This window comes from Neoarius graeffei, chromosome 6, assembly GCF_027579695.1.
Source record: "Neoarius graeffei isolate fNeoGra1 chromosome 6, fNeoGra1.pri, whole genome shotgun sequence".
Taxonomy (NCBI): Eukaryota; Metazoa; Chordata; class Actinopteri; order Siluriformes; family Ariidae; genus Neoarius; species Neoarius graeffei.
Window position 1 is genome coordinate 7,590,608 of NC_083574.1, and position 72,089 is coordinate 7,662,696.

The 72,089-nt window shown below is 41.4% G+C and overlaps 2 protein-coding genes across 3 annotated transcripts in view; one reads left to right on the top strand and one right to left on the bottom strand.

Moving 5' to 3' along the window:
• Positions 1 to 12,824, top strand: part of LOC132887362 (fibulin-7) — a 28,844-nt gene extending 16,020 nt beyond the window's left edge. For both annotated transcript variants that reach the window (XM_060922831.1, XM_060922832.1), the window contains 4 exons: positions 3,394 to 3,576; positions 9,816 to 9,953; positions 10,069 to 10,204; positions 12,112 to 12,824. In XM_060922831.1, the coding sequence (XP_060778814.1) occupies positions 3,394 to 3,576; positions 9,816 to 9,953; positions 10,069 to 10,204; positions 12,112 to 12,472 (818 nt within the window). In that variant the 3' untranslated portion in view covers positions 12,473 to 12,824. The remainder of the gene's footprint in view (positions 1 to 3,393; positions 3,577 to 9,815; positions 9,954 to 10,068; positions 10,205 to 12,111) is intronic.
• Positions 12,825 to 28,163: 15,339 nt separating this feature from the next.
• On the bottom strand, positions 28,164 to 60,361 carry pdpr (pyruvate dehydrogenase phosphatase regulatory subunit). The gene is made up of 18 exons (XM_060923248.1): positions 60,082 to 60,361; positions 55,398 to 55,677; positions 53,962 to 54,095; positions 53,732 to 53,813; positions 52,172 to 52,335; positions 51,959 to 52,080; positions 50,933 to 51,050; positions 50,613 to 50,762; positions 45,911 to 46,103; positions 45,708 to 45,832; positions 44,902 to 45,057; positions 41,405 to 41,538; positions 39,217 to 39,365; positions 35,768 to 35,880; positions 35,577 to 35,671; positions 35,386 to 35,475; positions 35,123 to 35,305; positions 28,164 to 30,910 (listed from the first exon to the last, which is right to left on the bottom strand). The coding sequence occupies exons 2-18, from the start codon at positions 55,664 to 55,666 to the stop codon at positions 30,506 to 30,508; spliced, it is 2,682 nt and encodes an 893-aa protein (XP_060779231.1). The 5' UTR covers positions 55,667 to 55,677; positions 60,082 to 60,361; the 3' UTR covers positions 28,164 to 30,505.
• Positions 60,362 to 72,089: the final 11,728 nt, after the last annotated feature.

The following is a 72,089-nucleotide window of genomic DNA, read 5'->3' on the forward strand; positions in this document are numbered from 1 at the left end:
CTGTCCTTTTTTCAGTAGCTTTGTATAAACAATAACCGCTAAATGTAATGCAATGTTATGTAAGGTGATCGCCTAGGCATTCTCATTGCGAAAAGTAAGTCACATGTACATGGACTGGCATTTAATGTTGTATTTGTTCCTTTCTATTTGTTTTTTGTCTGTTCATATTCTTTTTGGGGGAGTAAAGTCAGTTTAAAAATGCCGTTAAATGCATAGGCCTATAGGCCAAGTTTAATGACCTTGAGGTTATCAGAGGTCATATGTCGTTTTACAAATGAAAAATGAATTCAGCACCCAAACATTTAACAAACGAGGCCATTTGCTAACTTCATTAATCATTTTAGTACATTTCATTCCTTAGAAAGCTGAGAAACTGGGTTCAGCTGAGACGTTTACAAGCCCAAAGTTCAATGACCTCTAGAGGTCAACAGAGGTCAGATAGAGCTCGGCATATTGCAGATTTGAATTCGGCACACCCAAATTGACAAAATAAGACTGTTTGCCGACTTTGTCTCAAAAATGCCTTTGGGTGTCACAATTCTGGATTTTGGTACCAGTCTATATGAAGAAAATCAGTGTTACGAAAACATTTGCTTGACTGAAATGTTTTGTTTGGTTTTGTCGTACAAAATTATTCACATAGACTTCACATGGATCATAGTGCAGTGCACACAAGAATTTGGTTTTTAATAGATCTTAATACTCATCAGAGCTCCTGGTGAGTTTATGAGCAAAATATTTACAAGGACACAAAATCAATAATCATATTATAGCACCATGAATGGAATGAACCATCAAATTTTGTCGTGTCATGTATTTCACTTCAATAAATCGCTGCATTGTCTTGTGACAGTGAGACCAATAATGAGATACGTATCGCAGTTACGAATACATATTTATTCCTTTCTTTGACGCCGCATACCATGCGCCAGAAACAACACCACTACATTTATTATGGTGCAACTCTGCTGGGTTCCTGGTGAACAGCAGTGAACCAGCGCTTTCACTTTACAGCATTACTGTAGAGTTACTATCCAATATCAAACACGATATGTCAAACAGTTGTCTGGTTACATCGCTCACATCCACACACAGCACCATGAGGACTAATCACCATGCACCTGTTCCTGATTAGAGCTCAATCACAGCGCATACATATAAGGACTCTCAGGAACACACAGACTTTGTGAAGTATACACTCTGTACCCTGCGTCTAACATTACCAAGCCTTGTATCCTGTATTGCATTTCTGGTTTTGACCCTATTTGTGTTTTTGGACTGTGAGTATTGTATTCCCTCTTATATCCTGTCTGTGCCTCACTCCATCACTGCCTGTTTTTTGACTCCGCCTTTGTCTCCGTTTTGGATCTGTTTGCAAGCATGTTTTCAATAAAACTCTTCCTGCGATTACATCCATCTAGAGCCCTTACATGACACAAACTATCCAACAAGCTAGTGGACTAAAAAAACTGTTTTAACTCGTTTTATACGAAACTGTTGTGAGTATTTTCTGTAAAACATATAAGTGCCATATTCTCTTAAGTGTGGTGCTTCACTCCGTGTTCTTTGTCCCCTTGGAGCGCCGCTATGATCGAGGTATATGTGTTAAATTTTACAAAAATGACCAGGTAGCACCAACAACAACAGGACCCGATCACAGGACAACAGCTGTCTATATTTTCAAATATATCTGCTTACAATACAATACGAATGCATCTTCTTGTGAAGAGCATTTGGGGAGAATAAGGGAGAAGACTTGAGGTTAGAGAAGCAGTTTTGTGACCAAAAGGTCACCAGTTTGTTTCCCTGGCCCAGCAAGAATGGCTAAAGTGCTTTTGAGTAAGGCACCTAACCCCCGACTGCTCCCCAGGCTGCCCACTGCTGTGGGTATGTCAGAGTCCTGTTGTATGTCGCTCTGGATAAGAGCATCTGCTAAATGCCTGTAATGTAATAGGGTTTTCTGTGGATAGGTTTCAGTGTGAACAGATGGTCAAAATAGAAAAAAACAAAGTCCAGAGCCACTAGTTTTTCCATGCATCCATTATCCATAGCCAGTTATCCTGTACAGGGTCGCAGGAAAGCTGGAGCCTATCCCAGCTGACTATTGGCGAGAGGCGGGGTACACCCTGGACAAGTCGCCAGATCATCGCAGGGCTAACACATAGAGGCAAACAACCATTCACACTCTCATTCACACCTATGGTCAATTTAGAGCCACCAATTAGCCTAACCTGCATGTCTTTGGACTGTGGGGGAAACCGGAGCGCCCGGAGGAAACCCACGCAGACACGGGGAGAACATGCAAACTCCGCACAGAAAGGCCCTCGCCGGCCACGGGGCTCGAACCCGGACCTTCTTGCTGTGAGGTGACAGTGCTAACCACTACATCACCGTGCTGTCCACTAGTTTTTGAAAATAGTTAAATCTACACTGTAAGCCTTGACCTAACAACCTTCAAGACACAGGAAATACATGCATCAAAATGTCTATGTCCAGGCACCCAGGTGGGAGAATGATCTTTACCTGGCTGTCCAAACTGCTAAGTCTTTCACTATTCTCAAACATGAACTGAAAAAAATCGTGCACTTAATTTAAAAAAAAAACTTGTCCATTACTTATTGGTTTCTGTATTTACTCCTATAAAAGCACTGATGCCCATTTCTGGCAGCGTCTTTAACTGTTGGCATCTTTAGACTCGGTGTGATCTGCTCAAGCATAAAAACATGTTTGTTTTCCAAGCAGACAACCAGGCACTTCTATAAGTCTCTGTGGATAAAAGCGTCTGCCAAATACTGTAAATGTAAATAAAGCAAATAAAATTATGCATTACACAAGTGGAAAGCACACATTTAGAGTTATGATGTTTTAAATGCATCTTGAGAAGCACACACGACCGAGGCTGTTTTTAGGTCTCATAATCTTATATCCTCCTGCAAGTCAAAGTGAATGAAAAAGCAATAACACTATAAATATAAATATATATTTTTAAAAAATGATGAACAGTCTAGTTTATCTGTTTTGACTAAGACATAATGCAATATACGGTATATACAATGACACAGAGGCATATCACATGAAAAGCTTTCATGAATGTCATTTTATTGCTAAGACGTTTTGCTTATGGTAGTCAACAAAATTAAAGGTGCGGTCTGTAATTTTGGAAAGTGTTTCTAGACCCAGACTAATTATAGAATTTCAAAGATAGTTTATAAAAACTATGATTTGCAATATAGCCATGTAACAAATCTGGCTAGCGTCTTCGTTTTAGGCTTCAGTTTGACATTTTTGCGGGTCAGAAACGAGCGTTACTGTTCAACTATTGCAAGTCTCATTAAAATGTATACTGTACGCAGCTGATAAATGTTTTTCCAACATATCATTCTCTTCCTCCAGTTTTTGTCACCACAACCAACATCTCTGCTGCCACCTCTGGAGCTGCAGCTGCCACCTCGTTTCCTTTAACAACTCTGCTTCCGTTTGTGCAGCCGTCCAAGTGTAGCCAGGTCCAGGGCACCACACACTGCACCTGTGAGGTAGGATATACCATTTCAGGCCGGGACACCAGTATCTGCACAGGTGAGCACTGGTCACACCAGATAAAAATCACAATATGAGTGAGATATGTACAGTATTTTACCAAACTACACACAAATTTTATAAATACTGTATTCCTGAACAAGGCTTTTGACTTGATCATATACCCATTTTCGTGGGGTAAAAAAATCTCATCATATGGGGAAATAACACCTGTATGTACCTGCATCTCAGGGGGGTAAATACAAAATACAATTTACTGTATATTGTATCTTTAACCAATCTACTTAGCTCAAAGTCTACACCAAGAAACTAGATAGCTAATGCTAGATAGCTAAGACATGCTCCTACGGACGAGTTGTCGATAATGGACACATTTATCTAGCTAGCTTTGTTCAGCTAACAAATGTGTTTATGGCATCTTTATGATGTATTCGATGTTGCAATCATAAAGCATTACATCTTGATCATCCCCACAAACAAGGCAACAAGAGGCTCATAGTCCTATTTCTCTCGAGAATAAATACTCACAGTTTCCATGATATAAACAGTACTTTGTAAAAGTCTTAGGCAGCTGCAAAGAAATGCTGTAGACAAAACATGCCTTCAAAAATAATTAAATTAAATGTTTCTGCATAAAATAAATACGATACGATAATGACCTAATACAGCCATTACAGGCTAAACCATCACTTCGCCACTGACTGGGCCCCAAGCTATAAGAATCTTCTAGACTTACCCCATTTGACAGAGTTATTTTAGCCAAATAACACTCCCTGTTTGTTATTGCTAATAATCGGATAACATTTTAGCTCATTTTAATCTGATTCCGAAAAAAAAATCTTGACAAATTCTTTAGTCAGATTATAACCTTCAGGGTGCTGGGATACAAGGGTCTTATTGCAACCAGGTTGCATGTGCATCTCTTTTTGTTGGGTTACTATGTATCATGGACCCACCCATCCTTCTTCTTCTTCTTCTTCTTCTTCTTCTTTCAGCTGCTCATGTTATGGGTTGCCACAGCAGATCTGTTCTACATATTTGATTTGGCATAGGTTTTACACCGGATGCCCTTCCTGACGCAACACTTTCCGATTTATCCGGGCTTGGGACCGGCACTAAGTATGCACTGGCTTGTGAAACCCCAGTGGCTGGGTATTTTACCTAATCTGCATGTCTTTTACCCCTTTTCCACCAAATCAGTTCCAGGGCTGGTTCGGGGCCGGTGCTGGTTCACAACTCGTTCAACTTGCGAGCCAGCTGAGAACCAGTTTGCTTTTCCATAGCTCACGGTGCTAAGGGAAGCCACGTCATTACGTCGCTGAATACGTCAGTTACGTCGCTGTATACGTCAGTTACGTCGCTACGTTTGCATAAACCTTGGCGCGAATATTGAAGCAAAAACAACACGGAAGAAGCAGCAGCAGCAACAACAACAACAATAATAATGGATGACTTCGCGTTTGTACAGCTGCTGCTTCTCGTCGCTTAAAAATGGCGATCTTTCGCGGTCTTGTTATTGTTGTTGGTCTTAACAACTCCGCCCCCCCACTGACGTAAGTGGTTCTTTCCTCTGGCCCAGCAGAGAGTTGGTGCTAGCCTGGAACCGGGTTTTCTGGCCCCAGAGCCAGTTCTTTGTCAGTGGAAACAGAAAACCCAGTTCCAAACTAAGCACTGGCCCCGAACCAGCCCTGGAACTGCTTTGGTGGAAAAGGGGCATTTGAGACCGCGAGTTGCCCTAGTGGTTAGCGTGTCTGCCTCTTGACTGAGAGACTGCGAGTTCTGCTCGTGGTTGGGTCATACCAAAGACCATCATAAAAATGGTACCTACTGCCATCTGGCAAGGCATGCTGCAATACAGATGCGAGTAGGAAGTCGAACTCTCGCGGGTACCTGAGGACCAGCCCCCTACTGTAACCTCTATATAATAGGCGAGAGGCCGAGGGCTGCGAAATGGAGATCAGCCAGCGCTGCACCCATGCACCTCAAGAGCTGGTTAGTACTGGGACAGGAGACTGCCTGGGAAGACCAGATCTTGGTGTGGGAGGGATTTTGACTTGATTTGCATGTCTTTGAACTGTGAGAGGAAACCAGAGCACCCAGAGAAAACCCATACAGACACAGGGAGAACATGCAAACTCCACACAGAAAGGCCCTGACCCCGGAACCTTCTTACTGTGATGCTACAGGGCTTAAATTAGAAGGTTTGAACCTGGAACCTTCTTGCTGTGAGGCTATAGGGCTTAAATTAGAAAGGGAACAATGTCTATCTTATGGAATTGAAGGACGTGCTTCTTTCTTTCCTCAATAAAATTAGATAAAGCAGTTTATAACCACAACCTTTTTGCCTACAACATGATCAGGATTTGAAGGCAAATCAAGGCCCAGCTCAAACTCAAGCCCATGTTATTCCATGTCCTTTCCATCTCCAGAAACACTTCTTTCATACCTACCAGGTTAGACAGCAAATCTGAGATTATCTGTGGAGACATGTTCCCAATTTTGAGAATGCCAGCCCTCCTAAACTGGATGATTATCTTCTTTCAGACACCATCACGGGATACACAATATCTTCTGTTTATAGTTCATTACAAGCCACATACACTACATGCCATCAACAGATGTTATTACAGCATTGTGGGAAGAGGATTTACGCAAAGAGATTCCCAAAACGATGTGGGAAACTTGCTTGAAGAACATCAATACTTGTTCAACTGATGCTTGGTGTTGTCTTATTCAGGTTACACTACTCAAAGACAAGACAATATACTTTTCAAACATTCCTCCAATATGTGATAAATATAAAATAACACTCATAATCTCTCACACATACTGTAGCTTTGCTCTCTGCCATAAGCTGAAGGATTTCTTGTTGGATATCTTTGAAGTGCTCTCAAATGTAAGCTTAACACCAGAACCTCTCCTAATATTAGAGAAGTTTCCGAGAGATTCTTACATTTAAAACCCACTCAAGAGTAACTGCTGTCCTACATACTCCTCATGGCAAAATGCTACTTTTTCTAGAAGAAGAAAGAAATTCCTTCTAGAAGAAGATCTGACAGATCTGTCATGTGATGATCAGATTTATTTTGCAAAATAAGGTTAGACAGGTTAACGAAATTTTGCAGCCTTTACTTGTTGACCTTGGTGTATTGGAGGGGGAAATATATCATGCAGGCACTCTAAGGTTTCCCCAAATGGGTCATGCGGTAACAGGGTAGGGTGGGGAGAGCGGTTGGGAGATGTTTGTTTTCTGCTTGTAAAGTACACAGGATGGTTTGATATTTCTGCAGAACTTTATTCTGTAGATATTGGCTCCTTAATAAACTATATTTTTAAAAACAACTACGTACTGTTTCCATGAGACTGTTACAGCTGTCCTCAAGACTCATATTGGTTCTTTGATGCAATCATAGAGCAGCAAAAACAACTAGCTTTCTTCTCAAACCAGCTCAAAAATACAGATAGAAATACAGGTCAGATATTCTATTCTAAATAAATGCCAACCTTCTCTATTTATTCTCATTCATCATGAGATCAGACTACCACACAGTCAGTCATTGAGAACTCAGTAATGAATTGGGAGTTAAACCTGGACTTTGGTTCTCTAAAGCTATGGACTCGATTCGGGCTTTAAAGCCAAGGATTCAGGACTCAAATTGGACTCAAAAGCTGGGAACTCTACTCAGTTCCTCTATTCCTCAGAGTCTACAGCTAGAATACTGTACACTCAAAATGGATTCTATGGTTAGGAAGTCAGAAATTGATCTGAAAAGTATAGTTTGGGACTCTGGAGCTGATTCAGACTCTAAAGTGAGGGACTATAGGGGACATTCCACCGAATGGGTGCCATTTGCTTGTTGTACCACTCCCAAATTAAACTTAATTTGTTATATCTTTTCAACACTGATTATAATAACACACATATTTAACTACTCAAAATGTGTATTGGTCAACCTCAGGCTACGTTACAAGGTTTGGAAGTCAAAGATGGCTGCATTTTTTTCAGTCCTGTTACCAAAACTCTGAAAGTAACAGGACAGAGTTTTTAGCCTAGGATTAGCTAATACATGGAATTAAGCCACATGGCGTCATTGCTAATAGCATGACCTGACTTAGCACATTCTAGTGATTTACCAAAAATCTGTATTTTTAAAATAAACAAATATCATCTAAGAAATAATTTAAGTAACAGGACAGTATGTTGACATTGACCTTATCAGTCAAAGTTAAAAAATCATCAAATATACAGAAAAGTAAATGAGAGAACTAACTTTTGGTCTTCCCATGGCCTTCAGAAGACACAACTGATGTAACTTCCTGTTGAGCATGTGATTTATGGAATGTTCCAAATTTGTCAGATGGGGTAATATGTTTGGGTAACAGGATTGAGTGAAAACCCAGGGACACGACTAAAATGTGTATTTTAACTAAGATATTGTGGATTTCTTATGAAAAAATATATTTAAACCATGGTAGGATATGGAGTCACACAACAGTGCAAAAGAAATACTGTTTCTGAAGGATTTTAATCATAATATTTCATAGTTAAGTATAAAGTTAGAGTGCAGGGACAGGTAACACATTATTTTTCAGTGTTTTAGGTAGTTTTTATTAATCCTTACAATTATATATCTTAAATTTGAAATCAGATCAATGTGCAGGACATTCTGCGTAATAAGGAAATTTATTTTAAAGTACATTTTTATGTGCATTTATACATATAATTTTCTAGGGACGGAAATGGCACCAATTCGGTGGAATGGCTCATAGACTCAATTCAGATCCTATGGCTCAGATCTCAACTTGGAATGAACAGTTTGGGATTATGGACTCTTCAGACACTAGAACTCTGGACCCAATTCAGACTTGATTCAGACCCCAAAGCTACGGGCTCTGCACATGACTGAGAATCTATGGCTAGGGGATCTGAAATCAACTCAGATTCTGCTGCTTGAGACTCTGGACTTGCTTCAGACTTTACTTTAGAAGTGATTCCAACTCTAAACCTAAGGACTAATAACTCAACATGGAGTCTATGGTTTGTGAGTCAACTTGATTCTGACTCTGGAACTAGGGACTTGACTTGACTTGAACTGTGCTGCTCTAGACATAGGGACTCGACTCTTTAGATTCTGCTACTTGGGACTCTGGTCTTGATTCGGTGCTCACCTCAGAGTCTACACTTGATTCTGACTCTCAAGCTAGGAACCCTGGACTCAAGTCATTATATGACTAGGGTATCTGGACATGACAGAATCTATGCCTTGGGACTTGAAATCTAAAACTAGGGGTTCTGCATTCAACACAAACTCTGTTGCTTAAGGCTAATTTGGCCTAATGGTTAAAGAAGCAGCTTTGGGGCCAAAAGGGTGCCGGTTTGATACCCTGGACCAGTAGGACTGGCTGAAGTGCCCTTGAGCAAGGTACCTAACCTCCCAAATGCTCCATAAGCTGCTCTGGATATATTGTATGTCGCTCTGGATAAGGGTGTCTGCTAAATGGCAGTAATTAATTGAATCTGACTCTAAAGCTAGAAACTGTAGCCTCAGTTTGAATTCCAAACCTAGAAAGTTGATTTGGAGTGTACAGCTTTGAATTCTAGACATTACATTTACATTACATTACAGGCATTTAGCAGATGCTCTTATCCAGAGCAGTATACAATGTACCCAGAGCAGCAGTTAGGGGTTAAGTGCCATGCTCAAGGGCACTTCAGACATTCCTGCTGGTCCAGAGAATCGAAGCGGTGACTTTTTGGTCCCAAAGCTGCATCGCTAACCATTAGGCCATTGTTTCCCCAACATAGGGAATCTATGGTTTGTGGCTCAACTTGATTCAGACTGTAAAGCCAGGGACTTGACTTGGACTCTGCTCTTCTAGACTTAGGGACTCTTCTCAGATTCTGCTGCTTGGGACTCGGGACTAAATTCTACATTCAATATGGACTCTTGACTCAATTCAGACTCTACAGCTAGCGACTATGGACTCAACTTGACTATAGACAATAAACCAACCTATGGTTTGTGACTCAACTGAATTCAGACTCTAGTTCTAGAAATTGTGGACTCAACTCATATTAATAATATACAACTTTTGATTTGACAAATCTCCTTGAGTTCTGCTTTCTGTAAATATGAAATGCTCTTATTCAGAATAATAAAAGTAAAGGACTCAAAGTGTAATTTGGAGAAACAGTCCTTTTAGCTCAGCAACAGTAGCGATAAAAAGATACGTCAGAATATTGTGATCCTGTGTGCCTCTTTCTGGTATTTTCTCAGACATTGATGAGTGTGAAGTGTTCCATAATGGGCTGGGAGGTCGTTTGTGTGTGCATGCTTGTATTAACACTCCGGGTGGCTATCGCTGTTCATGCCCAGCTGGCTATGAAGTGAGCCGTGACGGCCGAGGCTGCAGAGGCGAGTCACCCCAAGCATGCCACCATTTGAATTCTTTATATTACACAGAATGCACTGAGGCTCAATCTAGATGTTTCTTATGTATGCACACACTTTTTCCTGATCATTCATACAGATATCGATGAGTGTGACACAAGGCAGAACAACTGCACCCGTGATCGGCTGTGTGTTAACACATATGGAGGTTTTCAATGCGTAAAGGTCGAGTGTCCACGCATCCGAAATGTGACCTACGTCAAAACCTCACCCACGTAAGTATATCTAGAGCGTATGACAATCTGTGTCATTTTTTTTACTCTCAAACATTTACTCTTAAACATTTTGCAGACAGATTCATCTGGAGTCGAATCCAACCTTTCAAATATTAGAAGATTAATGCGTATCATCAGATGTACAGTATTTATACCACATCGTAAATAATTCTCAATTCTGATTGGTCAGAAGATGTTGGCTGTAATTCAAATCCCCGATTTATGCTAATGCACATGTTCTTGTACAGTATATTATCATTTCTATGGTCAAAGGTAATTCACAGCTATTCACAGGGACATGCTGGGTGACAAACACTGGGGTAAAAACGTTCCTTGAACTTTTCCGCCACAGGAAAGTCTTCAGGACGGAGGAGTTCATGCGTTATGGTTTCTCAGTAACATGACAAACTGTGCTTTGTGTCTTATTAACTTCAAGATAGAAAACAAAAGAGAGGTGTTGATGATGAATAAGTGATAAAAAATGAATTAACTTGTTTCATGGACGTTCCACAACATGAAATGTAACTATAAATGGATAAAAAAAAGCATGATGTATCATTGTTTGTTTAATAAATAGAAAAAATTAATGCATTGTCCAATTGCTGTGGTATAAGATGAATAAAACACTTCGGGGTGTACTGTTCGAGGAAAATAATTGGTGTGGTAATGCTAACTCCACTTCATCAGGCCAACATTGATTATTGTCCTAAGGCAGCATATTCAGGATTGTTTTATTCTTTACATATTGGAAACATTTTCACCCAAATTACCCAGAGCAGTTCCATCGTTCTTCCTAGATTTTTCTAGCTTTATTGAAAGTGCAGTGTGAGATTATTTACCCCTGTTTTACATTTAAAGGTTATGACTGCAAAGTTGAATTCTGGGCAAAAATGTTCTGGTTCTATTGCTGTTGGAGTTTCGAGACGTTTCGCTGCTGCGCACACACACCGTGTATCCTACGGGTTACTGTTTTGCCGAGATTAAAAGCGTCCAGCATTTTACAATCCTGGAGATCGCCGAAGCAAGTGAGTAACAATATCACGTTACCACCACGGGGCATGTAGTGTTTGACCTACTTTTAACCAAAACAAGTCGGCGTAGGCAAACATGGCGGACTCGGCTCTCCCACCAGCGGAAAAGAAAAGGAAAGCCTGCCTAGTGAGTGCAACTGCAAGATAGAGCAACGTTAGAGAGATGACGTGTCATTTTTCTGGACAGATAACTAAATCATTCTAGCTAGCTCTTAGCTATCTTAGCCTTCGAATGCATGGGCTCGACTCCATAGTAGCGACTATGGAGTTATACACCTAATGTTTTGATCTTACAGAGAAAGAAACGATTACACAAAAGCAGTAACAGAGAAAATATATATTTGTCTTTTTGTTTCACGGATCTATTCGTGAATGTCAACGACAAATTACATCCCTGCGACTAAAAATTCTCCAAGATCGATGCAGAGTCACAATGTTTTCCACACATCGCCATTTTGGTGTGACGCAGTTCCGTAGTTATGCTAATTAGTTAAAGTTCCATACGTTCGACTGTTTCTGTTGTTTCCGTAGAGCTGTACTGTTTACCTCAAGAGGGAGGAAAATGGTCCCAAAACAGAGAAAATTGACCCTCGGGACATCAAAATTATTGCATCTCGTCCGCATGATATTGTTCTTGCGAGACATAGGAAAATGCCACACATGATAAAAAAAAAATTTTAATTTCAGATGACTTTGCAGTCAGCGCCTTTAAGATTTAGATTAGCAAAGAACAACTTTCTGTAAACAATGCATTATTGTAACTAGTATCGTTCAAATAATTCAATTCAATGACCAGTCGATTAAGTTTGCGTCTTAATATACGTAGACGCGACAGAGCAGCTAATTTTCCTATTCTGCTTGTTTTCACTGAACCAGGCGCTGTGAAAGGAATCCCTGTCCTGTAGACAATAAAGCATGTTTGCAGGCTCCCAACTCCGTCTCCTACCACCACATGTCAGTGGTGTCAAATCTCTCAGCTCCGCGGGTCATATTCCGGGTTTCGGCGGTGCGGATGATTGGAGATACTCTGCGTTTCGCTGTGCTAGGGAGCCGTGGGAGACGCCATTTCAGCATCCAGCGTTCAGACCGGCAGACCGGCGAGCTTCTGCTGCTCAGCCCCATGCAGGGCCCTGACACGCTCGAGGTGGAGGTGGAGATGAGCGAGCTGGAGAAGAGGGCACTGATCGGGCGCTACATCACCAAGATCACCATCTTCATCTCACAATATGAGTTCTAGATCCAGAGTTCAAGAAAAACACTTAATACTGTTGTCTATAATAATAAGAAAAAGAAGAGGAAGAAGAATATCAGATTTGACACTTCAAATGGAGAAAAAATCTCCTGTATGACAAATCCAGCTTAGAGTGAAGTCCAAAAGTCTGAGGGCAATTTTAATTTAGTCCATTATTCCATGTAAAACACATTTTTAATGGTGTATATATCAAACTCTATGTTGTATTTAATTTCCCAGACAATATTACATCGTTTTACTCATTTAAAGGAGCACTTTGTGAATTCTAGCGCCTTCTGCTGCTTGGGAGGGGAATTGCATATGTAATAAAAAATAACTGACCAGGCCTTGACCTTCACCCCAACTGACTTCACCCCCTCAGTTGCCTTTTTCTTTTTTTTTTTAATGCAAAAAATGGGCAGGGCTGAATACGGTAGCTCTCAGAGGCGGTGCCAATTTACAGGCCAGAAAAATGTAAAACCAAAGCATGAACTGAATAAACCAGTCAGAATCAATGTTTGTCGAAATATCACAAATCTTTTTTTTTCCCTAAATGTATTTTTGAAGTTGATTATTCATGATATCTTTGATTATCACAGACCTAGAAACACTTTTAGAAATTACACATTGCACCTTTAAGTCCAAAATATTTCCTACAAGTTTAGTCATTATCAGGTGTTAATGATAATATACACTCACTGGCCACTTTAATAGGAACTTCTTGTTGATTCTAAGAATCCAGTTCTTCACAGGAGTGGAACTCAGTGTGTTCTTCTGCTGTTGCTGAGATGATGAGATGCTTTTCTGCTCACCACCGTTGTAAAGAGTGATTATACGAGTTATTATATCCTTCCTGGCAAAAAAAAAAGCTCAAACCAATCTGGCCATTTTCCTCTGACGTCTCTTAACAAGGCGTTTGTTTCCACCCACAGAACTGTCACTCACTCACTCGATGTGTGTTTTTTGTTTTTCGCACCATGCTGTGTAAACTCTAGAGACTGTTGTTTGTGTGTGAAAACCCCAGGAGGAGATCAGCAGTTTCTGACATACTCAAACCAAAAATACTCATCTGGCTCAAACCAACACTCATGCCGCAGTGAAAGAAAGTCACACTTTGAGATCACTATTTTTCCCCAGGCGGCACGGTGGTGTAGTGGTTAGCACTGTCGCCTCACAGCAAGAAGGTCCGGGTTCGAGCCCCGTGGCCAGCGAGGGCCTTTCTGTGCGGAGTTTGCATGTTCTCCCCGTGTCCGCGTGGGTTTCCTCCGGGTGCTCCGGTTTCCCCCACAGTCCAAAGACATGCAGGTTAGGTTAACTGGTGACTCTAAATTGACCGTAGGTGTGAATGTGAGTGTGAATGGTTGTCTGTGTCTATGTGTCAGCCCTGTGATGACCTGGCGACTTGTCCAGGGTGTACCCCGCCTTTCACCCGTAGTCAGCTGGGATAGGCTCCAGCTTGCCTGCGACCCTGTAGAACAGGATAAAGCGGCTAGAGATAATGAGATGAAATGAGAATTTTTCCCCATTCTGAGGTGTGAACATTAACTGAAGCTCATGATTTGTATCTGCATGATTTGATGCATCGTGCTGCTGTCAATCAAGGGATCGGCTGATTAGAGAACTGCATCAAAAAGCAGGTGGATGGATGGGTGTTCCTAATAAAGTGGCCGGTGAGTGTATGTATACATTTATCCACCATGATATTGTGCGTAAGAGTTCCTGATGTGATTGAACTGAACTTTTTACAAGGATTGTGATAGTTAATGCTTGAATGAGTGTTGTGATCTCCTGGACATGTGATTGTTTATCTCTCAGTAGTGGGAGTCAGTTTATAGCTTTTCATGGTTGAGATATAGAACATGAAAAAGATGCCTTTGGGAAATTTAGGTTTTAATGGAAAGACTGCAAAGATGACTATTATGCTCATGTATAAGAAACATAAGATAAGAAAACATCATAAAAATGTATATTGAGAAACCAGACATCCATCAAAGAGACAAGAGAGTTTGCATCAAAACTTTATACAAAATGTCCGACAAAATCATTTGCACTTAGAATGTAAACAAACCGGTGAAATGACAGTAACAATTTGTGAAAAATGCGATAATAATAATTATTGAAAAATAAAAAAGATACATTCTTGTCATCAAATACTTTAATTTCATATTTTGTTGCTTTTTGTATATTTTAGGGTTTTCTTTTTCTCTTCTTTAGGGTTTTTTTTGGTGGTTCACAAACCAACTTAAAGGTGCATTACTGCCACCAACTGGGCTGGAGTATGGAACAGGTGCTATTGTGGTGGCTACAATTATCGACACCTTGACGATATTTTGGTCGTTGCAAAAGTAGAAAAGACTTTCAATACATAAGTTGTGCATGAATAATTACTCAAACTTCCACTGGAAAAAAATGAGTTGATTCCTGATTACTTAGCGTATCAGATCACGTGACACCGTTCCACAGTTATCGACACCCAGATGATTATTTATAAATAAATAAAAAAAATCGGTATGTGGTATTAAGTTAACAAAACATAGTTTTTATTTAAAATGTGTTTGACATAGACTTATATTTCGTACAAAATATGTTTTATATAAATATATCAATGTTGGTGTTTACGTAAATGAGGAAGTAATTGTAATGTTTGTAAACAAACGAACTGATAATGTCGAACCTGCGTCAGAAAATCTTTTTGTTCCACTTTCTACCCACTTTCTAAGTATTTTCGTAGATCACATTTTCTTAATTATTCATTTTTTTGTATTAATTTCTAGTTTTGTCGTTTACCAATAAACGTCAACAGATTGTAACCACATGGAAATCCAGGTCAAAGGTCACGTTATTCCTCGAACCAAAATATAAAATGTCTACTGATATTGTAATATGTGGTAGATATTTACAACAAACTGCAAAAAAAAAAAAAATCTTAATGGAATAGAAAAATTTGAACATTTCAAGCATGTAATTTTTATATGCTAGGAATTTAATTCTGATCTAATTCTATTTATTGCAATCGGATTCTAAATACTCTATAAACATTCCATTCTGTTATGAATCAGAAAAAAAATTTATTATAAATCATAGCTCTTTCATTTTTTTACAGTACTTCATCGACTTCAACAATGTTACACAAAGATCGATCCATAACAGCTGTAAATGTCCCTTAATTCCACAGGGTGTCGATAATGGTGGACACCGGTGAAAGTGATCACTATTATCGACACCTCACGTGACTTCTCAAACGCGCGTTTAGATACAAAATGGTGACTGATAAATGAAAGAGTAAGAAACAAAGTAAGTTTCGATGAGGAGATCATGAAATATCGGTGAATTTGATGAGTAAAAACATGTCCATGATCTTTCCACCATGCTTACCTGCGATGATAACGTCTGGGTTTTCCTCAACTTGCTGATCGTGCTAAAAAAATTCCATCTCGGGTAACGAGCTGTGTCATCAGACGACAAGCTCAAAGGGCGAGGCAGGTCTTCCGGTTGATTAATTAACCAATAATAACTGTTATAACTGAAACTCAGCTTTGTAAAATTATTTTTTATTGGTAAATCTGAAAAGGTGTCGATAATTATGGACTGTCGATAACTGTAGTCGCCACTCTATATTCTTTTAGCTATTTCTGTTTCTTTTAAAAACTTGATGACAATTTTTTGGGGGTTTTGTTTTCAAGTAGTTTTTATTTCGTCCTCAGTTGATTCAGCAACACACGCCGCCATTTTGTTTTTCTCTACTCGTGGTATATGAGCTGATAGCCTAGTAGTAGAGTAGCCAATCAGAGTGCACGATTGTTCATATCCAATGAATGTGGATCGAATAAAAACCTTTATAAAGGCTTTGTAAATAAATGTTCGCCCATCATCTTTATGGAGCTCTTAATTATGAAATATGTGTGTAGTGTCAGTTGTAATGATGTTCTAATGTACAGTAAATCAGCTCAGTAAGCATCATAACCACCTTATGTCAACTCTATGAGCTATGTTTCCTGATTCAGATATGGATGGGGTTTTTCTGTTTGTTTTGGTTTGGTTTTTCAAACGCCGCCATTTTGTTTTTCTCTACTCGTGGTACTGTATATGAGCTGATATCCTAGTAGTAGAGTAGCCAATCAGAGCACACGATTGCTCATATCCAGTGAACGTGGATAGAATAGCGCAAGTTATTTCAGTTAGAGTATCTAGATGTCACGTACCCTGATGAACGCTGGCTTGAGGTAAAGTGTTACGAAAAATTTAGATACTTAGACCATTCTTCATATTATATTAATTATGAACGGACTAAAATTGCATCCTGCCTTCATTTAAGCAAAAAAAAAAAAAAGTATGATTGTATTAGAACCAGGGGGAGAACCAGGGTAAGATATTAGACCTGGCACACAAGGCTGCACTTTACTCCAGTCAAAGAGGTGCTGTGTTCTTGCCCTTTTCAGTTTTTTAGATGTGTTTATGCAGCATCGCTAGTAAAAACAGCATAGCACTGAGGAATATTTTCTGGAGATGCATAACGAGATGTGATAAATTTGAGCCATGTGGGTTGTCCGTGTGTGTCGCTGTAAATACTAATGTGTGTGTGTGTGTGTGTGTGTGTGTGTGTGTGTGTGTGTGTGTGTGTGTGTGTGTGTGTGTGTGTGTTTATATAATGAAGAGGCTTTAGTTTTGGCACAAACTGTGTGTGAAGGTAAAAATATTTCACTGCCGTGTCACAGAACACATTATGAACCCAAAGTGTTCACCTTCTGACACGCACCAGCCAAGCTGTAATTGTGCAAATAAGTGAATCAGGATGGATACGTTCACCCACCTGGCAAATAAAACCGACAGTGTGCTGCCTGGTCTCATGGTTTGGTCTAGAAGCACAAAACTTAAAAAGTGGTAGCTACACTGACAGACATAACATAATGGAATAAAGTGTATTAAGAGAGACTAATAGAAATGAATGTGTTGTATGATTATTCTCTTTTTTCTAATAAACTTTGTGATGAAGCACATTATGTCTGCATCATCATCTTTGGCATCTTTGGCCAAAGTTTCAGCTATGAGGTGTGGTGTTCTGTCTTCGCATCGCACAAAATTACATGGGCGTGTGTGTTTGTCTGCGTGTGTGTGTTTTGCACACCAGTGGATCACTACAGATCAGTGAAAAAGACAGCACATAGAAGGATGGAGTGTATGAACGTCTGAAAGCATCTCGCTGACATTGAAAAGGCTGAATAGAGAGAGGGATACACACCATCCCTCTCTCATCATTGTTGTGTTTCTGCACAGGGCCTCCTATTTTTCAGCTGTCAGAGACGTCACTCCGGGCTCAAAGCCTCTTTCCCCCGTCATTCATTCCAAATGTCTTACTGTCTGAGTGCATCTCTGAATGCACCTGAATGCACACTGTCTGAGATAGATAGATAGATAGATAGATAGATAGATAGATAGATAGATAGATAGATAGATAGATAGATAGATAGATAGATAGATAGAACACTTTAACAAATAGTTGTAAATGATGCTGATGATACGGTGAAAAAAATACAACATACTATAATAAGGTGAAAAAGGGAAACAGACAAAGAGAGACCAAGAGAGATTGAAGAGGAAGAGTATAGACAGACAGACAGAGGGTGTGAGAGAGAGAGAAAGAAATGAGAGCCACAAAGGGAAGGGGGTGGAGATAAATAGAGACAAAAGAAATAGAGACCAAGAGAAAGTAATAGACAGAGGGAGTAAGATAAATATCGAGAGAGCAGACAGAGAGAGAAGGGAGACACAGAGAAAGGCAGAGGGTCTGAGAGAGAGGGGGGGGACAGGGACGCAGGGGAAGAAAGATAAATATAGAGAGAGGAGACAGACAGAGAGAGAAGGGAGAGACAGAGAAAGACAGAGGGTCTGAGAGAGAGACAGGGACACATATGGAGTAAGATAAATACAGAGAGAGAGAGAAGGGAGAGACAGAAAAAGACAGAGGGTCTGAGAGAGAGAGAGACAAGGACGCAGGGAGAGGAAGATAAATATAGAGAGAGGAGACAGAGACATAGAGAGAGAAGGGAGAGACTGAGAAAGACAGAGGGTCTGAGAGAGAGACAGGGACACAGATGAAGTAAGATAAATATAGAGAGAGGAAACAGAGAGAGAGAAAGGAGAGACTGAGAAAGACAGAGGGTCTGAAAGAGAGACAGGGACATAGATGAAGTAAGATAAATATAGAGAGAGGAAACAGAGAGAGAGAAGGGAGAGACTGAGAAAGACAGGGTCTGAGAGAGACAGAGAGAGAGAGAAAGGGGGAGCAAGATAAATATAGAGAGAGGAGACAGAGACATAGAGAGAGAAAGGAGAGACTGAGAAAGACAGAGGGTCTGAGAGAGAGACAGGGACACAGATGAAGTAAGATAAATATAGAGAGAGGAAACAGAGAGAGAGAAGGGAGAGACTGAGAAAGACAGGGTCTGAGAGAGAGACAGGGACACAGATGAAGTAAGATAAATATAGAGAGAGGAAACAGAGAGAGAGAGAAGGGAGAGACTGAGAAAGACAGGGACTGAGAGAGAGAGAAAGGGGGGAGCAAGAGAGAGAGGAGACAGAGACATAGAGAGAGAAAGGAGAGACTGAGAAAGACAGAGGGTCTGAGAGAGAGAGAGACAGGGGGAGCAAGATAAATCTAGAGAGAGGAGACAGAGACACATAGAGAGAGAAAGGAGAGGCCGAGAAAGACAGAGGGACAGAGAGAGAGAAAGGAGAAAGACAGGGACGCAGATAGAGGAAAAGAGACAGAGAGAAAACACTGGGTGAGATATATTCGCTATGTTTTTGTGAAATCTATCCTCGACCTTCGCTTTAACCTCCTGGCAGCTGCAACCTGCTTCTCCTGATGCTCTCAGTTTTCCCGAGAGCTCCTGGCAAATTTATTTCAAATCGTCACCTGTTCCAGACTCAACTGTACTTCATGGTACTTTAAAATGTCTAATTTGTGTGGTTTTGGTATTTTTCCCTTTGTGGTGATGTCTACCAAAATGTTTTCACGCGTTTTACTTGGATATTTTCTGAAGACTTGTTTTATTTTCTGTCTCGTGTTTCCAATGATGACGAAAACCAGCCATCAAAAATTCAGTGCAGAAACGAAGAACCAAAGTTTGGTGAATAAATACTGATAACATGTACGTACACTTACACTTAAACACCAGCTGGTGTAAATGTGATCTCCCCCCCCCCCATCCCCTGCTTTCTTATAACCTGACTGACCCTCTCTAAACCTGTCTATGTGCTCTGATGAGAGAGAGAAACAGACAGACAGACAGACAGACAGACAGACAGACAGTGAAGAAAGAGTGTCTGCGGAGCGCCTGCCCCATCCCACTAACCTGTTCCTGATAGTAATCCAACACCTCCATTCCCACAGCATGATGGGAAACCTGGCACAGAGCAGCTTCCTCCCTCTGCACGCCTCTGACCTCCGAAGCCACCCGCGACGTGATCCAATCAGAGCCGGATCAGATTTAAGGGGAGACTCACCACGCTGCCACTCTGCTGGAAACCTACACCATGACAGGAGAAGAAAAAAAACATACAGCAGCACAATGTGAAGATGTGAAGACGTTAAAACATCTACAGAAGCGCTGAGGAAACATGAACACTGCAGAGGAGTTAAAGGAGAAGTACAATTATTCAAATTTGGACTTTGCTTTCAACCCTGTTACAGTATTAACTACACTGCAAAAGTTTGTGCACCTTTGGACAAGCTGAGCAACATAAGAATGGAATAAAACACTTATCGGTGTGCTGTTATTGGAAAATAATCAACGAAAGAGTCTAGTGACTGGGACTGGCAGCCTGACTGTTCCCACACCAAATATTTTCCTATAACAGCACATCCTGAGGTGTTTTATTCCTTCTAAATCATAGCAGTTTCCTAATAATTGCAATTTTATGCAGTCCTTTTGACCAATTTACTGTTAGTCATAGAACATCCACAAAACAAGACTCTTTTTTTTCTTGAAGTTCTTCTTATCTTCTTAGTCCTCTTCGCTCTGGCTGAAGCATAAGATGCCGGCAAATTTCCTCCAGCCATCTCGATTCTGGGCCAGGCAGCTGATTTCTTTCCATGACTTACTGTACCTGCTGCCTTCATTTCCTCCTCGATAGTCCTTCTCCAAGTCCCCAGTGGGTTGCCTCGTTCACGTTCCATGATGCCACTCTAATAAGTTGTTTGGGCATTGCCAAGGACCCCTTCAGAGTAGAAACTTCCTCTCGGCTTTCATTCCCACTCTTCATGTTGGGCATTGTTGCCCCTGTCCTCTGCTCCTCTCCCAGGGTTTGATGGCTTTCCAGATCTGTCAGCGTTTCTGTAGCAAGTACTGTTTTACGTGGTGGGCTGCTAACCCAACGCACAACCCTATGGTGAAGTATTAGAGGTATTTTTAGGGGAACTGCTAATTAGTACCCCCCTGGTGTCATAAGCCCCCCGAAGGTTACAGGTCTCACATGCACCAGACCCAGGCAGACGCCAGGTGGGAACAAGCTGCTACACCTCAACAAGGTTACACAGTTCCTTGTCCTGGTGGGATGCAAGCCCCCAGGACCATAGCACTTCTCGAAGTTGGTAAGACAAAAACAACAGTTTGACCACATTGACTTTGGTGTCTTGAAGACTTTCCTGTGGCAGAAGAATGTCTGTGAACGAGCTGTTACTATAGAAACCACATATTAAAACAGCCCTTTGATTTGAACCGTACTTGGATAAGTTTGGAATAAAACACCTGATGGAGTGATATTAAAGGAAAACGAGACCATCAGTGACGGCATAGCTCACTCTGGCTCACTCTGTCTAGTCCAGAAGGAATTATCTAAAGTGAGCCACCTTGCACAATAAATGTTGCAAGCTATATACACTATATACAAGCTATGTATAGAAGCTATATACACCCTAGGAATACCTACCAGGCAGCAAGGTGGTGTAGTGGTTAGCACTGTCTCCTCACGGCAAGAAGGTTCTGGGTTCAAGCCCAGTGACGAGGCCTTTCTATGTAGAGTTTGCATGTTGTCCGCGTGGGTTTCCTCCGGGTGCTCCAGTTTCCCCCACAGTCCAAAGACATGCAGGTTAGGCTAATTGGTGACTCTAAATTGACCATGAGTGTGAATGGTTTGTTTGACTCTATGTGTCAGCCCTGCGATGATCTGGTGACTTGTACAGGGTGTACTCCACCTCTTGCCCATAGTCAGCTGGGATAGGCTCCAGCTTGCCCATGACCCTGTACAGGATAAGCGGTTATGGATAATGGATGGATGGGAATACCAACCTATTTGCCAGAAAGAATCCAAAACAGGAATTGACCGAGAAGAAGTGATTTTTGTTGAACTGCTCATTAAGGCTTAATTAGTCCACTATTAACTTCATTAATAATAGTAATTAAGCAAATCTGGGTAGAAGTTATATGCACCCTAGGTCCCCCTACCTTCATGCCAGAAAGAATCAAAATCGGTGAAGAACTGAGGGAGAAGAAGCGATTTGTGCTGAAACTGCTTGTTAGGGCTTAATTACTCCATATCTTCATTATTAATTGCAATTATGCAAATTTGAGTAGAAGCTATATGCACCCCAGACAGACCTACCTTCCTGCCAAAAAGAATAAAAATCGGTGAAGAATTGAGAGAGAAGAAGCGATTTTCATGAAATGTGGATGGCATAAACTCGTCACCTGTCGGCCGGATGAGCTAATAATCAATAACTGGCTGAAGTGATGAAGCAAAGAAGGGTGATGCCAATGTTTTATGCCATTTTATCTATTAAAGAACAAAACATTATAGATTTTTGTCTGTTTTTAGGGCTTAATTTTTGGATCATCCACAAAATGCAGAGAACCTGAAGTCCTGCAGAGCTTTGAGGAGAAATTAAAGGTACACCAGTGTATTTACTCATCTTAGAATGAGACATTCTTGCTGTTAAAAAGCAATGAAAGCATGGTAATAGTATTTCATATTTTCCAAATGGGTTGATAACCACAATATCAAGGGTCCCATTATGGTAAAAAGCTGTGGTTTGATGTGGTTTGATGTGATTCAATGGATCCAGTCCTAATGGACTTGTGATAAGAAAGACCTGATAGAAAGGATTCATGGTTCAGACGGAGCTGGAAAGGTAGTCTAATTAAGACACAATACAATTTATTCAGAAACTTGTGAATCTTAAATTAAGAATAAATGTCCTCTTGGAAACGATTACAAACATTAGATGCTAATGGGGAAAATGTTTAATAGAAACCATTACGCCAAAGGCCCATCAGGAAGCAAAATGATATTTTAATTTTGATCTTTTTCTTTTTCAGCAGGGACATTAATCCTACGGTTTGCATTAATAAAACTCATCTCTGAATCTATTAACACCAATCAGGAGTGAAATGATTCACTGAATCAATTAAAATCTTGTCACTGAAGAATAATTTAAAGGTAAACCTGCAGTGTCCTGCAGCAAAATGAAGATTATTCCACTGAAATCCTGCTCTGGTATTATTACACTACTCAGTCAACGTCACGTCAACATTTTCATCGTTACATTACTGCTATTTAGCAGACACTCTTATCCAGAGCGACGTACCGTATAACATACCCAGAACAGCCTGTGGTTAGGTGCCTTGTTCAAGCTATTCCTGCTGGTTCAGGGAATCAAACCAGCAACCTTTAGGTCCTAAAGCTGCTTCTCTAACCATTAGGCCATGGCTTGTCCAAGAAGCCAACAGGAATTCAACATGTCTGCACAGGTTTCCTCCAGGTTCTTCAGTCATTCCTGCTGGTCCAGGGAATCAAACCAGTGACCTTTTGATCCCCAAGCTGCTTCACTAACCATTGGGCCATGGCTTCCCTTCATCTGCTCTCCAAGAGCTAATAACAGAATTTCTCCTTAATACATAGCACCACGGGGCGGCACGGTGGTGTAGTGGTTAGCACTGTCGCCTCACAGCAAGAAGGTCCTGGGTTCGAGTCCCGGGGCCGGCGAGGGCCTTTCTGTGTGGAGTTTGCATGTTCTCCCCGTGTCCGCGTGGGTTTCCTCCGGGTGCTCCGGTTTCCCCCACAGTACAAAGACATGCAGGTTAGGTTAACTGGTGACTCTAAATTGACCGTGAGTGTGAATGGTTGTCTGTGTCTATGTGTCAGCCCTGTGATGACCTGGCGACTTGTCCAGGGTGTACCCCGCCTTTCGCCCGTAGTCAGCTGGGATAGGCTCCAGCTTGCCTGCGACCCTGTAGAAGGATAAAGCGGCTAGAGATAATGAGATGAGATGAGACATAGCACCACGTGGCATGTAACACGTCAACACACGTATGATGAGAGCTTTTAGGAGTATGGATGATGTTCCAAGGAGTAACACTGCCCCCTAGAGGAAAACCCAAAACACCACACTTAAAATATAATACAAACAGTAATAATCACTGACAAAAAGACTGGAGGTAGCAGAGTTGAAGATGTTGAGGTTCTCATTGGGAGTGACAAAGTTGGACAGGATGAGAAATGAGTAGGTATATTAGAAGGACAGGACATCTTGGAGACAAAGTAAGAGAGGTGAGATTGAGATGGTTTGGACACGTACAGAGGAGAGATCCAGGGTATATTGGGAAAAGAACGCTAGAGATGGAGTTTCCAGGTAGAAGGAAAAGAGGAAGACCAAAGACAAGATTTATGGATGTGGTGAAGGAGGACATGAGGACGGTTGGTATGACAGAAGAACATACGAAGGACAGGAGGAGATGGAGGGACATTATCTGCTGTGGAGACCCCTAACGGGAACAGCTGAAAGAAGACGACGACAAATGTGGCAATGATAAGCCACAATACAGTATTTAGCCTGAATTATAGAGACATTCAGAGTGTTTCATTTTTAGTCTTTAACCAAACCTTGAAATTGGACCCACACTGATCTCTAAATAATTACATTTAAAAGTTCATGGTATTTTTATTATTTGTTCAATTTTGAAGACATTAAGTAACCTACTAATCCCATTTCCAGAAAAGTTGGGATGTTTTCCAAAATGCAATAAAAACAAAAATCTGTGATTTGTTAATTCACGTGAAACTTTATGTGCCAAAATACAAAGAAAATTTTCAATAGTTTTACTGACCAACTTAGTTGTATTTTGTAAATATAAACGAAGTTAGAATTTGATGCCTGCAACACACTCAAAAAACAATTACGACAGAGCCATTATTACTATTTTGTTACATCACCTTTCCTTTGAATAATACGTTTTAATCGTATGAGATCTGAAAATACTAATTGTTGCAGTTTTGCAACTGGAATTTTTGTCCTTTCTTGCTTAAGACAAGACTCCAGCTGCTCAACAATCCGTAGTCACCGTTGTCGGATTCTCCTCTTCATGATGCTCCTCCATATTTTCTCAATCGGAGACAGATCTGGACTGACAGCAGGCCAGTCAAACGCACGCACTCTGTGTCTACTAAGCCACTTGTTGTAGCTCATGCAGAAAGAGGCCTGGCATTGTTCTGCTCAAATAAGTATGGACTTCCTGGGAAGAAACCCTGCCTTGAAGAATATGTAAGAAATAAGCCATGACACAAAACAGAGTGATTGTTAACAACCTTGAAGTTTATTATTTTCCTACAGCAGCATGTCCTGAAGAGTTCTATCCCCCTTATACCACAAAATTCACAGAACAATGATTTGTTAATAATTACTGTATGTTCAAGGTTGTAGAACTGCTGCAAAACAAGTTAATTCCTGTTACCACTTATGTTATAGAAGATATAAACAGTCAGTCCTTCGCATTTTCTTTTAATTTTCCTAAATAAGATAGAAACTTGTTTCTGAGAAACTACAAAGTGCAATATCCTCAGTCCTGAAGACTTTCCAGTGAAGGAAAATGAAAAACAAAAAGTTATAGCTTTAGCTCTGAGTGTTCTAATTCTGATACTGGAGACTCCTTACAAAAATGTTTTTACGGAAATGGAAATCTTTACAGAACTTACAGAAAGATGTTTAGATTGTGCAACGCATCAGCAATACCATACATATTAAGTGAGCTGTTACTATAGAAACGGTAATATATTAGAAGGAGCACATTAACAGAAAGCTGTGATTCGCTGGGACAGAAAATGAAGTAACACATTCTGACCAATCAGATTTGAAAGTTCAGAGGCGCTGTAGTACGAATATAAGTTGATGTAAGAGTTTGCCAGACTGTTTCTATATTTCAAAAATGTCTGGAACTCTTTTATGCCTAGCGTCCATAGTTACGGAGTCAATTTAGGCTGTTTTTAGAAAAGTATAAACTGTAAATCAGCTCCAAATTTTTTTGCAGCATGTCAACATGATATGTCATTGCAGATTCTGAAACTCGGCGCAGAATCTCTGGTAGATCTTTACAAAATTTCAACATAAAATACAAAATAAAGTGTGGGGGGAGTGTCAAATATTACATGAGCCAATTAACATTTAACAATTTTATTTTCCTTCAGAAATCAGCTTCATGCTGCACTTTTAAACTGTAAATTTTGCACATCAAGAATATTGTTAAAAAAAATTTAGAAATTTTTCTAAAATTTCTTTTTTCTGGCGTTTCTTATACCTTATTTTACATGGACACACCTACAGCACTAACGTCTCTTATAAGTTCTTGTAAATATGTTTATAAGAGTCAAATACAGGGCAGCACGGTGGTATAGTGGTTAGCACTGTCGCCTCACAGAAAGAAGGTCCTAGGTTCGAGCCCAGCGGCTGGCGAGGGCCTTTCTGTGTGGAGTTTGAATGTTCTCCCCATGGGTTTCCTCCAGGTGCTCTGGTTTCCCCCAAAGACATGCAGGTTAGGTTAATTGGTGACTCTAGAGTGAGTGTGAATGGTTGTGTGTGTCTATGTGTCAGCCCTGTGATGACCTGACGACTTGTCCAGGGTGTACCCCGCCTTTCGCCCGTAGTCAGCTGGGATAGGCTCCAGGTTGCCTGTGACCCTGTAGAACAGGATAAAGCGGCTACAGATAATGGATGGATGGAGTCAAATACAGTCGAGGCTCAGTTTTGACCTTGTAGTCTCATCTCATTATCTGTAGCCGCTTTATCCTGTTCTACAGGGTCGCAGGCAAGCTGGAGCCTATCCCAGCTGACTACGGGCGAAAGGCGGGGTACACCCTGGACAAGTCACCAGGTCATCACAGGGCTGACACATAGACACAGACAACCATTCACACTCACATTCACACCTACGGTCAATTTAGAGTCACCAGTTAACCTAACCTGCATGTCTTTGGACTGTGGGGGAAACCGGAGCACCCGGAGGAAACCCACGGGGACACGGGGAGAACATGCAAACTCCGCACAGAAAGGCCCTCGCTGGCCACGGGGCTCGAACCCGGACCTTCTTGCTGTGAGGCGACAGCGCTAACCACTACACCACCGTGCCGCCCGACCTTGTAGTCATTTCATTTAATTCTACTTTAGACACTTACTGGTTAAATTTAGAATTGCATTTTTTTTTAGCACTAACTAGGTTTTACTTTGGGATGTATGCAGTACTTTCATCCACAATAGAAAGATATTTAAGTGGAAGTTACATTTTTTTTTTGTAAACTGTCTCTGACAGGATCCTTTGTCCGTCAAAAATGTCCAATAATTTTTTTTAAACTGTCACCATTTTTACACTGAAAAAAATTAAACATTGGCTCAAATTAAAAAAATTGAGGTAATCGATCACACCTAATAGTGTTATACAATATAAATAATTCATTTGATTTGACCTGAAATATTTAACTTCATGTAAACCAATTTCTGATGGTTGAACCAAAGCAATTATTTCAGATTTTCCTAAATTAAAATAAATACATTGGGGTTTTTTTTCACCTTTATTTGATAGGACAGTGTAGAGACAGGAAATGAGCTGGAGAGAGACAGGGAGGGATCTGGAAATGACCTCGGGTCGGAATCGAACCCGGGTCCCCGGATTTATGGCATGGCACCTTAATCGACTGAGCCACAGCGTTGTGTGTTGATCACAGCCAAACCATACATTGGTTTTATTACGTAATGTACACTGAAAAAAGTGAAACACAGCTGTTGTTCATTTAATGCATTTGTTTTCATTCCAGTGAATTAAAAAATATATATATAGTTTGCTCCAATATTCAAAAGTTGTTTAAATGAATTTAAAATATTCAGGTTTAACAAAGATTATCTTTGTTAAACCTGAATATTTTAAATTCATTTAAACAACTTTTGAATATGGGAGCAAACTATTTTTTTTTTTTATTCACTGGAATGAAAACAAATACATTAAATGAACAACAGCTTTGTTTCACTTTTTTCAGTGTAGACTTTAGATAATACAAGCAATTTTTATTTATAAATGTAAGATTTATTTTTTTTTATTTCAGGTATAAATGTTTTATCCTTTTTTTGTCATGGTGCTGTATTTCACAGACATGAACAAGCCATTTACTGTTTAATACAAGTAATGCATATAAAAAGCATGTAACATAAAGGTGAATTTTAAGTGATTAAAAACATTTAGATACGTTTCTCTAAATATTCAATCAAAAAAATATTGTAGTGATAATATACCTCACAAAAAAAAAAAAAAAGAAAAAGAAACCTGCCTGGAAATCACCTCATACTCATGTGACTGATTTATTTGTTTAACCAAATAGAACTTTTGTATAAACTCAGATGTGTGTAGTAAAGTAGCTACAGACTTTCAAGACGAAGACATTTTCAGTTAGACAGCATTCTATTTATTTATTATACAGATACAACGCACCTGTACAACCGAGTATAAATACATGAAATATGCTGGACAGCCTTAACAAGTCTCTCTCAATTTAGAAAGATGAAAGGAACAGGAGTGTAATACGGTACATACATTACAGCAGCACAAAAGAAAAAGAAAAAAAAAAGTTCGTCTGCATACAATAATGCATCGCTAATCCTCTCTCAATCACACACGTACTGTACTGTACACCAACACTCACTCAAACACCAGGTGTTTATTTACAGTAGAAAGCAAAAGTTTGCACCCCGATCCCCCTATGAAGTCGGGGGGGACAACTTCATATTTTCAATTTACCTCCAAAAAGAAAAAAAAAAAATTCCAAAATGTGAATAAAAGTGATATCAAGACTATAATATAACCATGAGGCAAATCAACAGGGGAAAAGAGTTGGAGGAGATTCTAAAGGCCTGCAAGTTATTAGAGAATATTCATAATGGACTCAAAAACTGAGATTGATTGTCTGTCCGTCTGAAAACATCCTGTTGGATGATATTTGTTCCTTGTTGAACCTAAGAAACAGCAAAGGAACCAAACACCTATAATATACATTCTTTATGATGACTGAAGGGGATACAAACTTTTACACTCAACGATGTCACAAAAGTCACCCAACTTGAAAGGTTCATTTTCACATACAAAAATCACCCGTGTCTGTTTAACTGGGAAACAAATACACAATGAGAGAAGGAACTTATAGCAATGTGAAAAAATAAGTACACCCCATGGAAATTGTAGACTTTTCTACATTTTCATAATTTAAGATCGATAGATAAACAGACAGACAGACATGTTTTTTTTTTCTTGAATAAATAATCAAAAGAACCAAGTTTCCTTCTTGTCCTGTTCATCACCTTTATCTGTTGGCGCTGTATCAAAAGGGTGAAATGCTTGCTTTGCTTGTTTGAGAGAAGTCTACAATTTCCATGGGGTGTACTTATTTTTTTTCACAAGACTACGAAATGTGACCAAAAAAAAAAAAAAGCATCAGCATTTGAATTTTTAATCTCTTAAATGGAATATTGAAAAACGATGCAAGGGAGAAAAAAGTTGGAAAATATTAATATAAATTCCTGACAGTGCAGTGTTACTGTTTTATAATTCATATACAAACTTATCGCTTGTGTAGAAACATCTCACACACACGAGACAGAGAGAAAAAACAGACATTGATGAAATGACTTCATTCATGATAAAGAAATGATTGTATCTGGACGTGTATATAATAAAGATCCTCGACCAAAAAAAAAAAAAAAAGTGCGATAAAAACCAGACTTCGATGCACTATGGTATGACATGGCCAACTGAGATGTTCCTCAGTTCTTCACTTCAGCATAACGACCTTCAAGGTGCTGTGCAACAATACTAAATCCATCCAATATTCAGTATTAAAAACACTTCAGGACAGTGCTTCAGTCCCAATAAAGAGCACGTCCATGCATTATAACGTACTGTACATTATACAGAAGTGCATCAAACAGGCATTAGGGTTGGATATGTTTAGATATGTACATCCATTCTGCATAAATGCACATTTTATACACTACTCTTCATTCCAGAAGGGTATTTTATACACTATATACACACACACACACACACACACACTTCTTTAGAAAACAGGCTTTCAAAATGGCTGGAACTTGAAGAATGCAAAACTCCCATTTAAATGGCACCCTCTCTCTCTCTCGCTCATTAAGCGCAAGATCACAAACGCAAGCCGCCTTAATGATTCGAATTTGCTTCTCAGAGGGCATCAGGGTTAAAAAGGCAGGGGGGGAAAAAAATAACAGTTTAACCATAAACTGCTGTATCAGAGCAGAGCATTTCAGTCTGACAGAAAGTAAAGACCTGATCGGCTCACAGGACGGATTATTTAAAGGAGTATTCCGACATTTTTCATTCTAATCTCCATCTAATGCATCTGTAGCTCCCGTCCATCATTCGCACCCACTATTCTGTCCCCACGTGTATTCCTTTTAAAGGAAAGCAGACTCACAAAGACAACGGGGGGGAAAAAAAAAAAGACGCAATCCAGTCCTCAGACCGTCAGCTGGCTCACCTCGAAACACACCTGAGCAGGTAGTGAAGATTGTGCAACGTGAACTGATATGCTTTGGAGATAGAAAGCTGGCGTTCCAGATGACATGACAGGACTGAAACTCAGACATGCATTAATTCCACAGCACACATGATGTATATTGCACTTTAGGAAGCAAACTATGGATCATATACAGGAAAAAAAAAAAAAGAGGTGTGCTTATTCCAAGCTGTTGACTTTAATCCTTTACTTGCCCTGAAAGTTGCTAAGCTCGACGTCCTCTTTGCGCCGTCTGTGCTGGGTGAAGAGCGAACTGAACGGGTAAAGCTTGGCCTTGGCTGGGTACCTGTATCCGGCGATGTCCACTTCATAATCGCCGCGGTTGATGAAGTCAGGTGTGATGATGTTGGCGCTGCCGTGCGCACCGGGTGAGCTGACGAAACCCAGACACACGTGGCGCTCCAGAGTGTAGCTGTAGGCACTGCTGGTAGTCACACCCACCAACTCTCCGTTACGGTAAATAGCTTCTCCCCACCACGGCCACAGGTCCAGCTCGGCGTCGTGATCCTCCAGGACCAGCATGATGAAGCGGCGCGTCACGCCTTCCTGACGCTGCTGCAACAGAGCCTCCCTGCCCAGGAAATCCGTATCCTGGAGTGGAGTTAAAGTAAAGTAGTGATTAGTGTAATACCCGTCATGGCTTTAAGATTTTGAGTTTGAAAATAACTTCATTAATAAATACATTCATTCTTTCTTGTGTGGAGCTGTTCAAGGACCTGTTTTATTATTTCTCATTTTCCTAACTAGCCCCTATATGGGTTGTTGTACAGAAGTGGTGCAAAGCACTACTGCCTCAAAGATTTTTTTAAAATAAATTTTAAAATACAGCTAGATTTAATATGTTTAATCAGTCCTGGTGCTTGGTAATATGATGACGTAATATCCATCATGATAATTTCTCTCAGAGTACATTTTTGTGGCTACTGCCTCATAGAGGCGGAGCCATGATGTCATCGTATCGCAAGAGTGAGTGTAACAATAGCGGAACTTCGTAACCAATCAGCACTTATCCTGATCAAAATCAATCAATTACCCATTCTACTTCTTGAGAAACTTCGGAACCAGTCAGAACCAGAAACGAAATAAGAGAAACCTCATTATAACGTCGTAGTATCAGAAGATAATCGGCAGATAAAAAGATAAACGAAATTCACCTCGTGGTTCGCTAAGGCTACTGATTCGATATCAAGTAAGTGGTGTTTATTTTAAGAAAATTTACCTTTTGATTATCACAGCTTTTGTTTGGTCCTTCTGAAAAGTCAAATGAAAGGTTTTTTGAGCCTTTTGGCAGATATTTACGCCAAAAATTCCAGCCATTCAACAAAAACAACATTGAAATCTTTTGAGCGAGCCGCTCGGTTTGCGATTACAAGAGTCCTATGTGGGAATAAATCAGCTCCTTCAGGGGATAATGGAGCTCTTTCGAGGGATTATTTATTTTAGAGTCTTTACACTACACTTGTGGAACAAAATGTGCTCATTAGCCCTAAATAATGCTTCTAAGACAATTTTATTTATAAGCAGTAGCCACATGTACAAATAGGGTACCTATTTTTATATCACAATTGTGATAAATATTGTGATCTTTGTCAATTGTTTTTTTTTTTTTAAGTAATTTACTGGAGATGATCTGAAATTAGGGCGGCATGGTGGTGTAGTGGTTAGCACTGTTGCCTCACAGTAAGAAGGTCTGGGTTCGAGCCCCGTGGCCGGCGAGGGCCTTTCTGTGCGGAGTTTGCATGTTCTCCCCGTGTCCACGTGGGTTTCCTCCGGGTGCTCCGGTTTCCCCCACAGTCCAAAGACATGCAGGTTAGGTTAACTGGTGACTCTAAATCACTGGTGCCATGGTGGCGGCCCGCGGGCCGGATCCGGCCCAAATGAACATCTAATCCGGCCCCCTTGCTGATGGCCCTCTAATCGTTCGGCCGGCAGAGAGCCATCAATGTCTGCCGCACCCCATCGAACAATTATTACAGAACAATTACCTGTCTTTCACTGCCGATCGTATTGACGTCAGAGGCGGAGATTTGCCTGAATGGCCCTGCCATTTGCATCGGTCCAATTCGTGCCACAGACTGTTTAAATTTTAAATTATATTGCCACTGTCAATTTTATCAGAGCGAGAGGGCTCAACCACTGGCAATTCGATGCATTTTTATCTGAAAATGACATCCACCAGGGCCTTCCCTATCACACCGAAGTGCGTTGGTTGAGCCGAGGCGCAGTGCTCAAACGGTTCTACAAATTGCGCAAAGAGATCGCTGAGTTCATGCAGGCTAAAGGGAAGCCTGTGGAGGAATTGGACGACACCGAATGGACCAGGGACCTTGCCTTTTTAGTGGACATTACCGAACACCTGAACTTATTGAATGTTAATATGCAAGGTCGCAACAAACTCGTTACCGAGTATTACGACGGTGTCCGTGCGTTTCAAGGTAAACTTGCGTTATGGAAGGCACAGCTCTGTCAGCGCAATGCAGCCCACTTCCCCTGTTTGAAATCTCTGTCTGTCAGTCATCAGAGCATGGACAAGTATGCAAACTTGCTTTCCGGTCTCATGCATGAGTTTTCCAATCGATTCACGGTTTTCACTGAACTGGAAAAGGACTTTGCGTTTTTTGGCTCTCCATTCACCACGGATGCTTCCGAGGTCCCCGAGGCGATGCAAATGGAACTGATAGACTTGCAATGCTGCACGCGGTTGAAGGACATGTACAAATCTGTTGGTATTGAATCATTCTACCAATCGTTGCCACCTGAGTACCCGACTATCACTGCATTTGCAGGTAAAATACTCTGTCTGTTTGGGACAACATATTTATGTGAGCAGGCATTTTCAGTTATGAATATTAATAAATCGAAAATGCGCAATCGTATGACACATGGACATCTCAATGATGTCATGAAAATAGCCACGGCCCAGAGCCTGTCCCCCAATGTGGACAAGCTGGTGAAAAATAAAAGGCTTCTGGCTTCGACATGTAAAATGTAGCTGGCTTGTCTGCCCATGTAAGATAGTGCTGTGAAGTAATGACTGGGAGGGTATGTTTGTGGGAGTGGGAGTTTGTGGGAGTTGTTTAAGTTAATGTACCATCTGTTATTTATGTCTTTTTATTATTAAGTTCTAGTGAATATTTAGTCACTTGGCCTGTTGGTGGAGTACTTAACCTTGGCACATCTTTTGACTTCTTTAGGGCTACTTAGGGCCATCTTTTTTAATTGGCCTAATTAGGCCTGTGTATTGACATGGTTTTATGTGCAAGTTGTCAATAAATCTGATCAAAGTAATTTACAGTTTAGTTGTGTTTTTATGTGTCCTTGTCCATTTTGTTGTTTTTTTATTATTTAAAAAAACAAACATTTATAAATAATATTTATATTCATAAATGATATCAAATAGTATGTCTATTTGTTTAGTGTTTGGTCTTGTCACGCCGGTAATGCGGCCCCCTGAGGTCCCACTTGAAAACAATCTGGCCCCCTGACCAATTTCACCCTGGCACCCCTGCTCTAAATTGAGCGTAGGTGTGAATGTGAGTGTGAATGGTTGTCTGTGTCTATGTGTCAGCCCTGTGATGACCTGGCGACTTGTCCAGGGTGTACCCCGCCTTTCGCCCGTAGTCAGCTGGGATAGGCTCCAGCTTGCCTGCGACCCTGTAGAACAGGATAAAGCGGCTAGAGATAATGAGACGAGATGATCTGAAATTAAAATTATGCACTGAACCTTTAAAATTGCAAATTGTCCTTATTACTACAATTTATTTGAATTCACTTTTAGCTTCAAGTCATTTCTCATAAATCCATTTTTTTTTTTTAATGCAACATGACTTTCATTGGCAGTTTGTTCGTAAAATATATTATATATATATATTATTTACCAGCTGGGAGGTCCGTATCGTGAAATACCGTGACCGAGGTCTTGAAAGTACTGAGTGAGGCCCTCTGGGCCGAGGTCAGTATTCAAGGCTGAGGTCACGGTATTTCACCATACGGACCGACCTTAAGCTGGTAAATAATATATTTATTTTTTTCTTTACCAAATTCTAATAGAAAACGAGAGCGCCCGAAAGGGAAAACCGAGCCGAGCCGCCATTTTGAATCCTCATTCACAGCTGTAATGCAAATGGCTTCCTCCTCGGTATACAAGTGCACTTCCATGGCAGGAAAAAAAAAACTACATTTTGCCGCCTATGTAGTCCCCTATTTATACAAAATTGAGTCATTCAGGATTCAGCCATGTTTTTGCTCAGTGTTAGCAAATTACAGGTTTTTAGCTTTCTCCTGAAATGTTTTCTTTTATTTCTTCTACCTCAGGGTAGTAAAACTCGCTTTCGCTGTGAACGCTGTCGTTATCGCCATCCATGCTGTAAAATTCATGCTAATTTTCTGAGAAATGCTGGCAAAAATTAAGATTTTTGATAATCTTATTAAAAAAAAAAAAAAAGATAAATGTTGACAAAAAATTGCTACGTTTGCTGTTGTTGTGAACGAGCGAGTCGCCAGAGGTCTGTAACCGGGGTCCGTTTCGTAGGATACAGACCCGCTCGCCAGCCAATCAGAGCGCAGGATTTGGACCGCGAAAAAAATTGAGATATCACCTGTCCCTTAAGCTCACATTTATTTTAAAAATTCTGTAACATATACGTATGAGCACCACATTTAATACTTCGAACACAACTGAAATATTTCACCTTTAAAAATCAATAAAATCAACACCTGTTAGCTTCCTACGACGTACACGTCTTGAAAACAGTCATAACACAAAATGCAAAAAAATATATATATTTATATACTTTTCCAAACCTTGTCGAATTTAACACGAAACTCGTGACCACATTCGAGGGGCGTCGTGAAAGAGTCCAGATCCTGTCCCCAGAAGGCGAAGAACTTCTCGATGCGCAGGCTGCGCAGGGCGTAATATCCCGAGTTACGGATACCGTACTTCTGTCCCACTGACATGACCTCGTTATAGACGTGCAACGCGTACTGCGAAAACAAATCACGTTAAAAACACTGATCCAAGGCCAGGGGTTAGTGGTGGTGCAGGACATTTAGGAGTACCTCACCTCTATCGGGATGTACAGCATGAAGCCTGGCTCTCCTGTATGAGTCATACTCATCACTCTGATTCCATTAGCATAGCCCACGCTCATTTCCTGAAATGACCGCAGTGACAGATTTAGACATATATTAACAACTTCAACGTCTAATCTTTCGAAGGACGAAACCTGAGCGAGAGACAACATCCACGACTTGCCTTACAAAACAGAGAGGGAAAATGCTCCGGAGTCATCGAGACATAGGACAGCTCAGACAACACGTCCATCGCCCGAGGACCAATCAGATTAAGAGCTGCGAGACGCAAGAGATGAGAGGTCAACTCATACCATCGTTAAGTAAATGATTAAATCGTTATTAAGCTTCGTAAATTCTTTAGCAATGACGTACCGGTGTATTTCCAGCTGACGTCCTCTAGGTGGAGCTGTGGATCACTGGGCATGTGCTTCTTTATCCAAGACCAACAATGCACTTGCTGATCCGTGGGCGAGATGATGAAGAAACTAGCGGGGGGGGTATAAAAATTTAAAAACTCTATAGATACCACAAGACAAAATTTCCACACAACACCACTCATGTAAACCGCTTCTGACTGCAGTGTGTTTTTAATTTAAATGTGCAATAAATAATCAATATCGAGTGTAACCTTAAAAGTACACTATATAGCCAAAAGTATTTGAACACCCGACTATCACTGGCCACTTGTTCTTGATTCCTAGATTCCTGTTCTTGGCTGCACGACTGGAACCCAGTGTGTTGTTCTTTCTGCTGTTGCATGCGGAGATGCTTTTCTGCTCACCACGGTCAGGCCCGCCGACAGGGGGGGACAAACGGGTATGTTGTCCCGGGCCCAGGAATGGGGAGGGCCCAGAACTGGGCTCTCATGAAGTTGCGATTATTTTATTTCATTTCAAAATAGGGCTGCACAATTAATCGAAAATCACAATTTTGGCTGCCACGATTAAATTAAATGAAAATCGTGATTTATTTCCATTTAAAATGCGAGCTCTGCTGCATATCTGATCAAGCACTTTTTGACCAGTACTCTGGTGGAGAAGTCCTGCCTCAAGTGGAGGAGTTTAAGTATCTCGGGATCTTGTTCAGGAGTGAGGGAAGGATGGAGCGTGAGATCGACAGGCGGATCGGTGCAGCCTCCGCAGTGATGCGGTCGCTTTACCGGTCCGTCGTGGTGAAGAAGGAGCTGAGCCAAAAGGTGAAGCTCTCAATTTACCGGTCGATCTACGTTCCGACTCTCACCTATGGTCATGAGCTTTGGGTAATGACAGAAAGAACAAGATCGCGGATACAAGCGGCTGAAATGAGTTTCCTTCGCAGGGTGGCTGGGCGCTCCCTTAGAGATAGGGTGAGAAGCACAGTCACTCGGGAGGAGCTCGGAGTAGAGCCGCTGCTCCTCCACATCGAGAGGAACCAGCTGAGGTGGCTCGGGCATCTTTTTCGGATGCCTCCTGGACGCCTCCCTGGGGAGGTGTTCCAGGCATGTCCCCCCGGGAGGAGGCCCCGGGGAAGACCCAGGACACGCTGGAGGGACTATGTCTCTCGGCTGGCCTGGGAACGCCTCGGTGTTCTTCCCGAGGAGCTGGCCGAGGTGTCTGGGGAAAGGGAAGTTTGGGCTTCCATGCTTAGACTGCTGCCTCCGCGACCCGGTCCTGGATAAGCGGAAGAAGACGAGACGAGACGAGACTCCGCCAAACCATTAGGGGGCGAACCGATGCATGTAAGGTTTCATTACTCCGCCTAAATAAGCGAGCAAGCCAAGTGCGCAGAGCTTCAGTGCAGCGGTATCCAGTGTTGCCAGATTGGGCGGTTTTAAGTGCATTTTGGCGGATTTGAACATATTTTGGGCCGGAAAAACGTCAGCAGTGTCTGGCAACACTGGCGGTATCTTCTTCAAGGGGTGATAGCGTGAGAGTCGGTAACAGATTGAGCGTATTTAGCACTGGAGGCAATGCTGTGACCTGCCTTCGCTCATGTTTAAAGCCAGAGCATGTTGATAGGCTGGTCTTTCTCGCTAAAAACTTGTAGGCCTCAGTATAATGCTATGTAATTGTTGCAATTGAGTTTTCAGTTCCTTCATCCTTTGGTAATTTCTTGGATAAATTTCATTTATTTGTCATTTGGAAATCAGAATTTCTCTTTTAAATTTCATTCTGCACTGAAAGCTGTTCATATTGTTTGTTTGAATATAATGAAATAAGATTTAAGTGATTTCCCTAACATCAAGAATAATCGTGATTTGATAATTGTGATTACAATTTTGATCAAGATAATTGTGATTATCATTTTTTCCATAATCGTGCAGCCCGATTTCAAAATGTGTTGATTTGGGGGAGAAATGTGCTATATTTGCATTCAATAAATGATTTCTAGATCTTTTGCCTTTATTGTCTTTGAAAAAGGCGTCAAGAACCCCCTACCACCCCTAATGCAAAAATGGTTTGGTCTGACTCTTTGATTAAGGGGAAAAAAACGACATCGTTCGATCATAGCGCTTCGACAATCAGCGTGCGTGCCATTTGCCAACATGCACAAGTCAGGAGCACAGAAAAGAAAAGAGAAAAAGAGAGGAAGAAACCAAGAGACTCAGGGGCTCACTGCATAAATATTTTAAAAAAGATTCGGATGATGCAGCAGGTACTAGCAAAGGCAGTGGGGCAGCTGAGCCAGGTAAGACAGCCGACTTTTTCCAGCCCCGTAAAGTAACCCCAACCAAGGCACGTGCGGCACGCAATTCATGTTACAAACGAGGGGAGAGCAAGTCACACTGAACACCATATCAAACGCACAGGGCATTGAATCATTTCATAACCACAACGGTTTAATAACACTGTGTTTCATATATCTGATTGAAGCTAAGAATATTCACATTAGCCCACAATCATATCCCGCCGTTTCTCGAGCGGTGTGTTCTTCTCTGCTTTTCACACTGGACAGTACGCACACACAGTATACTACGTTCGCCCCCAGCCCTGCCCGAAATCCCTGTCCATTGCTGCTCCTTTAAGAGCACCCCAATCGCGTGATTATAGTAGACTATCCACGAGTTTAGGAAGGCATTGCGGGGGCTGTCGCATGCAGGCTTGGGGCGTAACGGAATACATTTAATGGCGTTCGGTGGGGGGCCCATTCAGAGCATTTTGTCCCGGGCCCAGCCAAAGCTGTCAGCGGCCCTGACCACGGTTATAAAAAAAAAAAAAAAAAAGGGGTGATTATAAGAGTTACTATATCCTTCCTGGCACAAAAGCTCAACCCATAAGCTCTGTCCATTTTCCTCAGACCTGCCTCATCAACGAGGCATTTGTTTCCACCCGCAGAACTCTCGCTCACTCGACTCAATGTTTTTTGTTTTCCGCACCATTCTGTGTAAACTCTCGAGACTGTTGTGTGCGAAAACCTCAGGAGGAGGAGATCAGCAGTTTCTGAAATACTCGAACCAAAAAAACACTCATCTGGCTCAAACCAACCAACACCCATGCCACAGTGAAAGAAAGTCACGCTTTGAGGTCACTATTTTCCAATTCTGATGTGTGAACATTAACCGAAGCTCTTGATTTGTATCTGCATGATTTGATGCATCGTGCTGCTGTCGAGCGATCGGCTGATTAGAGAACGGCGTCAAACAGCAGGTGGATGTATAAATGTTCCTAATAAAGTGAGTATCTTACCCAAACTGTTAGAAGTGTGCAATTCACGTTTTTATAACTCAAAAAACAACTAGGATTAATCTTTCTCACTCTTGCGCATCATCTTTATCTCCACTTCCAGAAGAAAACCAACAAACCATGCAGAAGGTGATTATTTGAACCTTCCTCCTGACGAACCTGTTCTTGCTCAGGCGTACCACGCTGCAGTCGTTCTCGTAGCCCCCTCTCTCGTTGAGCATGCCTGTGTGGACGATGTGTCCTACGGGAACGTCCAGGTCATTAGAACACAGACGCTGGAGCAGCTCCAAGGCCTGGTCCCCGGACGACTGGTAGGTCAGAGAACGCAAAAAAAAAAAAAATTATATACGACAGTGAGTTAATGACACAGTCATGCAGGAATAAAACTATTTACAAACTCAACCTCAACATCGAGATTAAACCTTACTAAACATGCTGTATTCTACACACCAACATGACTATACAGAGTTAACAAGAGAAATAAATAAATAAATAAATAAATAAACGTTCCGGCATCCAAGCAAGAAAAAGGATTGCAAAAGCCACCCTGTTGAAATTTACACAACTGCAGAATCTGGGTTTTGTTTTTTTTGCTCCTGCAAGTATTTTTTCCTTCAATCACTTCATTTAAAAAGGAATTTGCTGTGTAATGTTTATTTATTCAAAAAGAAATTCACATATTGCAATTTGTGTTCGGTTTATAGTTGTTTTTTTTTTTGTTTGTTGGTTTTGGGGGCGGATCGATTCACATTGTCTAGTTAATCTCTCGGTTAATTTCCACACTTAGTCATTTTAAAACATGGGAAAAAAATATATTACGCAACGGATCACATGAAACTACAAGTCACGCTTCCTTCCCACATTCTGTATTTTCATTTTATTTAGCCTTCAATTAACTACTTATTAAAATCACGTGCGTTTAATGTTCTGTTTCATGGATTTTTTTTTTAATTGAACGCTGCCATTTATTCTTTTACTGACGTCTACTGTTTCACAGATTTATACAAGTGGCATTTTGTAAAGCACTCTGAACTGCTTTTTGTATGAAAGCTGCTATAAAGATTTTTATGATTATTACTGAAGAAATACCTTTTTAATAGGGTTTAATTTCCATACTGCTCAGTCTTCGTCCTGCTTTTTTGGCCGCTTTGTTAAAATCCAATTACGTAACACAAAATTTATTCAAACAAACTATTCAGATTGGATCAGTTCATCAAGAGGACATCTGTAATTTTTTTTTTTTTTTAAAAACACGTCTCTTCGGTCATAAAACTCTCGCATCTAGACAGTAATTAAAGGAGTACGCCACCCCCAAGTGAAATTGAGTCAGTCCCTAGAGTTGGATGAGTGAGCCAAAGCGTTTTGTAGCCGACCCAGCCATTGTCCTGATCTGGAAACGTCCCGGTTAGCTTTAGCTTAGTCGCTGTAATCCAGCGTTTCCAGCTAGCATTGTCGTTGCAAAAGTGAATCAAATAACTCAAGATTTTTTATAATTACTTCTCATGACCTATACATTCACATCGAGTACACATATCAATGCAAATTAACACGAAGGGATTTACTAGACCAATTTATATATGGAACTATTTTCGGCCACAGCACAGGCAAAGCACCGCTGCAGGCGCAAAGACACCACGCAGCACCTGAAAACCCTGGTTTCCCTGGTAACACTGGTGTATTGACGGAAGTTGTGGTGCTGCGTGGTGTCTTTGCGCCTGCAGCGGTACTTTGCCTGTGCTGTGGCCGAAAATAGTTCCAGATATAAATTGGTCTAGTAAATCCCTTCGTGTTAATTTGCATTGATATGTGTACTCGATGTGAATGTACAGGTCATGAGAAATAATTATAAAAAATCTTGAGTTATTTGATTCACTTTTGCAACGACAATGCTAGCTGGACACGCCGGATTATAGCGACTACGCTAAGCTAAAGCTAACCGGGACGTTTCCAGATCGGAACAATGGCTGGGTCGGCTACAAAACGCTTTGGCTCACTCATCCAACTCTAGGGACTGCAGGGACTGACTCAATTTCACTTGGGGGTGGCGTACTCCTTTAAATGACCACAGGAGGACAGAGTTTCTAGCAGATTGTATTTTCCACGAATCTGAAGGTTTGTGTCATGTGGTCATATGATCACGCTCCATTCACAACACGGCGTCCAAGTGACCATTTTATTTTCTCTCTCTCCTCTCCTTTTCCGATCTCCAATCAGGACGGAAATAAAATCGCAGAGGAGCACCTGTAATATCGGAACTTACCCCAGGTAAATTTAATCCTGTCTGAATAGGACTAAAAATAAAAATAATTTAAAAAATAAATGAGTGTACACTCCTGCAGTCACTCACTGTGAGCTCAAACTTGGTGAAGGAGGACATGTCAATGACACACACCGCCTCCTTACAGCACTTCACCTCGGCACCAACGATGTCAAACCAGTCCGGCTTGTAGAAGGTTTTACTCTGGTCCAGGGCCAGCAGATCTGTATTCAAGAAAAAAAAAAAAAGTCACACGCTAAGAAATACCGTAAAGCAAAGATTCCTTCAAAAAGGATGAAAAAAAAAAAAAAAAAAACACACACACACACACCAGTAGTCTCAGGTACAATTTGTATAGTTTAACAAGGAAATTGCCTGAGAAGTTTCACCGAATAAACAATTAAAAATAAAAATTACGTTTCATATATTGTCATAATGTTCCAACTTTAAAATACTATAAAACAGTAGTGAGCCATAATAAGTGAACCAAAGTCAATATTTGGTGCAAGATGACCCTTTGCTTTCATTAAAAAAAAAAAACTATACAAGTCTCAAGTACGACAAGATGAACTGTGAGATCCTGCTCACTTACGTGTACGTCTCCCACCCGCGCTTATATCAGAACGCAAGCAATCGAAGGAATAGGACACTTATTATTATATGAATGTTGACTTCGACAAATAATGAACCCTGAAACGAGTAAGTAAAGAGCGGTGTCTTTCCCCAGGGATTTCAAACAGCATCCTGGTAAACTGTCATTTTGAAATTGCTTCTTGAAATAGCGTCAAAATCCACGCTATAGGCTTCGTAAATACATTCAGTAGGTAAACAGGAAGTCGATGTGCGACAGACCTGAAAACGCTATACACTGTACAGAACCCCAAGCTGAAGTTTGGTACCAAGTGGCTATGATTTGTGGTTGCTGAGTAGAGGTCTGTGCGGGACAGAATTTTCAGTCCCGCTCCCGCATTGTGCAGTCCCGCTCCCGCAAAGAATTATGATTTTCAGTCCCGCTCCCGCCCGCGCCTGCCATATTTTGTCCCGCTCCCGCCCGCAAATCCTGCATGATGCAGACGTTCGCGTTATTTCTCACGAAAGTTCTTGTCATTGGCTTGGGGAATTAAACATGCTGAGCTTAGCTGAGCTCTCCACTGACCGATCCTTCACCTAGCGAGGGTGCGCGTTGCCAGGCGGCATGCGCAGCTGAGGCTTTACAGAGATACCAACACACCTACCAAAATCTACAGTGGATATTAAGAATATTGTACATTGCACATAGCTTATATGTCACTCCTCACATTTACATTCTAGGAAATACAAGTAGGCCTATAAGAAATTAATACAATTTAAAGACACAGCGTGATGGTGCCCCGCCCCCTACTTACATGGCGATTCAGGCCTGATGTACCTGATTTATGGCCGTTGTACGTCAGAACCTTTTGGCACTTATCACAACAAGCAAAGGGCAGCTGATTTCCCTCCGCGTCGTACACGAGTGAGAACGACTTCCAAATGGCTGATTTCAGGACTCTTGACTTTTTAACGGTAAATGTACCTCTTTTTAAAGCAGCACTTACTTCTGAAGCACTGTGAGCTTCACTAGAGGAGCTCTGCTCTTCTGCCGTGATCGGAGATCTCAAACACGGAAGAGCGGAAAGGAATCGGAAACGTATGTGAGATTAGAAAACATCCGCAAATTTAGGCATCTTAAAATGTTTTTATTAATGCCAAATAAAATATCCAGCACAAATTATATATGATAGACATAAATTAATAATTTATAAATTTTATTTTAAAACACGTTTTTAGTTAGCGGGACTGCAGCTTATCACCTCTCCCGCCCGCTCCCGCATTGTGTACTCCCCCTCCCGCCCGCAATGAGCTTTCAAAATTTGTCCCGCGCCGCACTGCTTTGCGTCGGGTCCCGCGGGACTCCCGTGGGAATGCAGGGCTCCATTGCTGAGAAAAAGGGTGTTTCGGACGGACGGAAACACGGACGGACAGAGGTAAACCAGTATCCCCCCCCCCGTCTCTTTCGGAGCGGGGGTATAATAGAGTGCAGTTTTATGCGGAAATGAGCTGTAGGTTTTACTGAGCATCTTGCAGAACCAGCCACAGTTCTTCTGGACACTTTGACCGTCACACTCGCTTCTTCATTCTTGCACAAAACCCAGTCGCCTTCATTGTTTTCTTTTTACCTCGCCTGTGATAGAGTAAGTGGGGTGAGGTATTGTAATCGGTGCGGTTTGTTTGTTTGTGTGTCTGTCTGTTAACAATCTAGCGTCTAGACGGTTGCACCGATTGACTTCAAATTTTCAGGGTAGGTGGGCGATGGTCTGTAGATTATCTGATTAAATTCTGGGAGTAAATCGGGTCAAGCTGAAGGTCAAGGTCACTGGAAAGGCCAACCTTTCGGTCAAAATAACACATTTTCCATTGTAACTCAAAAACGGTTGCTGATAGACAGATGTTTACTATTATGAGCATACAGGAAGTCCCATATGGCCTTTCATTTGGCACCATGATCTTGGACCTTGAAAGGTCAAACTGAAGGTCATGGTTTTTCAAACTTTAAAATGGTTCATGATAGCCAGATGTTTACCCTTATCAACATATAAGAAGTCCCATATGGTCTTTCAGTTGCCACCATAACCTTTGACCTTGAATGACTTTGAAATGTCAAACAAGGTCATGGATTTTTCATTAGGACTATAACCGGACAGCTGATGATTGAGAAATATTACCATTATCAACATATAGGTATAGAATAAGTGCTGCCAGGCGAGGTTTGTTTTCCCTGACAACACTTGCTTAATCTGAAAAGTGCTCGCTTGTGGAATATGCTGCTCAGACATATTACAAATTTTTTTTCTGTAACTTAATTTTGTGCTGGAAAACAAACTCGAAAATGTTTTTGTACTGACTCGATAGTGTAGACGTCATGAAATAGAAATCTATAACAAAGTTTGTATAAAAAAAATTAAAATAGGGCGCCTAAAGGCCGATTTATGCCGACAACCCAGTCCTCGCAGATGGCGTCGCAGATAGCGTCTGCGAAGCCTCCCCCCCTTCGCAGACGCTCTGCGCGCACCTCCCAAAAATTGTGACCACCGCAGACAGCGTCGCAGACAAGAGGGCTCTGATTGGTCCACTCTACATCCGCTGTACACGCACTTCCGCTTCCTTACTTTCCCGGTTTGTTTTGTTTTCACGACCGCCATTTTTAAAAACACGAGCGAAGATGGAGCAGCACGAAGAGCGGTTGATCGAGGAAGTGAGGAAGTACGTACATCTATACGACTCCAGTTCTAGTCATTATAAGCATAATTATAAGTAACCGGAGGATAAACACTCCACTAACCACACCCACCAACTACTCCTAGCGATTTCGCGACTTCGCGCCCCCTTGCGTTGTGACGGTGAATAACATCGCGCATGCCTATACACGCCTATACTCCCCGCTCAACGATAAATTACAACTGTCTGCGAAAAGCTATCTGCGAAAGCCTTGTCGCAAGAGCATGCAGAGCCCCTAAGACTTTTGCACAGTACTGTATATATATAAGCATCCTCAAACAGTCCCTCACCCTTTCCTGGAGGAACAAAGTATTTGGCCCGCTCAAAGCCATGCTTCTCCATCCAACGGGCCCCCTGCGTGTCCAGACGGTCGTAAAGGGGGCTGGTGCGCAGCTGTCTGCCCGTCTGGAAGTCCCATCTCGGGACTTTCAGCTCATATAGCAGGGCTAAAGCAATCAGAGAGAGAAATGGACACACTGAAATGAAACACTGACCCAGAATACAAAGAGCTGCGCGCACACACACACACCATGAACAGATGAGATAACAGACACACAGGCTTTTTACTGCACTCGGAGTTTCAACCATTTTGAAAAGCATACCGTCGAAAAATGAAAAAGATTCATCTGCAGTTTATTAAAACATGTCATGAGGTTAACCTTCCCACATTCATAATAGTAGCTGGCTGGGGGGGGGGACCCACTCGGAGGTGTGCTGTTATAGGAAAATAATAAACGACAGCATGATGTCATAAGGTGGAGTTAACTTGTTAGCACCAAGAACTTGATTATTTTCCTATAACAGCATGTCCCAAGTGTTTTATTCCTCTTATACAATAGAAATACTATTTGTTTCTGAATTAAAGAAAACATGTCAGTTTTTATCCATTTACTGTTATGGAACACCTTCTGACCAACCAGTATTACATTGTAGGATAGTCATAATTAATGACAAACAGTTATATTTCACGTCTCACACACACAGCTTATCGAAACTGAGAATGACTGATGTTCTCTAAACTTTTAAACTGCTTTCATACAAAATGTAAGCCTTAATTCATTCTATAATCCTGTTCTGTCCTTTGTTCAGTACTTACGCATGACCTCCATCACTCGATGACGCAGAAAAGTGCGGCTGCTCTGCAGATTACCGAAGCGCTTGATGTCCAGAGGCCAAACGCTGGCACTTGGATAACCATAAGTCATCCATTCCGCCAAATATCTGAGCGCAAGAAATGCAGAAGTTTAAAAAAGAAGTAAAAATACAAAACACTAGGAAATACAGTCACTCTGTCCGTACTTGCCAGCCCCTCCTGCAAAAGACAGACCCGAGGAGTTCATGCCTGCCAGGACAAAGTAGCCGTGCACTCCTGGAGTCTCGCCCATGAGGCAGCGCATGTCTGGGGTGAAGGATTCGGGGCAGTTCACCAGCTGATGGATCTCACATGATTCCAGGCTCGGCATTCTCCTCAGCAGGGCGCTCAACATGGGTTCTGGAAAAGGAAGTTCAAACCAACGCCTTTGGTTCACCTTTCAGAAAAAATGAAAACAGACCGACCAAACAGCCAAGTGCATGCAGGAATCACAAAAGTCACCAGAACAGAGACGATGCGAAAGAAATCAGACAATCAGATCAATAACTAGGTTAAGTTTTGTCCATTCTGTCCAGTTTCTATTTTCTGGTTTTGGTTGCTGGTGCAAATCTCCAGCTCAGAAAGCCTTTCTGTAGTTTAGCAACTCGTATCTACAAAAAAATAAAAATGCTGCAAACCAAAAAAAAAAAACACATCATGTTTGATTCCTTTCCTTTCCTGCAGGCGAGTCAAATCAGAGTCAAATCACTTTCTCACTGCAATCGAACCACCCTCGAGTTCACCTGGACACACGCAAGACGCTCACCTCACTCCCAAGCTCCCTGATCATTTATTTTTGGTCCACACAAAGTGGATAACACACCATAGACTAAACACTGCATTTCTGAAAGGCCCGGTCCCACAATACTGATAACTTTAACGATAATTATAAATAAATCGGTTCCCTGCAGTTGATGTGGTTGGTGCTCACACCAGACCGATAACGATCCCTATAGAGAGCGTGCACGTGACGTCACGAGGTCACGTGATATTTGTTTATCCGCCATCTTGGACGAACCCGTTCTAATTATCAAGTGTGTGGGAGTAGATCTTTCGAGAATGGTTATATCTTGTTCAGCATTTGGCTGTACCAATAGACAGGGCCAAAAGGAGGGCCTGTCATTTTATAGATTCCCCACAGACGCGGAGAGACGCGCAAAATGGGTGTCCGCTGTGCGAAGAGAAAACTGGAACCCCAGTTCTACCAGCCGAATTTGTAGTGAACACTTCATATCAGGTAGGTGTAATCTTCTAATTCAATACTCCTAGTACATCTGTTAAGTTGATTTTCGGATTGAATGATAACTGCATACTTAGAAACTAGACAGTCTCTAACGTTTAAAATGGCTATGCCTAGCCCTACTACCCTGGCCTAGTCTATGACAATGTTTTATCTTTTTGGCTCATATATGCCTTTGAAAGGCCAATCCATAGTAGGGATGGCGAAAGCTAAAAAAAAAAATCTTGACCGACCACCGAGCCTCATTAGCCGGTTAAAGTCGGTTAACCTATGAGTTTAAACAGGGATGCAAACGGCGGATGCCGCCTTTTTCACGGCTGAATCGCGCAGATCCGATTTTTTTTTTTTTTTGGGGGGGGGGGGGGCATTGGAGTGTCTGAATAATTTCATCAAAGTAAATTCTGTATTAAAATTACTTAATAAGCAAATTCCGTTACAGTCCATGAAACAGGAATTATGAGAAGAAAACAGTAAATCAGAAAGCTGCGCACGTTTTCGCGGAAGCTGCGCAAATGTGCGCAGCTTTCTGATTTACTGTTTTCTTCTCATACTTACCTGGAACTGAGTTTAGATTTCGAACATTCCTACGATAAAACGTCCTGCATAGTCTCTTTATGATAAATGTCTTAATGCCACTTACCCGTGATGTTATCAAGTAAACATTCTTCTTCGGAACCTTCCAGAGGTATAGTTGGGATGCCCATCCCGCAACAAAATATTTATAAGCTTCCAGGCTCTTGTAAGCTTTGAGGGCTTTGCCAGTGTAACACGATTCACGATTAACAAGAAAATTGTAAATGTCGTGGTAGGCCAGATCGGGCAAATCGCCGGCACCGCAGCTCCGAATTTCCCTGAACAAGGATTGCGGCAAGTTGTACGGATCTGCAATCCCCAACCTGGAACACTTTTCCATGTAACGCTGCCTCACGTCACCTTCAAGATGCTGAACAAACTTAGACAAGTAATCGTGCGATGTAGATGGGGTATTTTCCGAATTTTCTTGGGGATTACTCCCTGGATCCATTACGCTCGCGCAAGGTAAACAATCCTGATGCCGTCCAATATGGTGGCGTACACACGTGCGGGTCACGTGACTGCACATCCTCTATAGCCCAGGCCTAGGTTTCTCCGTATCGGTGAGATTGCTTCTGGAGCGATTTTTCCAGGACTGGACCTGATCTGACCAAACATCTGACCAATCAGATAATTGTTTACATGTGATGCTGCTTGAGCACGTGCCATTTTCATCGACCCCAGGCATCTTTGTACATCCTTGTTGCATCATGAAGGTCACGGAATACGGATTTTAAAAAATATAACACAAAGCATGGATCTTTTATTCATGGATGTGTGATTTTATCAACAGTAAAGTAATAAATATGTATAAATGCAGGTAAAATGCATTTTAATTATGAACTTCAGCAGTCCAAACATTTAATTGTTTATCCGTGATGCATCAATCTGTAATATACTGAAACGTCCGTGACCGAGACGTAAATTATTAGCATCCGTCATGCAACTGTATTAACATATGACATGTATATGACATATTTTGTATCCTTTATTATATTTCCGTAGTCCGTGACTTATCCGTATTTTGTCAGCCACTGGAGTATGTACATGGGTTGTTTTGGAGTCAAGCTGTACAGTATGACCCGGAATAATAATAATAATAATAATAACAACAACGTGCTACTACTTGGAAGAAACTTCCATGACTATTCCTAAGTTGCATGCATTTATTTCCCGAGTGTCAGAACCAACCGATGTTACAATTGTAGAGTGACTGCTCCAGACTGGAACTACATTCGGGCAGAGATACAGTCAGAATTATAGTTATAGGTATCGTTGTTGTGGGACCGGGTCCTAAAACCCTGAAACCCTGGTATTAAGGGTGTTTTCACACCTGGTCCCCTTTAAAGGAACCAGACTCAGTCCTCTTTAAGTGGACCAAAAAGTGGACCAATAGAAACTCAGTTCTTTTTGTGTTCACACTGTGAATTTATTACAAAGAGGACTGGGTTCTCTTTCTGGTCCAGTTAAGCTTTGATGGGGCCTCAGTCCTCTTTCTGTTCACACCAGGTCCTCTAGAGCCCTCAGACCCCCAGTGCATGGAATTCTGGGTAATTTTCTCTTGAATCAAAATGTCTGCTGCCATGCTTGCCCTGCTGTATTCTTTGATCAAAATAGTGGGGATTAAGGAAAATAAAATTATATATATTTGTGCTGTCAAGCGATTAAAATATTTAATCGCGATTAATGTCGCGACTGTCATAGTTAACTCGCGATTAATCGCAATTTAATCGCACATTTTTATCACATGAAAAACCATTGTAATTCTCTTATCAGCATAAAAAAGTGAATGGGCTTGCTTTGTACCAATGTTTTTTTTTATTGCAAAGCATAACACGTCTTGACACAGCCACTGCAAAGTGAAACCTAAGCCAAGCACCGGGCCTAGCAAAAGAACCATGAGTGAAGTGATCTACTGCTTGAGTTAGTCTACAACTATAATCAGAGAGACAGGTTACACAGTGACGGTAGGCTTGACATGCTTGATTATAATATAAAGTACACTATTATATTAAGTTTAAGTTGTTCGTTGATAAATATTGCATTGAATCTGATCTTTAATGTTTCAGCTCACTTAACACATTTTGTACTTTTACACTTTGCCTGTTGATGCGTCGCGCTGTCCAATCAGAGGCAGCCAAATTTGCATATTACAGGAAGGATTTCTGGGATAGCATTGAGTTTACAGTTCAGAGGGATCTGGCTTCTTTAGACGCTGTCTTCTTAAAACTGAATAAATATTTAAAAAGAGCCAAATGAGCCAGTCTTTTGAACGGCTCTTTTCAAAGAACGGATCACAAAGATGCGGATCCCATCAAAGAGCCATAAATCCCATCTCTACTAGCGTGCCCTGCCCACGCTGGTTCTTTGGGGGGGGGGGGGGGGGGGGGGGGGGGGACTCTGGCTGGGCATTACAGTCGAGCTGCTATCGTTTTTCTAAGCAAAGTCTCTGTTCCAAGTTCCTGGCAGTTTCAAAAGCTTATGAAAAACCTACATCATGTCACAGAGCATTAATCTCGCGTTAAAAAAATTATCGCCGTTAAAATTGAGTCAAGTTAACGCGTTAATAACGCGACATTTTTGACAGCACTTATATATATATATATATATATATATATATATATATATATATATATATATAAATATAGTTATATTTAGTTATATTATTGTGGCCGACTCATCAGTCAGTAAGTTCAGAGAACTGTAAAGCAGCTGTGGTAAGTTCCAAAAGGAAGTTGAGTTTCCCTGCTACAGTCACGTGACCAACTACGGCAAACGAAGAAGGTTAAACTACAGTGAAAAAGGCGAAGTGAACCCGGTGCGCTTTTTGTTCACAATGCGCAGATTAGGCGAACCGTACCGTTGATTTTTAGCGAACCGTACTGAGACCACCTCCTGAGGTGGTCTCAGTTCGGTTCGCTTTAAAGGGGTCTGGGTACGGTTGGAGTGTTCACATATGCGCAAAAAATGCTGAGTCATCGATCTGAGTTCGGTTAGATGGCTGAAAGGGACCAAGTGTGAAAACACCCTAAAACATGTCACAAAGCTGGACTCACCAAAATGGTCCCAGTCCTCCTGCATGTTCTGGATCTCCAGCTGATTGCGGCCCTCGGTGAAGATGGGTTTGGGGTTCTTTTCGAAGCCTCCCGAGAGAAGGCCGCCCTGCCAGGTCCGGATATAGATCCTCCCGTCCATATCCATCACCACTGCATGGGGTCACATTCAGTTCAATGTCGTCATCTAAGCAACAATCTTGATTGATATGTTTAAAAAGAAAATTTGCCGAATAATAATCATCAAACATCGACGACATGCCATTTCGCTGGACATCGCTGGCTACGGATATAGCGCAGAGTGTATGTTTGTGGTGTGTTACCAGGCATTGTGGGTTGCAGAGGTTCTTGCAGAGGCTTGGTGAGGAGGTAGAAGTGTTCACAGCCGTGCAGAGGTACGGACACCTTCACTTCGCTGCTCTGGCCGAGCTCATACGCCCACTGCAAGAACAATTTAAATTTAAAAAAAAAAAATGGAAACACGATCTTATACATGGTGTAGTGGTTAGCACGGTCGCATCACAGCAAGAAGGTTCTGGGTTCGAGCCCAGCAGCCGGCGAGGGCCTTTCTGTGTGGAGTTTGCATGTTCTCTCCGTGTCCGCGTGGGTTTCCTCCGGGTGCTCCGGTTTCCCCCACAGTCCAAAGACATGCGGTTAGGTTAATATGGGACGGCCTTGGTCTGAGGTGCCCTTGAGCGATGCACCTGACTCCCAGGTACGTGTGTGTGCTCATTGCTCACGTGTGTTTTCACTGCTTCAGATGGGTTAAATCCAGAGAGGAATTTCACAAGCGTGTGATGAAGAAAGTTGTTCTTCTTAAAGCCCTCCTATATCTAATAACTTTTGTATTATTCCAAGGTTCTGACTGCAAAGCTGAATTCTGGGTAAAATGTTCTCTTTCTATTGCTGTTGGAGTTTCAAGACGTTTCACTGCTGCGCACACACATCGTGTATCCTGAGATAAAAAGCGTCCCGCATTTTACGATTCTAATTTTGATATCATTTTAATTCTAATAGTTTTGGAAATATATCCAGACATATAAAGTGGTTGTGTTTATAGACTCGCAGATCACAGAAGACTCGACTGTTGTCCTTGGCGGAGGTACACGCTCTCCGAGTGCACTTCTAGTTCCAAACTGAAGACTTTCCAGAACAGAAACTGAACCAGTCCCTGTTTTTTCAGCTTATCGAGGAAACTGCGTGGTTTTTTTTTTGTCGAGGAGAGCACAAATAAACCAAAGAGTCGCTCGAAATTGCAAATTGAGAACGTGAATAAAAGTTGTATAATTACGACGGCAAAATTAGTCTATAGCTGGAAAGTCAACTACAATATTCCTCAACAGACCAACCTGTCCAGCACAGTTGACAAAGTACTCGCACTCGACAGCGCCTCGGTCCGTCTCCACTGCCTTGACGTGACCCTTTTCCACAAGAACGTGATTTATGCTGGTTCGTTCATGGATCTGGACTCCTGACAAATAAAAAGAAACACAAAATTTGAGATGCTGTTTTAAACGCAACAGTGAGGTTTACTCATCTCACTAAAGCTTCACTAATCTCACCGTGCCTTGCTGCTGCTACTGCTAGTGCGTGATTGACGGCTGGAGGCGACACCACGGCGTCTCCCGGCAGGTGAAGAGCGCCCACCAAGTCATGAATGTTCACCATGGGGTGAAGCTTGGAAACCTCTTTGGGTTTGAGGATGTTACAGGTTATACCCAAAACACTGAAAGAATTAACGGAACAAATACATGAAACATCTGTTCATCATGAGGAAAACTATATACTAAAAGTCAGGGTTTTTTTCATTGATCCTTCGTCCTCCATGTTCAATTTTCTCACTTGCCACCAGGAGATAAAAAGCCCTTGAGGTTATTTGCCACTTGAAAGCAACTTTAGTGCTCGTCAGCGTTAAAGGAACAGTCCACCGTATTTCCATAATGAAATATGTTCTTCTCTGAATTGAGACGAGCTGATCCGTACCTCTCCGAGCTTTGTGCGACCTCCCAGTCAGTCAGACGCACTGTTACTCCTGTTAGCAATGTAGCTAGGCTCAGCATGGCCAATGGTATTTTTTGGGGCTGTAGTTAGATGCGACCAAACTCTTCCATGTTTTTCCTGTTTACATAGGTTTATATGACCAGTGACATGAAACAAAGTTCAGTTACATAAATTGAAACATGGCGATTTTCTATGCTATGGAAAGTCCGCACTATAACGACAGGCGTACTAACACCTTCTGCGCGCTTCGACAGCGCATTGATACCTTCACAGGCCCATGGTAAAACTGCACTTCCAGGAGGGGCTGCCGTCTGCCTCCCGAGCCGGCCGAGAGCGCTCCTCGTCGGGCACGGCCAGGCGGGCAAATGCCCTGGTCCGTCCGCCCTGTCTAAAAAGAATGGTACAACTCGAGCCCCATGGTAAAACTGGGACTTTGTCATTTTTCCGCATGAGGCCCATGGTAAAACCACACTTCCAGGAGGAGCTGCCGTCTGCCTCCCAAGCCGGCCGAGAGCGTTCCTCGTCGGGCACGGCCAGGCGGGCGAATGCCCTGGTCCGTCCGTCCTGTCTAAAAAAAAAATGGTACAACTCCGAGTGAAGGTATCAATGCGCTGTCGAAGCACGCAGAAGGTGTTAGTACGCCTGTCATTATAGTGCGGACTTTCCATAGCATAGAAAATCGCCACGTTTCAATTTGTGTAACTGAACTTGTTTCATGTCACTGGTCATATAAACCTATGTAAACAGGAAAAACGTGGAAGAGTTTGGTCACATCTAACTACAGCCCCAAAAAATACCATTGGCCATGCTGAGCCTAGCTACATTGCTAACAGGAGTGACAGCGCGTCTGACTGACTGGGAGGTCGCACAAAGCTCGGAGAGGTACGGAGCAGCTCGTCTCAATTCAGAGAAGAACATATTTCATTATGGAAGTACGGTGGACTGTTCCTTTAACAGGAGCAGTTTCACTGTTTATTTTAAAGAGCCATGACATTTTGTGCATCAGCACCAAATCATTCAACAGAGGATCGCAATGCATCGAAGGATTGATTATTCCTCCTACGGCACACACAGCAGTACAGACACTCATGAAAAAGTTTTAAAGAGCAATAAAAACTTACTTAAGTCTGGATGCCAGACGCTTCAGTGAAAGGAAACGGTCCTGATTCTGAGCCAGACACAGTGATCCCGTCCTGACAAAATCTGTACATACAACATGCACACAAAACGTCATCTCCTGAACGACAGCAGGAAAGTTGTCTTTTGCAATGCACATCATTTGTAAATGTGCACGTTAAAAATAAATAAATAAATAAATAAATAAATAAATAAATAAAATAATAATACACACCTGTTTTGACTCCAGTCTCCTGCTCCAAATGCTCATACAGGGCATTCGAGTAGTCTGCCATCTGGCTCTCGATAAAAATGGGTTTGGCGACACTTACTATCCCCGCACACAGCCGAGTCGTGCCAGCTCCGAGTCTACAACACAAAAAAAAAAAACTAAAATTTAAAAAATAAATAAAATAATAGCCTTCTTACTTGTGCCCATATTTTGGAAAATTGCTAAACAACCTTAAAGCTAAACTACCTTTCAGATTTTTCAAGTGTAGGTCATAAAAAGAATTTCTCGACACACAATTATTTTTGTTTAGCAGACTGAAAGCTACCGAATTCGAATCACAGACTTCCAATTTTATTCGGGTTTTTTTTAATAGAACAATTAATGAATTTAAGGCCACATGGCCCGAAATTCTCCGCTATTTTTGCCTGCTTCACCATGACCCAATTCAAGAAAATCATGCATGACATGGTGAGCTTTCCCTGTTCACGCAAGGCATTGTGGGATACAAATTTGAAACAGGAGAGAAAAATGGAGGATGCGAGTGCGCGAACGAAACGTGAAAAAACGACTACAGTAACGGAAAGAAAGCAAGAAGAAAAAGACGTTATGTTATATACGAAGGAAAGGAAACGCAGGACCAAACTAATAAATATCGGCGCTCAGCGAGCACCTCGGTGTGATCAGCTGTTCGTTTAGCAACAGAATGATGTCATAGGTAAACCTGCGCATGCGCACACACACACACGGACTTCCTCTGTCTGCTTGACTGCATGAAGCGAGCGATTTCATGCACATTATTTGCTTTAATCCCCTCAAACTAAATAACTTCTCAGCCGCAGAACGGCCTGATATTGTGTGAGCTATTACAGAAATAAACATACATCACAATGAGCACATTTCAGACGGAACTAAATTTCACCGATTTTATGAAATCGAAAGGCCGTGAAGCTTTAAGGCTTTGTACTCGGTGCAGAAATCGGATTTATCTGACTGGATCTCTGCGTTCATAATACAATTCCAGATGCCATTCTTTTGGATGGATGGGCGTCCCTTTTGCTCAAATCAGATGACAAAAAAAAAAGATTTAAGTCATGAAAGTGAAACTGGAATGTCTGGATTTTATAACATGTAAACCTGGGTTGAATATGAACAGAAACAGAGGGAATGGGATAAGAAAAAAATGGAAGGAAATAAGAAAGAAAATGCATTAAGATAAGAGAGGAGGACAGGAAGACAATGAAAGAAGGAAGGAGGAAGGAAAGAATAAAATGGAAGCTGCATGGGTGGATAGATGGACGTGCAAATAAATCAGATTTAAGCTTCAGTGAAATAAGGTTGCTATAATTAATATAAATTCTCCACTAGCATGACAAACTTGAAATAATATTTGGTTTGGAACAAAACGCCTCCTACAAGCATACTTCTTGCACAATACTCACCTCCCCTGCTCGAGAAGCAAGACCTCCGTCCAGCCTAACTTTGCCAGGTGATACGCGACAGAGGTTCCCACGATTCCCCCACCACAGATCACGACTCGGGCCTGGCTGGGCAGAGGGGCAACCTGGGCTTCCGGAGCCGTACTGAAACACTGGACCGAGCGCCACGGGCCATGGCAGACCGCTCGGGTTCGACAACACCGAGCGTGGGACAGGAACCGGGGGAGGAGGGCTGGGGACAGAGCTCGAAAGCTCCAAACACAGCCACGCATGGCACCTACACCTGTAATAAAACCACACACACACACTCGACTGGTTACAGGTATGTGAGCAACAGCATTCTATAAATCTTCCAATCATTCTAAGATTCTAACTCTGCCACCCGTCCTCACCACCTTCTACAGAGGAACTGTGGAGAGCGTCCCAGCCAGCTGCATCACTGTGTGGTTCGGGAACTGCAAAACTGGAACGCAAGACCCTACAACGCGTAGTGAGGACAGCTGAGAGGATTAAGGATTTTCCTCCCCTCCATCCAGGACACCTTGCAAGTACAATGTGTCCACAGAGCCTCTGCCATTGTGAAGGACCTTCTCACCCTCTCAGAGTCTGGACCTGAACCGCAAGCTTCTGCAACAGCTTCAACCCCTAAACACCCTGGGGCCACCCGACACCTCGCTCCCATAACAACCTGCCTCACCCTTCCCACACCATACAAAAAACACAATGGATATCCCAAGTGTCTGTCACAGTGGGTTTAGTCTGCACTGGTTTTGCAATTCAGGTTATGATGTTTCATGTTGTGTTATGACATGAATGCTGTGTTACGTCAGGCTGTCTCATGTCATGCCGTGCGTGTCACGTCAGGCTGTGCATGTTATGTCACATTTTGTGTCAGGTTGTGTCATGCTATGTGTGTTATGTCAGGTTGTGTTACGCTGTGCACGTTATGTCAGGTTGGGTCATGTCATGCTGTGTGTTATGTGAGGCTGTTTTGTGTCAGGTTGTGTCATGCTGTGTGTGTTATGTCAAGTTGTGTCATGTCAGGTTGTGTCATGTCATGCTGTTATGCTGTGCGTCTTATGTCATGTTGCATCATGTCACGCTCTGCGTGTTATGTTAGTTTGCGGCATGTCACGCTCTGCGTGTTATGTTAGTTTGCGGCATGTCACGCTCTGCGTGTTATGTCAGGTTGCGTCATGTGAGGTTGTTTTGTGTCAGGTTGTGTCATGCTATGTTAGGTTGTGTCTGTTAGGTTCTCTCATGTCATGCTGTGTTAGGTTGTGCAAGTTATGTTGTGTCATGCTGTGGTAGGTTGTGCAAGTTGTGTTGTGTCATGCTGTGTTAGGTTGTGCAAGTTACGTTGTGTCATGCTGTGTTAGGTTGTCCAAGTTATGTTGTGTCATGCTGTGGTAGGTTCTCTCATGTCTTATGTCATGCTGTGTTAGGTATTTCATATTGTCTTAGGTTATGCCATGCTGTGTTAGGTTGTGTACGTTATTTTATGTTGTCTTATGTCATGCTGTGTTAGGTTGTGCAAGTTATGTTGTCATGCTGTGTTAGGTTGCGTCATGTCTTATATCATGCCGTGTTAGGTATTTCATATTGTCTTAAGTCATCTTAGGTTATGTCATGCTGTGTATGTTATTTTATGTTGTCTTATGTCATGCTGTGACATGTCTTATGTCATGCTGTGACATGTCTTATGTCATGCTGTGTTAGGTATTTCATATTGTCTTAAGTCATCTTAGGTTATGTCATGCTGCGTTAGGTTGTGCATGTTATTTTATGTTGTCTTACGTCATGCTCATCTCATCTCATCTCATCATCTCTAGCCGCTTTATCCTGTTCTACAGGGTCGCAGGCAAGCTGGAGCCTATCCCAGCTGACTATGGGCGAAAGGCGGGGTACACCCTGGACAAGTCGCCAGGTCATCACAGGGCTGACACATAGACACAGACAACCATTCACACTCACATTCACACCTACGCTCAATTTAGAGTCACCAGTTAACCTAACCTGCATGTCTTTGGACTGTGGGGGAAACCGGAGCACCCGGAGGAAACCCACGCGGACACGGGGAGAACATGCAAACTCCACACAGAAAGGCCCTCGCCGGCCCCGGGGCTCGAACCCAGGACCTTCTTGCTGTGAGGCGACAGCGCTAACCACTACACCACCGTGCCGCCCCTTACGTCATGCTGTGTTAGGTATTTCATATTGTCTTAAGTCATCTTAGGTTATGTCATGCTGCGTTAGGTTCTGTACGTTATTTTATGTTGTCTTATGTCATGCTGTGTTAGGTATTTTACGTTGACTTATAACACGACCGAACATAAGGTGACATGTTATACTATTGTATGCAGGGCCATAACCAGGATTTTTCAAATACCGAGGTCAAACATTGCGATACATCTTATTTGCCAAAAAAAATGTCCTAATATGGTGACTTTTCATACATTTTGGAAACGAGTCAAAATCACAAGCCCAACAAGATGAACATGTTTATTTTAACAATTTCAAAACTGCACGATCACAAAAGTATTTTGTGTGTGTGTGTGTGTGTGTGTGAGTGAGTGAGTGAGTGAGTGTGGGTGGGTGGGTGGGTGAGAGTGAGAGTTTGAGTGAGTGATGGAGTGTGAGTGAGAGAGTGTGAGTGAGTGAGTGAGTGAGTGAGAGAGTGTGAGTGAGTGAGTTAGTGTGAGTGAGAATGAGTGAGTGAGAGTTTGAGTGAGTGATGGAGTGTGAGTGAGAGAGAGAGTGTGAGTGAGTTAGTGTGAGTGAGAATGAGTGAGTGAGAGTTTGAGTGAGTGATGGAGTGTGAGTGAGAGTTAGTGAGAGAGTGTGAGTTAGTGAGTTAGTGTGAGTGAGTGAGAATGAGTGAGTGAGTTAGTGTGAGTGAGTGAGGGTGACAACGCAATCTAGCCGAGCCTGAATGGACTTCAATTGCTTTTTAAAAAATATCTGCCCTTTTCAATAGCAAAATACTAGACGGTTATTGGACAAAACCGACTAAAACGTTCCATTCGGAGACTGAGCCTCACTGGAGATGAGAGTTAATAAGAGGGGCGGGACAAGACTTCCCGAGAGGAGGCTCATCTCCAGCTGCTGATTGGAGGAGGAGCTGTGAACGCGGCTGGGCTGCTCATGATTGACAGAAAGCAGTCAGAGGCGGTACATCATGTTGTAAATAAAATGTGAACATAAGTTTGCTACCCGTTTTCATTTCCGTTCGAAAATACAACCAATGATCAAAACAATAGTGTCTTGTGTTCACGTTAGCCTATAGTCTGGTAAGTTAGCAAAATAGCTCAAGTCTCGTCAGCACCCAATAACTTCATAAACAACAGGTCACGACTGTCCAGCCTTTTCTGATCTGAAACGCACCAAATCAAATCGAGAGAGACAATAAAAGAGTTTGTGCCGCCTGGAAAACGAAAATCCTATCTAGCTAAGTGGCTTCGACTGTTGTTGCTTGAAATGCTAATTAAAATTGCACTGTTAATGATCATAAGCATTCCGGACTGGCAAAATTAACTCCCCTTCTTCCCTCTTTCTTTTTCTCTCACTTGTTGACTTTCCAGAGCTGAGTTTGGTTTGTTTTAGTGTAGTAGACTTCTTCATCTTATGTCAATTTTCAGATTCCACGACTAATTGACAAACTGCCTGGCTGCGGAGTCGGACCTTGATGAGAACACTTCTCAGCTCTTGTGTATCCCGTGGTGCTTAGCTGACTATCCCGAGGCTGCCTGATATGAAATGTTTCCAATGTCGGATATTTCAGCTTCGTTTAAAAATGATTGTGGACTTTATTTTTAGACAAACAAATGAGAACAGGGGGATGCAAGCTGAATTTAGAATTTTCCACCGATCAAAGTCAGAACGATTTTCATCATATATTAATTTCACATTTCTGAGTGGAAAAAAAAAATACCGTGGGAAAAAAATGCCGAGGACATGAGCTCGATGTCCTCAATGGTAGTTACGGCCCTGATTGTATGTTATGTATGTCCTCTTATGTTGTCATAAAATGTTATGTCAGGTTGTGTATGTTATGTGACTTAATGTTTGTACAGCTCTAAGCAATATTTAATATTTATTTTCTCTTGATATTTGTTCTGTGCACTCTGGTCCAGAAGAAAACAATAACATTTCGTTCTTCTGTACCTGATGGATGTGGAAGAAAGACAAAGTTAATGAGTTTCGATTATATGTGGTTTAAATCAGTGTGACGTGTTTTCCTCCTCAGCGCTTTGCTGGTTTGCTCTGTCGCCTTCTTGAATTGTAAGCCATGTGTTAAATTATGTAAACTCCGTGTTAAACTAAAACTGCTAAAGACTCAACTGGTCAAAAGCCAACTCAAAACACCCAGAGGGGATTCATTCTACTGCGGTCTGTGCCGCCCCCCGCGGATATTTTTAGCAAATTAGCAAAACAAACAATGTCAGTCTTCTGAACACGACAGACCATGCCAATAAAAAACAAACAAACAAACAGTTTACACTTTTAATGGTTAACCAAACTAGCTTTAACTTTACAGTGCTAAGTAAGGCACACAAGAACTTGGCTAGTGCTAATGTTACTTAGCATTCTGTATGCTAGCTAACATTACAGCTAACCAGGTAGCAGGAAAAAGCCCGTGTTTATATTTATACCTCAGTTACAGAGTCGCTTCGTGCCAGCTGCTTACCTGCTTTACCTGCTCCAACTCCAAACTGATGATGATTTTTGTCCGTTTATCGCTACTTTTAACCTCTAAGCCTATTCTGAATGACAGATGAAAGCTGAGACTTTTGACCCAGTCAGAGTTTAGTTTTGTAAAACTTAGTGTTACATGTCTCTAATTATCCTCCTGGTTTGTTTTGCTAGTTGGCAGTCATTAATAATGGACTTTAGCTCTTCTTTTCCTCTCCAGGCTGATAGGAGAAAATCCAGCGTCCCTGTTCAAGTGTTCAACCATTGTGTGAATCCTATAGGCTGCCTATGTAGTGCTTACTACCAAGGGGAAGAGCCTTTTTAAAGCTGTAGGCACTTCTGCAAGTCAGTCTGCATGGCATGGGCATGGGCATGCAAAAAACACTTGGTTACTCACAGGCCACTTTATTACGAACACCCATACACAAATGCATCAAATCATCCATCCATCCATTATCTGTAGCCGCTTATACTGTTCCACAGGGTCACTGGCGAGCTGGAACCTATCCCAGCTGACGATGGGCGAGAGGCCGGGCACACCCTGGACAAGTCGCCAGGTCATCGCAGGGCTGACACAGAGACAAACAACCATTCAAGTCAAGTTTATTTCGATAGCGCTTTCAACAATAGACATCACCGCAAAGCATCTTCACAGAATCTGAATGACCCAAGACATGAGCCAATTTGATCCCTAATCTACCCCCAATGAGCAAGCCCGTGGCAACGATGGCAAGGAAAACCTCCCTCAGACGACATGAGGAAGAAACCCCGAGAGGAACCAGACCCAAAAGGGAACCCATCCTCACCTGGACAACAACAGACAACATGACTATAGCATTAACAGTTTTAAGTCAGTTTCGTTGATGTTATAAACTCTTCATTGACGGAAACTTGAGTGCAAAACTGTTCATGACAACCGCAGTCCCGAAGTTACCAAGCCAGCTGTAGTTCTCAGCCATAAAAGCATTACTGTAAGTCTCCAGAGCGTCTTCCAAGTGTGGCTTTCAACTGTCCATATGGGGCCGTCCTCTACAGGAGCGATGCGATGAGACTCCAACCAGACGTAGGGCATCAGGATGGATCAGGCAGGTCCGAGGAGCAAAAAAGGTCAGCACCTTGATCCCAGGATTGACATGTAACTCAGAGGGACAGATTTTTTAGGGGGAGAGAAAACACAGGTTGTTAGGTATGCCCAATGTCACCTGAATAAGTAGGTACAGTATACATTTTGCGCTGAGTACAAGCAGGAACTCTGGCAAAATTCACACTCATGGTCAATGTAGAGCCACCAATTAGCCTAACCTGCATGTCTTTGGAGGAAACCGGAGCACACCCATGCAGAACATGCAAACTCCACACAGAAAGGCCCTCGCCGGCTGCTGGGCTCGAACCCAGGACCTTCTTGTTGTGAGGCGACAGCGCTAACCATAACACCACCCTGTATCAAATCATGCAGACGCAAAGCAAGAGCTTCAGTTACCGTAATGTTCACAATGTTCAAACATCAGAATGGGAAAAACTGTGATCTCAAAGTGTGACTTATTTTCACTGTGGTATGGGTGTTGGTTTGAGCCAGATGGACTGCTGGTTTGAGTATTTCAGAAACGGCTGATCTTCTGGGGTTTTCACACACAACAGTCTCTAGAGTTTACACAGAATGGTGCGAAAAACAAAAAACATTGAGCTGAGTGAGTGACAGTTCTGTGAGTGGAAACAAACGCCTTGTTGATCAGACAGGTCAGAGGAAAATGGCCAAGGGTGGGTTTCCAAAAAGCCTCTTAACGCTAGGAGACAGAGTGTTCATTGTGATGCTCGCTCTACCATTTAACGATGATCTTTGTGCTACGATGCTTTGGGGAAACACGGCACAGATTGGTTTGAGCTTTTTTGCCAGGAAGGATATAGTAACTCATAAAATCACTCTTTACAACCGTGGTGAACAGAAAAGCATCTCAGCATGCGATGAACACGTTGAGTTCTAAATGAACAGGGGTGGGTTTCCCAAAAGCATCGTAACACAAAGATCATCGTTAAATGGTAGCGCGAGCATCACAATGAACAGTCTCTTTCCTCTTAGCATTAGAGGCTTTTGGGAAACCCACACCAGTTCAGTCTGAAATGTCACACACAACCAAAACCAAACTATACACTGCTTTTAAAGAAAGAGGAATAAATTTCACCAAAGTATTTTCTTAAGGCTGATCAAGAATAATAAACAACAACAACTGCAGCTGATGACAGAAAACCAGGAATTTGTTAATTTACGTATTAATTACATTTTTAAAATGGTGTTGCCCCTGAGAGCCCCGACTCTCCATAGGACAAAGAGACAGGACATAAAGACAGAAATAGTGTGTTTACAAATTATAATTCACTTTTATAAATTGTTAAATAAAAATAATAATATAATTATGAAGATATTATGCGGGCGGCACGGTGGTGTAGTGGTTAGCGCTGTCGCCTCACAGCAAGAAGGTCCGGGTTCGAGCCCCGTGGCCGGCGAGGGCCTTTCTGTGTGGAGTTTGCATGTTCTCCCCGTGTCCGTGTGGGTTTCCTCCGGGTGCTCCGGTTTTCCCCACAGTCCAAAGACATGCAGGTTAGGTTAACTGGTGACTCTAAATTGACCGTAGGTGTGAATGTGAGTGTGAATGGTTGTCTGTGTCTATGTGTCAGCCCTGTGATGACCTGGCGACTTGTCCAGGGTGTACCCCGCCTTTCGCCCGTAGTCAGCTGGGATAGGCTCCAGCTTGCCTGCGACCCTGTAGGACAGGATAAAGCGGCTAGAGATAATGAGATGAGATGAGATGAGAGATAATGAGATGAGATGAGATATTATGCATGGTATTAAGGTGACATAACCTGGGGATTGAATCATAATATTGTGAGCGAATGCTTTTTCATTCTTATGTCCATCAGCATGCAAAAATTCTTGATAATGTACTATGAAGTTAATCACTTAATTAATATTAGATAAGACGGCCAAGACGTCTGATTTCTGAGCACAAGTGCTTGGACCCCGTAATTGCTGCTACTACTAATTACAATACTCAGAAGTGTATGTTTTAGTCGAAACAGATGTGCTTCTGCTCAGCTAGTCATGTAGAAGCAGCACAATACACAAAAATTATGCAGACATCAAACATCAACTTCTTGCCCAATTGAATAATTTCAGGTTTATAAGTGTTCCTATTAAAGTGGCCTGTGAGTGAATCTCAGTAGGCTGTACAGTATATGACTAGAGTCACAGCTGTTAGACAATAAAAAAGCTGAGTGCATGTTGTGATTAGTTTCCACCTCTAGGCCGAGCTCTCAGTCTGGGTGATGTTTGCTGGATGAGAAAAATAAGGTGGAAGGGAGTCCAGGGAGTCGAAATAGAAGCAGACAGCTCTCATTTCTATGTGAATGATCATTTTTCCTGTCAACTGAGTGAGTAACATATTTCTAGGGTGAAGAAAATTTAAGTAAATAAATAAATAGCCGGACATGGGTTTTATTCACAGACCCAATATGAAAGGATGACTTTTTTTTGAAGATAATTTTCGTGTTTATTTTAAACAGCCTTTCAAAGGGTTACTGTTTTTCCCAGAACTGAGTTCTTATACTTGTTTTAATAAGAATTGCCTTTTCATATCATATTACACAAAATGCATGACACAAAAATCATAATTAAGATTGATTTATATAATTTTCCTGGAAACACATGAAGAAATAAGGTTTAAAACGCAGAATTGTCATTAATTCTGCCTTACACGACTGAAACTAGATAAATTAAAAGAAAAGGTGTCTCAAATAATTTTGTTTATTTCCCTGAGGGAAGTTGAGTATATGCTGGTTTTATAAAAGAAAGATATTATTTTCTTTTTCCTCCTCCTCCTCCTTCTTTTCCTTCTTCTGCTTCCCTTCCTTCTCCTTCTTCTTTTTTCCTTGCTCTTCTTCTTCTTCTTTCCTTCTTTTTTCCTTCCTTTCCTTCTTCTTCTCCTTCTTCTTCCTTCTTCTTCTTCTTTTTTCCTTCCTTTCCTTCTTCTTCTCCTTCTTCTTTCTTCTTCTTTTTTCCTTCCTTTCCTTCTTCTTCTCCTCCTTCTTCTTCTTTTTTCCTTCCTTTTCTTCTTCTTCTTTTTCCTTCTTCTTCTTTTTTCCTTCCTTTCCTTCTTTTTTCCTTCCTTTCCTTCCTTTCCTTCTTTTTTCCTTCCTTTCCTGCTTCTTCTTCTTCTTCTTCTTTTTTCCTTCCTTTTCTTCTTCTTCTTCTTCTTCTTTCCTTCCTTTCCTCCTTCTTCTTCTTTCCTTCCTTTCCTCCTTCTTTTTCCTTCCTTTCCTTCTTCTTCTTTCCTTCCTTTCCTCCTCCTTCTTCTTCTTTCCTTCCTTTCCTCCTCCTTCTTCTTCCTTCCTTTCCTTCTTCTTTTTCTTCTTCTTTCCTTCCTTTCCTCCTCCTTCTTCTTCTTTCCTTCCTTTCCTTCTCCTTCTTCTTTTTTCCTTCCTTTCCTCCTCCTTCTTCTTCTTCTTCTTCTTCTTTCCTTCCTTTCCTCCTTCTTCTTCTTTCCTTCCTTTCCTCCTTCTTTTTCCTTCCTTTCCTTCTTCTTCTTTCCTTCCTTTCCTCCTCCTTCTTCTTCTTTCCTTCCTTTCCTCCTCCTTCTTCTTCCTTCCTTTCCTTCTTCTTTTTCTTCTTCTTTCCTTCCTTTCCTCCTCCTTCTTCTTCTTTCCTTCCTTTCCTTCTCCTTCTTCTTTTTTCCTTCCTTTCCTCCTCCTCCTTCTTCTTCTTCTTCTTCTTCTTTTCCTCCTCCTCCTCCTTCTTCTTCTTTTCCCCTTCCTTTCCTCCTCCTCCTCCTTCTTTTTTCCTTCCTTTCCTTCTTCTTCTTCTTCTTCTTCTTCTTCTTCTTCTTCTTCTTCTTCCCTTCCTTTCCTCCTCCTTCTTCTTCTTTTTTCCTTCCTTTCCTTCTTCTTCTTTCCTTCCTTTCCTCCTCCTCCTTCTTCTTCTTCTTTCCTTCCTTTCCTCCTCCTTCTTCTTCCTTCCTTTCCTTCTTCTTTTTCTTCTTCTTTCCTTCCTTTCCTCCTCCTTCTTCTTTTTTCCTTCCTTTCCTCCTTCTTCTTCTTCTTCTTCTTTTCCCCTTCCTTTCCTCCTCCTCCTCCTTCTTCTTCTTTTCCCCTTCCTTTCCTCCTCCTCCTCCTCCTCCTTCTTCTTTTTTCCTTCCTTTCCTTCTTCTTCTTTTCCTTCTTCTTCTTCTTCTTCTTCTTCTTCTTTTTCCTTCCTTTCCTTCTTCCTCTTCTTCTTCTTCTTTTTCCTTCCTTTCCTTCTTCCTCTTCTTCTTCTTCTTCTTCCCTTCCTTTCCTTCTTCTTCTTCTTCTTCTTCTTTTTTCCTTCCTTTCCTTCTCTTTTTCTTCTTCTATTTTTCCTTCCTTTCCTTCTTCTTCTTCCTTCCTCTTCTTCTTTCCTTTCCTCTTCTTCTTCTTCTTCTTCTTCTTCTTCTTCAATGCTAGCAATAATTACAAAAAACTTGAGAAAGAAAGAACCTCTGAATCCATATATACATGTATCACATATCCATAAAAAATGGATTGCTGCAGCAAATATTATGACCGTTCCAAAAATGTATGTTCCCTCCTCTTGGCACTGTAAATGCTAGTTATCTATTGGAGGCATGCCTTGGCCTTTAAATGCCATTGATTTTCTTACACTTAACAAGCCCTCGCTCCAGTCAGTATGAACTCATGAGTCACAAGCCACAGCAGGGAGACTAATTAACTAAACTTTAAGCCTCGGCCAGAAAAGACTGTGTCTCTTACGTTGCTATCAGCATCATTATTGACTTTATACAACAATATCAAGTGCAACATATTTATTATGGAAAATATGAATTATACATTTAAATCTGACTCAAATAAAAGAGGAACAGACTCATTAAAAACCTTAATGAAAGGGAGAAAAGTGGCCACATTTAAATGGGTTTACCTACAGTACCAGTCAAAAGTTTGTACACCCCTACTCGACTCATTCATACGTTTTTTCTGTACTGTGACTATTTTCTACAATACTGAAGACATCAAAGCTATAAACTAACATCTGGAACATATACGGAATTATGTGGTAAATAAAAAAAGTGTTAAAAAACAATATAAAATGTTTGATATTTTAGATTCTTCCAAGTATCCAGTGTTTACCTTGATGATGCTTTGCACACTATTGGCATTATCTTAACCAGCTTCATGACTGAGTCACCTGGAATGCTTTTCAATTAACAGCTGTGCCTCATCAAAAGTTAATTACTGGGCGAGTTTCTTGCCTTCTTAATGCATTTGAGATCAAATAGTAAAAAGTAAATAATAAAAATACAGTAAATAGCTCTATTCCTATTAACTGTAGTAATCCATATTAAGTCAAGAACTGAACAACTAAGTAAAGAGAAACAACATCCATCATTACTTTAAGGCACGAAGGGTCTTTAAATTAATAAAAATAAAGAAAAAACACTGAATTAGAAGCTGTGTTCAAACTTTTGACTGATACTGTATAATAGGTAAATTAATTTTAACATATCAGATGTTGAAACTGAGAAATTATACTGGGTTTTTTTGACAAATATTTGCTCATTTTGAATTTAATCCAAGCAGCATATTTCAAAAAAAGTTGAGACGGGGGCAACAAAAGACTGGAAAAGGTGTATAATGTAAAAAAAGTACAGTGGAACATCTCACAACTAATTAGGTTAATTGGCAACAGGTCAGTTACATGATTGGGAATAAAAAAGAGCATCCCAGAGAGGCGGAGTCTCTCAGAAGTAAAGATGGGGAGGGGTTCACCGCTCTGTGAAAGACTGTGTGGGCAAACAGTGCAACAATTTAAGAATAACATTCCTCAATGTAAAACTGCAAAGAATTTGGGGATCACATCATCTATGGTCCATAATATCATTAAAAGATTCAGAGAATCTGGAGAAATCTCTGTATGCAAGAGACAAGGCTGAAAACTGGCATTGGATGCCTGTGATCTTCAGCCCCTCAGGCAACACTGCATTAAAAGCAGACATGTGTCTGTCATGGAAATCACTGTATGGGCTCAGGAACACTTCAGAAAACCATTGTCTGTGAAAACACTTCATTACTGCATCCATAAACACAAGTTAAAACCAGATATAAACAATATCCAGAAACACCGCCACCTTCTCTGGGCCCGAGCTCTTTTACGATGGACTGAGGCGAAGTGGAAAACTGTCCCGAGGTCTGACGAATCAAAAGTAGAAATTATTTTTAGAAATCATGGACACCACATCCTCCAGGCTAAAGAGGAGAGGGACCATCTGGCTTGTTATCAGTGCACAGTTCAAAAGCCAGCGTCTGTGATTTTATGAGGGTGCATTAGTGCACATGACATGGGTAGCTTGTACATCTGAGAAGGCATCATTAATGCTGAATGATATAAACACGTTTCAGAGCAATATGCTGCCATCCAGACAAAATCTTTTTCAGGGAAGGCCTTCCTTCTTTCAGCAAGACAATGCCAAACTGCTTTCGGTGCATATTAAAACTGCATGGCTCGATAGTAAAAGAGTCCAGGTGCTAAACTGGCCTGCCTGCAGTCCAGACTTGTCTCCTATTTAAAACATTTGGTGCATTATGAAGCGCAGAAATATGACAAAGGAGACCCCGAACTGCTAAGCAAGTGAAATTGTACGTATATCAGGAAAGAATGGGATAAGATTTTTCTTTCAAAACTACAGCAATTGGTCTCCTCGGTTCCCAAAAGTTTACAGAGTGTCGTTAAAAGTAGAGGCGATGCAACACAGTGGTAAACATGACCCTGCCCCAATTTTTTTTTAAATGTGTTGCTGGCGTTAAAGTCAAAATGAGCATATATTTATCAAAGTACAATAAAATTTCTCAGTTTCAGCATTTGATATGCTGTCTTTGTACTATTTTCAATGAAATATAGATAGGGTTTCTATGATTTGCAAATAATCACATTCTATTTTTATTTATATTTTACACAGTATTTTACCCAACTTGTTTGGAAACAGGATTGTGCTATGACTAGTAATAATAATAATACTTCCACTACTACTACTGCATTACGAATACTGATCCAGTATTTTACTGCAGTATTTTTCAGTGCATCACTGGAGTACTTGCGTCCCATTACTGAGCCAGCACCCTCCTCACCCTGTCCAAGTTTTCCTCAACAAGCACTCTAATGAGTCTTTGATGCTCGAACACCACTCGCTTCTGTTCGAGGAAAGATCGGTGCTTGATGCTGTAACCATGGCAATCACTCAATCCCTCACTCTCAGTGCACTCAGGAAATCAGATATGAAAATGACCTTAAGCGAAGTAGGAGCAAAACAAAGAAGGGTGTGTGAAATTAAATAAATATATAAACAACATCATGGCGGCACGGTGGTGTAGTGGTTAGCGCTGTCGCCTCACAGCAAGAAGGTCCTGGGTTCGAGCCCCGGGGCCAGCGAGGGCCTTTCTGTGCGGAGTTTGCATGTTCTCCGCGTGGGTTTCCTCCGGGTGCTCCGGTTTCCCCCACAGTCCAAAGACATGCAGGTTAGGTTAACTGGTGACTCTAAATTGACCGTAGGTGTGAATGTGAGTGTGAATGGTTGTCTGTGTCTATGTGTCAGCCCTGTGATGACCTGGCGACTTGTCCAGGGTGTACCCCGCCTTTCGCCCGTAGTCAGCTGGGATAGGCTCCAGCTTGCCAGCGACCCTGTAGAAGGATAAAGCGGCTACAGATAATGAGATGAGATAAACAACATCCCTTACAAAAAGAAGTTTATTCAAGTGTGCTTCTAGTATACTTCTTTTAAACTAAAAATAAGAGTATGCTTTCAGTTTACTTTGTATTTACTTATAAGAGATATACTTAATAAAGTTATACATAAGCATACTTGGCTTATACTGAAAAGTATAGAGAAAAGTCGAAGTATATTCAGCTTATACTTAAACTTTTGATCAAGACACTATACTTAACAAAAGTGTAATAAACTATTAAAATATTTGTGCCTTATGTATACGTGTACTTGCCCTGTAATTGTGCTTCAGCATTGTTGACTCTTAGGTATGTCTGTGGCTCCATATAAGGTTTTATTTTATTTTATTTTATTTTTTAATTTCTCCTGAGTGGGATAATATATTTTTTTTTTACTTACACTACCGTTCAAAAGTTTGGGGTCACTTTGAAATGTCCTTATTTTTGAAAGAAAAGCACTGTTCTTTTCAATGAAGATCACTTTAAACTAATCAGAAATACACTCTATACATTGCTAATGTGGGGCAGCACGGTGGTGTAGTGGTTAGCGCTGTCGCCTCACAGCAAGAAGGTCCGGGTTCGAGCCCCGGGGCCGGCAAGGGCCTTTCTGTGTGGAGTTTGCATGTTCTCCCCGTGTCCGCGTGGGTTTCCTCCGGGTGCTCCGGTTTCCCCCACAGTCCAAAGACATGCAGGTTAGGTTAACTGGTGACTCTAAATTGACCGTGAGTGTGAATGGTTGTCTGTGTCTATGTGTCAGCCCTGTGATGACCTGGTGACTTGTCCAGGGTGTACCCCGCCTTTCGCCCGTAGTCAGCTGGGATAGGCTCCAGCTTGCCTGCGACCCTGTAGAACAGGATAAAGCGGCTAGAGATAATGAGATGAGATGAGACATTGCTAATGTGGTAAATGACTATTCTAGCTGCAAATGTCTGGTTTTTGGTGCAATATCTCCATAGGTGTACAGAGGCCCATTTCCAGCAACTATCACTCCAGTGTTCTAATGGTACAATGTGTTTGCTCATTGCCTCAGAAGGCTAATGGATGATTAGAAAACCCTTGTACAATCATGTTAGCACAGCTGAAAACAGTTGAGCTCTTTAGAGAAGCTATAAAACTGACCTTCCTTTGAGCAGATTGAGTTTCTGGAGCATCGCATTTGTGGGGTCGATTAAATGCTCAAAATGGCCAGAAAAATGTCTTGACTATATTTTCTATTCATTTTACAACTTATGGTGGTAAATAAAAGTGTGACTTTTCATGAAAAACACAAAATTGTCTGGGTGACCCCAAACTTTTGAACGGTAGTGTATTTCTTTTTCTTTAAAGCTTGGATGTCAATTTCAGTTGTCATTGCCATGTTTTTATACTTTGCCGTTTAATACAATCTTGCTTGAAATTTTGATTTTTAAAGAAAATGAATATGTTCTTAATTCTGAGTATCTGTTGTTATTTTGTGAATTCTTACCTTTATAACTTCATTGTAACTTAAAGTACAAAACACTTAAATTGTCTACTGGTAGTGTGCATGAGATTCAGGCTAGAAAAATAATAGTATACCGAAGGATAATTGCAGTATACTTCAAAACTAAAAAGTGGACTCGATGTATATAACCAGTAACTAATAGTATATTTCCAATATGCTATAAGGTATACTTTTATAAACTAAAAAGTGTGAGAAGTTAAGAAGTGTGTAACGAGTAAACCAATAGTACAGTGGTGCTTGAAGGTTTGTTAACCCTTTAGAATTTTCTATATTTCTGCATAAATATGACCTAAAACATCATCAGATTTTCACACAAGTCCTAAAAGTAGATAAAGAGAACCCAGTTAAACAAATGAGACAAAAATATTATACTCAGTCATTTATTTATTGAGGAAAATGATCCAATATTACATATCTGTGAGTGGCAAAAGTATGTGAACCTCTAGGATTAGCAGTTAATTTGAAGGTGAAATTAGAGTCAGGTGTTTTCAATCAATGGGATGACAATCAGGTGTGAGTGGGCACCATTTTATTTAAAGAACAGGGATCTATCAAAGTCTGATCTTCACAACATATGTTTGTGGAAGTGTATCATGGTACGAACAAAGGAGATTTCTGAGGACCTCAGAAAAAGCGTTGTTGATGCTCATCAGGCTGGAAAAGGTTACAAAACCATCTCTAAAGAGTTTGGACTCCACCAATCCACAGTCACACAGATTGTGTACAAATGGAGGAAATTCAAGACCATTGTTACCCTCTCCAGGAGTGGTCGACCAACAAAGATCACTCCAAGAGCAAGGCGTGTAATAGTCGGCGAGGTCACAAAGGACCCCAGGGTAACTTCTAAGCAACTGAAGGCCTCTCTCACATTGGCTAATGTTAATGTTTATGAGTCCACCATCAGGAGAACACTGAATAACAATGGTTTGCATGGCAGGGTTGCAAGGAGAAAGCCACTGCTCTCCAAAAAGAACATTGCTGCTCGTCTCCAGTTTGCTAAAGAAGCACACAAGTCATTCTACCAAAGAATGGTTAAAGAAGAATAAAGTTAATATTTTGGAATGGCCAAGTCAAAGTCCTGACCTTAATCCAATGGAAATGTTGTGGAAGGACCTGAAGTGAGCAGTTCATGTGAGGAAACCCACCAATATCCCAGAGTTGAAGCTGTTCTGTACGGAGGAACGGGCTAAAATTCCTCCAAGCCGGTGTGCAGGACTGATCAACAGTTACCGGAAACGTTTAGTTGCAGTTATTGCTGCACAAGAGGGTCACACCAGATACTGAAAGCAAAGGTTCACATACTTTTGCCACTCACAGATATCTAATATTGGATCATTTTCCTCAATAAATAAATGACCAAGTATAATATTTTTGTCTCATTTGTTTAACTGAGTTCTCTTTATCTACTTTTAGGACTTGTGTGAAAATCTGATGATGTTTTAGGTCATATTTATGCAGAAATATAGAACATTCTAAAGGGTTCACAAACTTTCAAGCACCACTGTATAAATGGCATTGAAATATGCAACTTCCAAGCATTTCAGTTTATTTTTTATAACATTAATATTGGTATCAGTGGATCGTGTATCTGTTGACCGTTTATAACAGCACATATTTAGCATCTTTATTTATCACATATTTAGCACATTTTTTTTTTGTTTGTTTACCCTGTACACATCTGACTTTCAATGCAGCTCGAACACCTGTTTTCTTCAGAAAGTTTCGGATGACTGCTGTTGTGGGCTGCACTAAGGGAGGTTCTGAGGGGGAATACAGGGGC

Coding starts and splice junctions, on each gene's coding strand:
- pdpr (XM_060923248.1), bottom strand. CDS start 55,666: ATGCGTGGCTGTGTTTGGAGCTTTCGAGCTCTGTCCCCAGCCCTCCTC. Junction 53,814..53,961: donor GGAGACTGGAGTCAAAACAG/GTGTGTATTATT, acceptor TTGTATGTACAG/ATTTTGTCAGGACGGGATCA. Junction 45,058..45,707: donor TCGAGTGATGGAGGTCATGC/GTAAGTACTGAA, acceptor TGATTGCTTTAG/CCCTGCTATATGAGCTGAAA.